We start from the raw sequence: 72,089 nt of genomic DNA on the forward strand, positions 1-72,089 counted from the left end.
ACCTTTGAAGCGGCCCGCGAACGAGAAGGAAAAACAAGCAGACGTGTTGTTGATCGAAGGGATTGAGTTCCCTGGTAACCAGGCTGTGAAGTTTGATGTGTATGTCAATGACGATGCAGACACGGAGAGCGGGCCTTGCGACTCTGAGTTTGCTGGCAGCTTTGTTCACGCCCCACACAGGCACAGCTACATTATTAAGACCAATATGACATTAGGGATTACGGATCTGTTACAGGACTTGGAAGCTGAAGATGACAGCCACGTGGTTGTGACTTTCGTGCCAAGGTATGGGAAAGGGCCTATCACCATTGGTGATGTCAAGATTGAGCTTTCTCTTTGTCCCCTCCTCTGATTCTTTTCTCGGCCTTCTCGATCCACTGGATCTGTCTCCATGCATGCTTTCTACGTATCCTAGCTACCCTTTTCTTGCTGCCAGTGCTAATAAATTGCATGCATGCTTTGATCAGAGCACTGCGATGTTTCTGCTGCCTTTCATTTCCATCCTTCATTACTTTCACTTCTTGTTTGTGTCAGTTTAAGTTATTGTATATGTGTAATGCGTCGATCAAGACCACGCATGTACCACTGTGCATGCTTCCGTGGGAGATCATTTATGTTGGTTGTTGCTGAATAAACCTTATGTTCAGTTTGTTTAAGTTGCTTTAATTTGCTTTTCGTCCCTCTCTCTCTTTTTCCTAAGGGCGATTCATATATATTCCAACTGCATTTGATTCGGTGAATGTCTCATTATATGTCTTTTAACTTTTTGATAATTTTGGTTACAGAGGGATGACCCGAATGGGGCACTTAATGATATATGATCAATCGAGCGAAAACTAATTAAATTCAAGACTTAAACCTAAAACTTAAGCGTAAATGAATACACACGTGCTAAAGGATTTAGGTGCTTGTTGACCAACCTATATATGGTGGCTGGTTAACTGACACAATATATATGACACATATTTGATTACATAAGCATAGACACCAACATAAAAGATGAAGATGGATTAGGAAGTGAAGAACTTTAAAGTACCATGAGAGGCTGCTGAGAGGCCGTGGAAAAATTTGAGACCTTTATGAACTGGTTGGTTTAACAAGCACGTGATAAACAATGAAATAAAACTAGGTCATTAACTATTGAATTAATAGAACATAAAGAAGAAGATTTTGTGAAGGAGTTGTAGACATGTAAATTTCAGTGAATAACTATTGAATTAATAGAACACAAAGAAGAAGATTTTGTCAAGGAGTTGTAGACATGTAAATTTCAGTGAAATAAATGTTCACCAATAAATTAAATTTTGATCCACTAGAGCTTACGATGCACACACCATGGGCTCCATAAATTACACACATTGCAAGTGATTCATCAAAACTGGATGAATTAATAAGAGTGACACGTGTCAACATCAACCTCCGTCAAACAAAACAAATCAAGTGCAAAAGATAACAAATTAACCCTATATAATCTGATCAAATTATATCAATTGGGGTTTAATTTCCTAAATAAAAAATTATGAGCTAAATTAAATAATTTGCTTAAATTAAAGCACATCAGAAAATCAATCCCACAAATCACAGGATTCAAATTGAGTTTTCTAAACGAAGACTCAATCCCTTGCCTATAAATACTAGGCTCATTTTCAAAACACAGACTTCAGAGAAATGAAGCAATTCCAAGCCCTTGGAGAAACTTTGACCAAAAAAAATTTTAAAAATAAAATAAAAAGCTTTTGGAGAAAACCATAACGCTCTTTTGCCAAAGAAAACACCAAACACCAAACATTCGTGTTCTTCATCAATCTCATCGAGGATTAACAAGTATAACAAATACAGGTGCCAGTTCCTCCACACCAAAGCCGAAGATCATGACCACACTACTCGTGGTCCTGATTTGTTCAAGATCAAGTCTCGACAACCTTTGACCAAATCACATCTGGTTCAAGAGTAGTGCTCACCCTTAGATCAAACTCAATATTGGAGATCAAATAAGAGAAAATTCTTTTCTTGTAAAGAATATTCCCTAAACATTCATTTAATACAAGTATTACTTTGTAAACGTGTTCTTATTTTATTTGTTGAAAAAAATTCATGTTTATAGGAGTATAAATCCCAATTAAGAGAGGATTTCAGAGCTAAAAAGGATGCGGCCAACAAGAGTAGGGCTGGGTTCGGTTCTAATCGGTTCGGTTTTTTCTCAAAACCGAAACCGAACCGAAATTTCGGTTCGGTTCAAATTTTTTTCGGTTTTTTTCGGTTCGGTTTTTTTTCGGTTTTTTTTTTTTTTTTTTCTTTCTCCCTCCAAAATTATTAAAAAAAAAAAAGGAAATATGAAAGTTCACATTCATATTAATAAGCCAGGCGGAATGAAAAATAAGGAGGAGGAGGGTTAGGGTTACAGTTAAGGGTTTTGTTAAAAAGATTAAAAAATTAAAAAAAATCTCACAAATCCTGAAGGCATGAGGGTTCGAACCCATGCCTCCATGCTTGTAAAGTTTCACTGAAACCAACTTGGCAACAGGTTCTGTTTCGTTATGATTGTATGACTAAACTATTTATAAATATTCAAAAAAATTATATATATATATATATATATCGGTTTGGTTCGGTTTCCGAGCCTCAAAAACCGAAACCGAACCGGTCAGATTCGGTTCGGTTCGGTTTGACAATTTCGGTTCGGTTTTTTTTTTCGGTTCGGTTTTTTTCGGTCTCGGTCCGGTTCGGTTTTCGGTTTTTTTCGGTTTTCGGTTTTTTGAACCCACCCCTAAACAAGAGGTTTAATAATCACCATTAATCCTAGAAATAAGTAGGAATAAGGAATTGTATTGATCAGAAGAGCTATAGTATTAACCCGCCTGCGACGACCATCGGTGATTCTAGCCAACGATTAACCGTTCGATTCATATCTCTCAAATTTTTTTTCTCCTCCCCTATCTGCCTCTTCCTCTCTCTTTAAACATTTACCTTCCACAGGTCTCGATCGATCTCATTTTTCCTAGATCTTGGATGCAAGAACACAAGGCCTAGATTTTCCATACAGCTTAATCCTACCAATTTCAAAAACCTAACTAACAAACTCAGATATTCCTCCAAATACCAAGAAAATTGCAGAATGTGAAGAAATTTTCCCTTAACTTTTCTACTAACAATGAAACTTCTTAATCCAATTTTCATAAACAATATCAAACAAAAGAGGTGGTAGATGGTGGGGGGAGAAGGAGAGAGAGGCCGACGACAAAGAGCATAGCTGGTTTTCATCAAGAGGACAACATGTGAGGTTCAAGGACCACACATGATTAGTTCATTCAATTAAATTGGCTATGTGTATAGGCTTGAAATTTTGCTACATGCAAAATAGTGTGAGGACACAGCATGATGATGGAAAGAACTGTCTTTGCATCAAAATTAAAAAAAATCATACAATGACTTGTAAGAAGTTGGCATGGAACACTACCCTCATTTTCAGTTGGTTTTGAGATAGGAAGGCCTTCCATTTAAATTATATTTTGTCGACCACATAATGTGACGGTTGATGGTTGGTTTCTTTTTTAAATCATTAAAAAAATTCAACATCAACCATCACATCATATAGTCTATAAAATTGTCTAAAAACATAGTATCCTTAACATATTTCCCTTGAGATAACACCTCAACAATATTGAACAAAAAAGCTCCCTCATCCATATAGGCTGCCACATGCAAACAACTAATTTAGAATAACCAGCAATTTATGTCTTACGCCTCACCGGATTGTGTGTGTAGCCTACTAGCCACTTACATTACTACCATTCGAGGAGAATATTTCTTATAATCTAACGTAACACTGGAGTGATAAAGAGTCGTTCTTCTATAGGAACTAGTATCATTGTTTGACACATGAACTTCTTTTTTGAGTGGCACTATTCCTGTGGTTCATTCATTCGTATTTCCTCAATCGCAGTTAATTCGTATTTCCTCATTCATTCTGGCCTTGCGTTCTAATTTGTCGGGATCGAGGCTTAAGTAGACAACGTCCTCGTCCGCTTTGGATTCCGGAGCACTGTTGGCATAACCATTCTAGATAAGGAAGCGCTGGCTAGCAAACACCATTTCCCTGCAGAGTTGTCAATCTGATCCTCATCCTTCAACTCCAAACACTCAGATCATTCGCTCAATTATGAAGTTACTGGAACATTCACAGACACGTACCTCCTCCAGCTCTGTTACACACACTAGGAATTCAAATCTTGTAGTGAGAGTGACCAGATCATCGTTAGGGATATCCATCAATAAAGAGAACTAATATTAGTATCACCAGTGCTATTACTTTTAGAGCTTGTTGTGTTATTATTAATGAAGTTGGGATCCGACCCAATAATAAATCCGTCGTACATGCTTCCCCAGTACAACATTCCATTGTAAGCAACCCTGATTCGAGGATCAAGCTATCAAAACAAAAGCTTCATGGGCTTAATACAACAGCAGTTGTCCATTTACGAGTCTCAGAAGAGAAGATCTCCGCTTTGAACTGGAAGGATGAGTCTCCTAGACATTCAGAAAGAAAATCCGCACAACCTTCTACCTATACTCAACACGAAGCTGGAGTTTTACTACCGGTACTACCACAACTTCCTTCTTTTCTTCAGTCGTCACCTTCCTTTGTAGGGTTCATAGATGAATCCTACTCGTATTTCCTCGTGACACTGAGGAGGGGGAGGACGATCATCCCACTTCTTAGAGTATGGATTGCAAATGTAGTAATCACATTCACGATACATGGTTGCCCAACAAAAATCTAAGCAGTATATACTACTACAATTGGTTCATAATCTTGTGACTTGACAGGACCTTGATAACAAGGGAGGAAGCTCAAAGAGAAGTTCCATGCTTTGGGCGCCAGAGGCTGCTCGGACAAGGCAAAGAATTTCCTCATGTTCGTTGGATCAATGAAGACTACAGTAGCAAGTGGAAAGAGATTTTCGTTATCACTTTTGAGACGTAGAAAGCGTTCAATAAAATAAAGATTAAAAACAACACTGAACAGGCGTTTGGACATGCGCATGCGTTGAATTGCGGGTTGCAAGGATGTCGACAAAGAATTTCAACCAATATCGAGTGATCAGTCATGGAGATTATCAAGATTGAACGTGGTGGTAGGTTTTGAAATTAGTTTTTTGGGCACTTTTACTGTAGCGTGGGCTTTTTTCTTTTGGTTTTTAGAAAAACTAATGAAAAAGAATTGAAAACTTTGAGTTTTAATGATAAGGACAAAATAAAGGGTAAAGTAAATAATATCAGGATTGACTTTTTAGTGTCAAAATGTAGTTTTTCGTTGAAGTAAAGAGTACTGTGGGCTTTTCGTTAAAACTCTCTTGTTTTTTTCTAGCACAAAGTTAAGACCGATTTAACTGCAAATTTGTTGCACATAAGTTTTGGTAGTTAGACAGTACATATTTTTTGCGTTATAACGTAAGCTATATATATGTATAACGTATACTATACATATTAATTTTTTACGTTATAAAGAGAGGGCGGTACTATTTACATACCTATTTTTATTTCTCACACACTTTTCTCAATTTTTGTCTGTCAACTCGAATAAATTGAAAACGATTAATGAAAAAAATTAACAAGAGTGTGTGAGATGTAAAAAGAGGAGTGTGAATAAAACTACCCCTAAAGAAACTAAAGTGTTAAAACCAAGCTTTCAGCCATGGATTCCCTCCCATCTTTCTAGCCCACTCCCTTAGGTCTCATTTGACAGTATCGGACTAATGACCGTATTATTTATAAGTAAAAATGTGATTTTTGGTTAAAATGAACAGTACCGAGAGTTTTTCATTAAAATTCCCTTATTTATATTGTGCTTGATACCAAACCGGATAAAAAAAGGAAAAAAACCAAAGTAATACCTATTGAATTTTTATCATATTTACATAATTTTTTCTTTATAATTTATGATAAGAAGCAAATGAAAAAAGCCCCAATTTCTTCCAAATCATATATGTAGTTATCTAGAAGAAACCCACTTGCTTTCGATCACGGTCGATTCTTCACCACCATAACCATCTTCAATTTCCTTCAAAATTCCAATTCAAAACCTCTAAATTTTCCGAGACCAACCTCCAATTACATACTAGGTCTCGCTCACTCAACAAGCATAAACTTGTTTTTACAGGTGAGTTACTGCATATCTCTCTTTAAGTTTGGTTAAATTCGAAATCTGAAACGTACATATAGGGGTTGTTTTTTGGAATTCAACCTCCTCGTAACCACTGCCACCATCAGGACAAAAAGCCAACATCTCTCCGATTCTAGTTTGATCTGCCACCATGGACGTTTGAATAGGGACACCATGGTCTGGGTTTATTGCCATTTCTAATTTTCTATTTGTATGTGCTTGATGTTGATCAGACATGAAGAGGGAGAAAGAGAGAGAAGGAATACTTGGATGAGGTTTTCACAATGCGCAGGAGTAAAGAGTTGGAGAAACTGAGCATGAATTGTGACCCGACTAATTATACAGAGGTTTTGGAGGGAATAGATAAGCGGGTGTGAGGGGCACTAAATGATGGGACCAGTTTAGTGTATCTAGTGCTTCATTAGGAGATAGGATCCTCGCCGGATCATCTTTATGAGGATCTTGGGAATTCTTTAATCGTATTCGTTTATCGTATATCGTGCGATCAATTTTCGTCAGGTACTGTTTGTGTTCAATTTTGAATAATATATTTTAAAATAATTTATGACCGCACAATGTACAATGAAATGACATGATTAAAGGATCCCAGAATCCTATCTCCTTCATTAGTACAAACTAGCAATTGGCACACACGCTCCACGTGTGTAACTAAATTTGTTTATATTTTACGACTTATCATTAATAAGCACGGATGACAACTCAAAAAAGAAAAAGACAAATAAAGAAAGGGAAGAGAAAACGTAGGAAAACGTGGGGAATGTAGAAAGAGCAATAGGAGAAAAGTGGAGTTTATTTATTTATTTTTTTTTTAATTTTTTAATAGGATATGCTATATTTACATGCTTGTGATGTTAGTATAAAAAATAGTAAAATTTGGGTTAGGCGTAATTACTAAATTGTCCATGTTTTTTATTTTTGTTCAGCTCTGGTGAGCGGGTTAAAGTGGTAATTTGCTGAAGTTTTGGTTGACAGACAAGTTTTATTAATATGTAGTTTAGATGAGCACCAAACAACTGGTACCTACCGTATTATTAATACTATCTGATCCTTTATACGGTGACACGTCCCGATCTCAATATTCCACGAACACCAAGATAGGCACGTGTTGGCCGACACCTGAGGGTGACGAAAGCCATTTATTGAATGCAAATGCTGAGAATAAAGGAATAAATAAGACTTATAAATTTAAATATAATGGATATGCATTTAAGGAACATGTTCAGAGCATACAACTAACTAGAATACTAAAAGAAATAATATAAAATTGGATGAATAAAAGAATGGGTCCTACACCGAGAGGACTTGAAGATGCCGATGCGGAAGTGCCTTGACGCCAGGATTGTATGCCTCGATTCTAAGTCCTGAATGGGGTGCAAAACAAATATGAGTGGACCAAATTGATATATATATATATATATATATATATATATAGTAAAACAGGTATCAATATACTAACCCTCAAATTTTATGAAAACTCATATAACATGATAAAAATAGGTTTTCCGAAACCTAGCATGCCTTGCAATGTCTCAAAACATAACTCATATATATCGTAATCACTAGTGAATATCCAATATCCCTCCAGGCCCCCATGCCAGCTCCCCGTCCCTGTGCCAAATGCCAGAGGAAAATCACATTCAGGCCCCGTGCCAGTTCCCCGTCCTTGTACTAATAGCCAGAGGAAAATCATCTTCATGCCCTATGCCAACATTGTACCCTCGCTTGTGACAGAATCTATCCCTCGTCCCGTAGCGGAATAGGGACCACTAGGTAAGTACAAAACCATTGAACATATATATAATTGAAAAACATCTTCATAGTATAAAGTCATCCATTATCTATACTCTAAAGAAGTGTTCGAAACATGTTCTAAATATTATATCGTCATCCATCAGATATCCTATAAAGAACATGGTTTATAGGAAAAATAGTAATAATTCAAACTAACCTTAATAAGCAGTAATCTCGTAAAACGTTTCATAAAAACATAATCATTAAATCAAGTTTTTCATGTATGCATTTCTACTATTAAAACATGCATTTTTTTAAGGGATTCATTCACAGATACTTAGCTGCCGATGAGCCATGCAAACTAGCGAACACAGAATAGTCACAAATAATTGTCCCTAAGCACATAAAGGTTCCAATTAATAAAACTATATTATAACAATTGAATTTGAGAAAATGGATGTCGGAAATGAATTCAGGACGTCGAATTACTCTCAGAAGGCTCTCGATTAAATTTCTAAAAAGTCAACAAAAGTCAACAAGAAAATATTGCAAGAATATTCCGGGAATATTCCGTCTGATAGGTTGGAGGGTTTGGGCCAAAGGGCCCTAGGGTTTTTAAGCTTGGGTCTATACTTCACACGGCTCAAGGGCCTTAGTTCACTTAGGGTTTTGGGTTGGGTTATAGAATTAGGAAATTGGGTTGGGTTTAGGTAAATAGGCTAGGGGGTTTAGGCCTAAGGGGTTTTGGGTTTCTAGGTTAATGGGTTGATAAAAGGGCATGGGGTAATTAATTGGGTTTAGGCTTAAAAGGGTCACGGGTTGGGCTGGAGGCCCGTGGGTTTTGGGTTGGTTTCAAAGAACTTGGGTCGGGTTGACCCGTTTTCAGGTCAATGAATTGGCCGGTTTTTGGGCACCACTTCGAACGCCCATAACTTATTCGTTAGTGAAATAAAAATGAAAGTTGTAGTACTCGACGAGATGAAGAGATTGATACCCTGCACGCTGGCCAAATCGCCGTGGTTTGGCCGGAAAACGCCTCGAAAAGGGCGGTGCCCATCAGAAAACTGGGTTTTTGGCCGAAGGTTTGGTGAAATTTCAAAGTTTCGTAACTTCTTCATTACTTAACCAAATTGAGTGATTCAAAAGCCAAAATGTAGTTAGGAATGTGGAGAAGAGATTCATACCAAGTGGGGACCGAGTGGTGGCCGAAGTTGGCCGAAAAAGGCCCTGAAAGATGGCCAAATGACCACGGCCTGGAATTTCCAGATTTCTAGAAAATGCATTGTTTTTCGTGCTAAAACCTTCCCCAAAGCCATTTTAATCACTAACCAAGTAATGAAGACTACAAGGAAGGAAGATCAAAGGAGTATCGAAGCTTAGTTACGTCGAAAAATCCTCGATAGTCACCGAAGTTCGTCGAGGGATTAAGCACCGTGACTGCCACGGTGGAGCACTCCCTTGGCTTAGGGTTTTCGAGATCATAGTCCAGGGGTGGTGGTGATGGTTGCTCTTTGTGTGTGTGTTTTCGGGGAAGAGGGAAGGAGAGAGTTGCAGGGAGTCGAGAGGGAGCGATAAGGGAAAGTGAGGGAGAAGAGGAAGAGGCCGGGGGACACAAATCAGGAGATGGGCCCCTTGGGCTCACCAATTGAGATTCAAAAACCATTTTCAAAAGAAAAAGATCTAGCCAACGTGAAATTTCACGAAAATACCTCCCTCTTTCCGATAAAATCTGAACGAATTGTTACATACGGCCTGCCGCATGAGGCCTTATTTCCTTCTTTCAAAATCCCAATCCTCCTTTAGGGGCCTTCGAGCTCGTTGTCCCTTATCCTCGAAGCTTGCTCCTAGGTGTATAAAAATTGGAATCCTCCCTTTTGCATTTAAAGGGTCATAAAATTTAACCAATATTAGCGTACAACGATTCATAAGAGACATGAGTACAAAAGAGAAGTTATTGGTCGTTTGATAACTACTTTGTTTTTTAATTTTCAATCTTTAGTTTTTTGAAAGCTAAAAATTTTGTTTGGCTGATTTTAGTTTTCAGTTTTTTTTTTTTTTTTAAAAAAAAAAAATTGAAAAGTGAAAACTCAAGGTCATATTCCGAAAACTCAAGTAAATAGTTTTCAGCTTTCATTTTTTTACACTGAAAACTGAAAGTAATTATCAAACAAAATTTCAATATTCAATTTTTTTTTAAAAACAAAAAACAAAATGGTTATCAAATAACCTCAAAAAGATAATATTTGCACAAGTTTATCAAATAGTATTATATATTTTAACTTATTGACATGCATTACTAACATGTATGGCATTGTTAACTTGAGATACAAACACAAATTATAGAGTCAAAAGTAACCTAAACTTCCTTCGTATCCAAAGCATCATTATACAAGCCACTGCATTTGCAAAGGGAGACCTCCACATCAGAGGCCTAGGAATATACGAAGGATCAAAGATGAGCGAAATCATAGGGGATTCCGGGCACTGCCCAGATTTCTCCAAACATGGTCGTTGAACTAAGCAAGTTCCCGATCACTCTAGACTCTGTAATCAACGTGATTGTACCGCAGCCAAAAATCGAGGACCAAGGTGGAAGAGGAAGAGGAGGTGCTGGCGTTCAGGGGATCAAGTTCATAGCGGACGACGTCGTGAAGTTTGACGTTCACGTGAACGACGAGGAGGACGCCCTAAGTCGACCCGATAAGGCCGAGTACGCTGGGAGCTTGGTGTATTTGCTGCATAAGATCATCTCCAAAAGAGATATTAAATTTCAAACCTAAAATTTAAATTTGAAGGCTTATGAGACACTTTGATATCTAATAAATATATATATTTTTTTTTTGATATGCCAAATTTTCAACCTAAAACAAAAATTTATATTTATTTTCTTTGCATTGGAAATGAAATAATATGAATAAAAATGTATAAAAATAATGAAATATTGCATATGAAAAGAAACAAAAAGGCAATGCTTTAAATCAATACAAAATATTTAATAATTATTTTTTTTTTTTTAAGGCATTGTCAAATTTGGCAGCAAAGGGAAGAGATGTATTTCCATGTTATGCCACATCAGATTTAACTTATCGGTTTGAAAACATTACTGCTGTCTTTTAATATTGTTATTACTGATTTTGGACATTTTGACATTTCTTTTGATAATGCTCTAAGCAAAAGACGGTGACAACGAGCCTCCAACTTGGGATAATAGACTTGAAGGATGACTTGGGTGCTGATGGTGACGACAATATTAAGGTTACCTTGGTCCCAAATTATGTCAAACGACCCATTACTATCCGTCAGATAAAGATCGACTTTCTGAAGTAGGAGTGCGTAGAGAGATATTTCGGGTGTGCTCAAATGATTTCATGTGCAAATAATGCAGAGTTGAAAAAAAAACACCTAAATTAAGTTTTCTTATGTTAATCAAGTATTTAATTTGTTGCTTGCATTGTTGTTCTTGGAGAAATTTTGTAGTGTCGGAAACCGGTTTGGTATACCAAATGTCATAGGACAAGTGGTTGAATTTTTTTTTCCGAGTATTCAACTACTTGTATTATGATACTTAGTATACCAGACAGTATTTTTATCACACTGAAAAATTACACTTGTTTTTGTTATATTGTCTCCCATTAATGAATTACGTAATTCTGTTCTCTTTTGCTGATTAACAACAAATATCAGAAATGATTAACCTGATTGGTATTAAACAAATAAAATTATTATTTCTCACCCTTCAAAACAAAATCATTTACTACAGCAAATTCATTCTTGCGCAGGCCCAACCCAACATGGCTATCATAGCAGATTGGGCTAGCCCGGTAATTTGGAACAAACGGGCCTGACCCATATCACCATTTCCTTTGTTTAATTAATAGAGATCACCAATTTGATCATTGTATGGTGTGGTGATGTACAATTTGGATAGGTTCGACCTACACCCAGCTTCAAATTTGAATCCGGGCAGGACCAGTTTTCTGTGGTCTGGTTAGTGGGTTTGGAGGGTGGGGCATGCTTTGATTGTTAATAATTGACCATACAATCATCCTAATAACGGGTCTAAATTTGAAAACTGTCAAAAGGATGGGGTGTATTGTGCAAAAATTAAAACTTTGTGACTCATTTTAAAAATGGCTTCTAACATTGATGGTGTCAAATATATTTAGCCCAACAAAAAATAATGTTAAACGGCTCGCTGAATTAAGAGAAAAGAGGAGGGTTTGAATTCGGGCACAGTAAATTAAAGAGAAGACTTTAACCATCAAGACAATCAATCACTTGATTACCTTCACATGATTGAAGACATTGCAAAATATAAGGGGAGTATAACAAAAAAAATAGTATAATCAAGGAAAGAGTTTACGGTAAATGGTTTAATTACTATTTGTCCGTTCAATTATGGATTTATTGCTCAAATTATTTAATGTTTAACGAACAATATTGATAATTCATACATGGTTAACACAAATATATTTTCTTTAAAAATGACTAGTTGGTGGCTTTATCACGATAGTTCACATTTTTGGGGGTCAAGAAGACTCACTATAGCATTTCAATCTCTCCTTGATGTACCATATAAAATACGGATCTGAAATTTGTCACCAATAATTAGACCACTGCATAGTAATTGTTTAACACAAATAATTAGCTACGATAAGATATACTATACATGGTTAAACAAGTTGTACTTGTAAATGATAAATTTGGATACATTTTCATGAAAGAAAAGAGCGAAAAATGGGGCTCTATTCTCCTCTTCTCATCCACATCTATATGTGAAAATGAAACGGTCTTAAATTTTGTCAATGTGACAGATTTCTAACCCCATTGTCCCACTTTAAATGCTATAATAGAGACTTCTACCTTTCACAACCACAAGTTATTGTGAAGAAATTTTTTATTGTGCTGAGAACACGCATCGGTATATTAAGTATCATAATAAAAGTGTTAAATTTTTTTTTTCAAGTATTCAACCATTTGTATTATGACACTTGGTATACCGAATCGTGATCTCAACACACTGAAAAATCTCTTGTTAGTGTGATCTTCCCACTTGAATGCAGATCTAAGCAATTGTCATTACATTATCACGTGATTCATAAGCCTTTAATACAAAATATCATTGTCCTTGCTCATCTATATTTTGCAACAACTTTTATTTCAGTCGTTTTAATGAATCATTTTTGCACGTGTTCCAAATTATAATTTAAAAGATGAACTGAAATGACGTAACATGTGAGGAGTCAAATCATACATACTGAAAATTTTATAATTATTATGTTTTATTTTATACACCGTAAAATAAACAAATGAAATTTAAAAAAAGCACTTCTATCATCTTTGTTTATCTTATTAATATTTCGATACACTTAACATCACGGAGAATTACAATCACCCGTACACTTGAGAACCATTGCCGACAACGTTTTGTATCCTCAAAAAAAAATTATTATATGTGACTCGTTGTCTTACTTAGTCCAAGTCCCTCCCTTGTATTCGAAAAAATAACAATGAAATAAAATTGTACGGAAGTAAAATAAAGGACAATAAAAGCGGGAGGCCCACAATACTTATGACTTTACCTAATACCTAATACCTAATCCAGTCTAGCAGGGATAAATAAATGCTGCACAGTTAGTGGGCCTAATTGGCGAGCCCAGCACTTATGACTTACACTGCTTCTACACCAGATTATCATCGCATGTGCTGTTATTGTTTCATGGAGTTTCCGACAAATAATATTTGTTAAATTTAAATATCTGATCGTATTTGTAACATACTAAAAATCTCTCATCCGTCCTGCGCATGTGAATTGCAAAATCGTATATGGCATATGCCTAAACTTCCATTGCATTAATGACCGGATTAATGTCTCTAACAATGTTAAAAATTAATTTCAATTGGATAACTAAATATATATATATATATATATAAATGTATATGTATATATAAAAATCAATAATATTTACACTAAAGGGGAGGTGGGCTAGCCTCACAATGGGCTAACAATAATGTGGTTCAAATTCGCTTTTGGCGAGAATTGAACCTAAGAACTATCACTTACAAATAAAGAAGAATATCACTAGATCGTAGTATTAAGTGGTCGGATAACTCAATATATTGGACAAACATTAGGGATAAAAGGGAGCGTAAGGCCACGGAGCACTTACCCCCTCTCAAACTTTTTACTTGAAACTTTTAGTATTATTCTTTATTAACGTATTACAAAATGTTTATTGAATTTTTAAGTGTCCCTTCTCTTATTTTTGCTTGTCTAAAACCATGTTGAGTTGCAAATCTTTGTTAGTATGAATATGTGTTCAAATTATTAATATACCAAGTAAAGAAAGTATTAGAGAAAAGAGCAACAAAATTCGGGGTTTTTGTAGCAAGTTTAACAAATCAACTTGATTTGTGCTCGCTCTTAGTTAAATTTGTATCTTCTACCTTCATTTAGACGCAAAAATATCCAGGTGGGTACCAATCTCTTCATTCAACATTTCTTCAATACTATGGTTTATAGTATTCAAGCTAAATCCAAGACAACAAAACGAGTTTAAGAAGATTAAAAGCACTTGAGGTCGTGAAGATGTATTTAAATATTGTTATTAACTTGTACAAACGTTTTTTTGTACCCTAATAACTCTAGGTCTAGCACAGCTGCAAAGGTTTGATGCAAATGCACAAACTTTCTTAAGTTTGTTACGTGTAGGGTTACACTGACCTCACCCGAAATCGTGTATAAATTTTCCCTAGCCCTTATAATCTAATCAAGTTGCCATATTTATTTGTTAACGATAGTTAGTTTAGTTGGTAAGGGCGTACTTGTGGCTAACCTTCAATTCAAGTTTGATCTTCGATGCCAGAAATTTTCGTTGATGCGCAATATATAAATTCATACGTAAATTTATACCGATAGTAGCTAGTAGTTAGGTGTCATGCGTAAATTCTTTATTTGTTTATGAACATGTTATTAATTTTTCTTGAACTTTATATAAAAACAAAGAACACATTTATTATCATTAAACAAGAGTGACGGTGGCAAAGTTTTAATACGAGTAAACATAATTGTGTAAAAAATAGATAAATGGAAAACATGACGTCTTTTGTGATAGACATTGACGCATCAAATATTTTTTTGGATAACCGAAAAGGAGTAGGATTCTCTCTTCTCGCATTCTTTTTCTTTTTCACTTTCACTTTTGTCTCTCTCTTCAAAGAAGTATGTTAAAGTGATTTAATCGTAAATAGAACGGGACAAACGAAGAGGAGGATTTGAAGGAGAGAGACTACTCCAACCCAATAAAAATTACATATTGTACATAGTTATAGTGATCAAGGTGCTTGGAAGAAGAAAAAAAAAAAACAGAATTTTATTTGAACCCATAATTTGTCTCTTTACATCTAATTTCTCTTACATCTATATTTTATTTTATTTCTTTTTACATCCAACGGTTATGGCTGAATACCTTCATCATAATATAATTACGGTCCTTTGATTTCTTTGGGTAATGTTAGAGAAATTTAATTTGTAGACTAAATTTTGTAAACTAAATGACATGAAAGCAGACGATTGAATTATTATTTAAGTTTTGATTAATGTACTTATTTTTTTATTGGTGACACACCATTTAGTTTACAAATTTTGTTTACTTGGCATTACTCTATTTCATCGTACATCCACCATTTTTTTCCAAACAGGGTAAAAGTTAAAAAAACTTATTGCCACTACTTCCCTGATTCTGCCAAACTCCCTGCAGCGTCCCTCTCTTTCTATCTCTTCAGTCTGATTGCCAACAATGATGGAAAAACAATAACAAAAAATAAAAAATAAAAAAAATAATAATAACCCACACATATTTTTCCAACACCAATAGTCCCACACGATCTGAACACTTATGTGTTCAATTTTTAAAAGAAAAGATGAAGAAACCGAAAAGAGGGAAATGTGAGACACAAGAAATTCTTCTTTGTGATTAGAACACGGATGGCACACCACGTGTTTTTATATAAGTGATGAGAAATTGTATTTTTTAAGTTATTAACTTTTTAACACACATATCCTACCATTTGTATAGTGATACATGGTGTATCACCCCATGTTTCGGTCACATTGAAAAATCTCTTGTGAGAGACAAGGGTAATCGGGGAAGAGAGAAAGGATGAGAATGGGATTGGTTTAGACTAGAGGTTTTTTACTATTGAAATGCATTTTTCTCCTTATAGGTAACTTCATACAAAAGTATATTAGACTCTTTATATTTAATTTTTAAGTTGGGTGTAGACAGACAAACTTTGAGTTTGATCAAAATTACCAAAAAAAAAAAAAAAAAAAAAAAAAACTTAATTGGCATTACAATAAACAATACAGAAAATGAACTCGTCAATGTTAATTGGCATGTAAAGAGTCATTTCATATATTCCTCCTAAACCATATTTGTACCACTTCGTAAGCTCAATCTGTTTGAGTAATGCTACTCTTACCACCATTTTCATATCACATTTGTACCACTTCTTTAATAGAGGTAAAACCCACCAAGACACGGAGGTTTCATCTCTATTTGAAAGGTGGTATAAATGTTATAAGTATAAAAAATGTGATGAAAATAATTTTTTTGTATTTGTTTTAACGAGGTTATGAATCATGATACTATAATCTCCCAAAATCTGATATCCCAAACATGACTCATTTAAAAAAATGAAAACAATCTAATTTTGCAGACTTCGGACTCACGGTTACACATTATAAAAGAGGAGCTAACAGTCAGCTCTACACACAAGCAAAGCCATGGCTACTGCACCCTCTCCCACTGGTTCTACCACCACCATGGGCACTTACTCTTCTCTGATTATCTCCAACAATTCCTACTCCGCCTTCCTCCCAAACAAATCCCAACTTTCCTTCTCTGGAGAAAGCAAGCGCTACATTGCACGTAGATCATCGATCTCATGCAAAGCCACAAACCCTAATAATAATAATAACAACAATGAGAAACAGAACCAACAAGAGCAATCAAATAATTTGTTGGGAAAGTTGGACAGGAGAAATGTCCTAATTGGCCTCGGCGGCCTCTACGGCGCCACCACCCTTGCCCCGAAACCATTGGCCTTCGCCGACCCACTGGCCGCACCCGACCTAACCACATGCAAGCTGGCCGAAATCACCACCGGAGGTGAAACTGTGGAGTGTTGCCCACCGGTCTCCACAAAGATCAAAATCTTCACCCCTGACACGTCCATCCAATTGCGGACCAGGCCCGCTGCCCATCTGGTCACGGACGAGTACTTGGCCAAGTTCAAGAAAGCTCAAGCGCTCATGCGTGCCCTACCCGAAGACGACCCACGTAGCATGGTTCAACAAGCCAAGGTTCATTGTGCCTATTGCAATGATGCTTATCCACAAGTAGGGTTTCCTGACATTGACATCCAAGTCCACTTTTCCTGGCTTTTCTTTCCCTTCCACCGCATGTACTTGTATTTCTACGAGAGAATCCTTGGCAAGCTCATTGATGACCCAACTTTTGCTCTCCCATACTGGAATTGGGACTCTCCTGAAGGTATGTTTATATTGTCTGGATGTGAATTTAAAATTCTAACGTTGTTACTTTATTATTGTCTGTACAATTTATCACAATATACTTGACTGTGCAGGCTTTCCAATTCCCGACATTTATACCGACACCACCTCCCCACTTTACGATCAGTACCGTAACGCCGCACACCAGCCCCCTGTGCTGGCGGACCTCGGCTACGGTGGAACCGATGATGACGTGGACGACCAGACAAGAACAGATGAAAATTTAGCCATCATGTACCGGCAAATGGTTTCCGGTGCCAAAACTCCTGCTCTATTTTTCGGCCACGAATATAGGGCCGGAGACACAACGACATCGACTTACGCTGGCACTATTGAGAACAGTCCTCACAATAACCTCCATCTCTGGTGCGGTGACCCGAACCAGACCAACGGCGAGGACATGGGCAACTTCTACTCCGCTGGTCGGGATCCCCTCTTTTACGCCCACCATTGTAACGTGGACCGGATGTGGAACATTTGGAAAACCCTCGGAGGCAAGCGCAAGGACCCAACCGACACCGATTGGCTCGACGCCGAGTTTCTTTTCTACGACGAAAACGCGGAGCTTGTGAAGTGTAAGGTTCGGGACAGCATCCATCCTGAGAAAGATCTTCGTTATACTTACGAGCCTGTTAATGTTCCATGGCTGTTCACGAAGCCAACCGCTCGTAAGCCGAAGACCAAGACCAAAGCCAAGGTGGCGGCTACTGAGCTGACAACCAAGTTCCCAGCAACGTTTGACTCAAAGACGACGGTGGAGGTAGCGCGGCCAAAGCCGAAGAAGAGGACCAAGAAGGAGAAGAGCAACGAGGAGGAGGTGCTGATCATCAAGGACATCGAGTTTGTGAGCAACGAGGCGGTGAAGTTCGATGTGTTTATTAATGACGATGCTGATTCGCTGAGTCGAAAGGACAAGTCTGAGTTTGCCGGGAGTTTTGTGCACGTGCCGCATCAACAGAAGACTGGGACCAAGAAGACAAACCTGAAACTGGGAATCACGGACTTGTTGGAGGATTTGGGAGCGGAGGATGCAAGCTCTGTGCTGGTGACGTTGGTCCCTAGGGTTGCGAAATCTACTGTCACCGTTGGTGGGTTTGAGATCGAGTTTTCTTCTTGATCGTCTAATTAAGTATACCGGCACCTGCAGATTTATAAGTTAAATAATGTCGGTGTATTAATGTGTTTCGGGACTTAATGGCCTGCGTTCTTGCATGCATGGAATGCATGCATCCGTTGCCCTAGTGTTATTTAATGTGATATGTACCAGTGATTTGGATCAGAAGCCATGCAGTTGTATATGCTGGCTTTTCCAGACTTTCTTAGTACGAGTTTGTGTAATTAATATTCCACTGTTTACTTGGATGTGGAAAGTGTCCGGTTCATCAATAAAATGCGTATGGTCGATGTGTTTGAATGCGTTTCTTTATATATTGACTTGCATGAGTGAATTTCTTTTATTCACTACCCTAAAAACAAGTCAAGTCACATAGTGTACTATTAATTCTTTATTTGTTGTTTGCTAAAAGATCATTTGATAACCATTTCATTTTCAGTTTTTATTTTTTCAAAAATTGAAATATTGTTTAATAACTATTTTCACTTCAAAAAAAAAAAATGATAACATAAAACCAAAAAGTGAAAACTCAAAGCCAAATTTAAAAAATAGGTAATATTAAGAAGACTATATTTGTAGACAAAAGTTACAAATTAAATGGTGTTACTAATAGGAACGATTACATTTATCAATGCTTAAGTAATAAACCTATCATCAACTTCCAGTCCTTTAGTTTTTAAAATTTTGTCTACAAATTTAGTCTAACTAGCATTACCCTTTAAAAACTCATTAAAGTAGTTTTCAATTTTTTTTAACTGAAAAGTGAAAGTAGTTACTAAATAAGATTTCAGTTTTCAACTTTCAAAAAAGTAAAAACGAAATGGTTATGAAACACCCCCTAAAGAAATTCATTCTTACTGATAATAAGGAGAGACTAGAGATAGAGAGATTCCTATACTTAGCTGTAAGAGTTTCCTATATATGATTTTCATTAACAATTAAGATTGAAATGATTACAGAGAGAAGAAGATCAAGTATGGTTATTTTTATTTTGAAGAGTGTCACTACTACAAAACCATTTATTAGTGTCACTATGATAATTAACAAGATACGTACATTACTGTTGGATTTTAAGCAAAATTCGATAGAAAATGGATGCAGTGGCGGATATAATAAGCAATAGAATTGCCAGCATCAGGAAATAAATTTTCCGACATAAAATACTCTAAAACCGACAGAAATTGTGTCAGATATAACCGACATGATATATATTTATAATAAATAAATAAGAGAATTTTTGTCGGATAAAATTGACAGAAAGTACTAAAACCGCGGCCACTTCTGTCGGATATAACCCACAGAGAATTTATTAATAGAAATAAATAAAATCATTCTTGTCGATTAAAACCGACAGAAAATATATTAATAATAAAAAAAATATAAACCATTATGCATTTTCCATATCCCCTGCACCTTCTGCATTCACTATCTGAAACCTCGTCGGAGATCGATCTCGAAAACCTCAGTGCCCTTAAAGTCTTAGGCAAGGGAGCAATGGGCACCTAGTCCATGACCCGTCATCCAACCCCTCTGCCTGTCACCCATTCGCTCTTAAAGTCGTCGACAAGTCTGCCCTCAGCTCTAAGCTAGAAGCCGAGAGCCGCGCCCGTTGCGAAATCCAAGTCCTGACTAAACTATCCAGCCCGAACCCTTACCTATTTCTACCCTCCATCATGGGGTCATTCGAGTCCGACGAGTTCATGGGATGGGTTGTCCCTTACTGCCCCGTATTTGAGGTGTCTCGAGCAGCATCAGCACCATAATGCTATGCTAACCGTTCTAAGCGACAACATCCGCTCGTAGCACCACCACCAATAGCATCCAACCCACTGAAACAAACAACACAAAATTATTCTAGTTTTTCAATCACCTATCGGCCGGATAACTACTAACTACTAACAAATTTTAGCAAGTTTATTCGTACCCACAGTTCCCTATATAAGAGACAGAGAGAGAGAGAGAGACAGAGGGAGAAAGAGAAAGAGAAAGAGAGAGAAAGCGAGAGTGTTACCTTCTTCTTGTCCAACAATGGTAAGAATTGGCTCCAGAATCTTCATTTTGAGCTCCGGTGGAAGATGCATAAGGCTTGGTGGTGCAGGCAAACCAGCCTTTGCGCAAAGATCAATCAGCAATGGGAATGTGATCTCATCTTTCACAATCTTCCATAACTCTAAAACGAACCCATCTCTGTCATTGACATTTTGGGTTTAATAAACAAATTCAATCGTTAGGGCAAATCTGATTTTGTCCAAACATACTTGATAGGGTGAAGAACCGTCATTTACCAAAGACCTATAGACATTCACAAAATGCCCCAAATTCTGAAACTTCAACATAACCCTTTCAACCTCTCTACCAGTATTGCCCCGATTTTGCAATATCTCAAGCAGAGTATACGAAAGCGAAATCATTGAACTCGTCCTTTGATTGGCCAGCATACCCGAAAACGAATCGAAGCCAATGAAACCAGACTCTAAGAGCACAACTTGTACATCAATCACCAATAGCCTGTGATTGCTACGGTCGTCTCCCAACTCCTCCCTCAGTACCCTTTTCAAGAATTAGGTTTATGAACTTTCGTTGCAGGTGTTCGTATTGGAAGTAAATGAGGAGAGAAGAGAAAGAGAAGGAAATAAAGAGAGAAAATGGGGAAGGGATCCAGAAGCACCGGCGCAAGGAAGATATGAAGGCGTTTTATTTTGGACTTAGAGTCTTTGCTATTACTGTCAGTTAAAACCGACGGAAACATTTTTTAAAATAAAAACTATAGACAATTATCATTAATGTCAGTTATAACCGACAGAAAAAAATAGTGGCAAAAATTCCCCCCAAAATTCCCTCTGAAAATTTTAAATCCCTCCCCCCCCCCCCCCCAAAAAAAAAATTGTTACGATTTAAAAAATAATAATAATAATAATTGTTTGGTTTAATAAATAAATAAATAAATAATATGTATTTAAATAGAATACGTTTTAAAAAATTAAATAAATAATTGTTTAGTTTAATAGATCATTTTTACACTTTTGGTTTAATAGATAATAATCCATGTAAAATATGGGGAAAAAAAACAAAAAGAGAATTGTACGATGAAAATGTCATCACACAAACTAAATATTTTCTAATCAATACTTGAAAACATAAATAAAAATTTAGCACAAATTACTTTTCCCACTTCAAAATTTAGGCAAATTTAACAGAAATATGTATTCTACGAAACTAGTTTCCATGATCTAACCATCAAACTTGTTTGTAGATACTACAAGATCGCATACGTAAAAAATCATGAAAAAAAAATTCAAAAATTACGTAATGGAACAAAAGTTTTAGACTGTTATAAACGAAAATTCACAATTTAATAGTTATTTTAGCTTCGATTTTAATGATTTTTTACAGCTCCACCCCTCGACCCTATAAGAATGTAATGAATAAATTTGATCTTCAATTAAAAATATTTAGACTAGTGGATATCACAAAATCTTATTTTATACTTAATGGAAGTATAACATTAACTATAAGTGTTTGTTTAATCTATCGTTTTGATACGATACGCATTCTATGAAGCGTTTTTCAACAATCCAACCGTCAGATTTGTTTGTACACACTCCAAGATCACATACGTAAAAAATCACAAAAAACAAACATTAAGAGATTAGGTAACCAAAAAAAAAAGTTTTCGACGGTTATAAACAAAAAATCATAATTTAACGGTTACTTTAGCTCGGATTTTGATGATTTTTTATAGCTACACTCCTCGACCCTATAAGAATGCATTGAACAAATTTGATCTTCAATTTAAAATATTTACACTAGTGGATACCACAAAATCTTATTTTATACTTGCTGGGGAAGTATAACATTAAGTCTAAGTGTTTGTTTAATCTACCGTTTTGACTCGCTATGCATTCTACGAAACTTTTTTCAACGATCTAACCATCAAACTTATTTGTATACACTTTGAGATTGCAAATGTAAAAAATCGTAACAAACATTCAAATATTACGTAACGAAACAAAAGTTTTCGACGGTTATAAACGAAAAATCACAATTTAACGGTTATTTTAGCTCAGATTTTAATGATTTTTTTACAGCTATATTCCTTGACCCTATAAGAATGCAATGAATAAATTTGATCTTCAATTTAAAATATTTACATTAGTGGATACTACAAAATCTTATTTTATACTTAATGGAAGTATAACATTAACTCTTAAGTGTTTATTTAATCTACCGTTTTGACGCGCTACACATTCTATGAAAACTTTTTTCAATGATCTAACCGTCAAATTTGTTTGTACACACTCCGAAATCACATACGTAAAATTTTTTTAAAAACAAACGTTCAGAAATTAGATAACAAAACAGAAGTTTTCGACGGTTATAAACGAAAAATCATAATTTAACGGTTATTTTAGTTTCGATTTTGATGATTTTTTACAGCTACACTCCTCGACGTTATAAGAAAGCATTGAACGAATTTGATCTTCAAGTTCAAATATTTACACTAGTGAATACAACAAAATCTTTATTTTATACTTGATGGGGAAGTATAACATCAACTTTAAGTGTTGGTTTAATCTACCGTTTTGATGCGATACGCATTCTACGAAATGTTTTTCAACGATCCAACCGTCAAACTTGTTTGTACACACTCTAAGATCACATAAAAAATCGCAAAAAACAAATATTCAGAGATTAGGTGTCACATCCCTGCCCGGGCGGGACTACTTCCTGGGCCCGCTCCACCACCGTAGCACGATATTGTCCGCTTTGGGCTTACCATTCCCTCACGGTTTTGTTTTTGGGAACTCACGAGCAACTTCCCAGTGGGTCACACATCATGGGATTGCTCTAGCCCCCTTCTCGCTTAACTTCGAAGTTCCTATGGAACCCGAAGCCAGTGAGCTCCCAAAAGGCCTCGTGCTAGGTAGAGATGTGAATATACATTTAAGGATCACTCCCCTGGGCGATGTGGGATGTCACAATCCACCCCCCTTAGGGGCCCGACGTCCTCGTCGGCATACTTCCGGCCAGGGATAGGCTCTGATACCAAATTGTCACATCCCGGCCCGGGGCGGATCATTTCCCGGGCCCGCTCCACCACCGTAGCACGATATTGTCCGCTTTGGGCTTACCATTCCCTCACGGTTTTGTTTTTGGGAACTCACGAGCAACTTCCCAGTGGGTCACCCATCATGGGATTGCTCTAGCCCCCTTCTCGCTTAACTTCGAAGTTCCTATGGAACCCGAACCCAATGAGTTCCCAAAAGACCTCGTGCTAGGTTAGATGTGAATATACATTTAAGGATCACTCCCCTGGGCGATGTGAGATGTCACATTAGGTAACGGAACAAAAGTTTTCGATGGTTATAAATAAAAAATCACAATTTAATGGTTATTTTAGCTTCGATTTTGATGATTTTTTGCAGCTACACTCTTCGATCCTATAAGAATGCAATGAATGAATTCGATCTTTAATTTAAAATATTTACACTAGTGGATAAATCTTATTTTATACTTAATGGAAGTATAACATTAACTCTTAATGTTTGTTAAATCTATCAATTTGATAGGATATGCATTCTACGAAACTAGTTTCAACGATCGAACCGTCAAATATGTTTGTACATACTCCGAGATAGCATGTGTAAAAAATCACAAAAAACAAAAAAAAAACATTTAAAGATTATTCTGGCTGTCGTCCAAAATTTTGCTTTGTTCGTATCGGTTATATCCGACAGGGCCATGAGTGGAAAAAAAAAAAATTAAAACGTGTGTTTATTTATTTATTTTTAATCAATATAACATTTTAAAATAATAAAATCAAACATGATAGAGTATACCAGATATTCATGTGTGTTTATGTGCTAGACAATGTGCTTTGTGACGCATTGAAAAAAAATTGTTTGAATTTCTTTGTATCTTGTTGCTTGCCTATGAGGGAGCATAATCCTTATTACAAAAATAATAGAGTTTCAGATTGTAGTCTATTGTTATTATTCTCTCATAAAATTTATGGCTCGTGGGAATTGGGTTCATTAGACTTTAGGGTCACAAGTGAATTTTTTTTTTAATATGTGTTTATTTATTTATTTTTAATCAATATAACATTTTAAAATAATAAAATTTTCATTTATGTCAGTTATAACCGGCAGAATACTAAAATAATAACCGCCAGAAAGTAAAATAATAAAATAGTCAATTTCTATTGGTTATAACTGCCACCATTAACTTAAAAATTGCCATAATCTATAAAAAAATATTTTAAAAAAAAGATTCAAAACAAATCTGCCAGGACTTTATGTCGAATATAACCGACACAATTTTTCTAATATTCGCCACTAATTAAATGATGTGTTAGATATAATTTATCCGACATGATTTTTCTAATATCCGCCACTATGATCCGCCATCTAAAGCTAATATTGTAGTATTATGTAGACTTTATAACAATACATTCACAATAACATGAGTAATGTTATATTTATCACATTTTTCATATCATATTTGTACTTTTTCTCTAATAAAGGTAGAGTCCATCAACACATGTGGGTTCCATTTACCCATCAACACATGTATGTCTCATTTCTATTAAAAAAATAATACAAATATGGTACAGAAACTATGATAAGATTGCAATTTTGTAATAACATATATACTCAACTATCTATATACCCACCTTATCCCCTTTAGTGTAGATAATATCGTTTGTTCAAACAAAAAAATGAACTTGTCATAATCATTGAATCCATTTACCATGAACAAATGGCAGTTTACTAAACTTGCCGAATTTTCATTGAGGCCAAGTGTACTGCAGCTTCGGCCAAAGTAAGGGTATTTTACATACCCCTTTATCCTCACCTTCTACCCATGTGTTACTATGTTTCTATATATTTGCAGGAATTCATGAATGAGATTTGGATTTGGTGACTATCTTTTGGTTATACGTCTTTGGTGAAGAAATCTGGATGTGGTGTGCTTCTTGGTGATGGTTTGGTACTTTTGTGTTGCGATGTCTTGTTCGTTTTCACCACTCAGTCGTTTTCTCTCGTGTTGCTGTGTCGGTAGCTGTTGGCAAGACTTTTGTGGCGATGACAGCAGCGGACGCTGCTTTCTGCGGTTGAAAATTTGGGATTTAGATTTTTGTTTTAATTTATTTGATTGGGCTGCGCTTTTATGTATTTGTTCCTTCTCAATGTATTTGAGTTATTTTACCTTCCTTTGTGTTGGCTTGTAACCTTCTATTAGAATAATTAAATTATTTTTTCAGATTAAAAAAAAAAAAAAAAAAAAAAAAAAAAAAAACCTGCCCTCAAAGTACATATAAAAGGTGAATCACAATCAATTGCATTAATATCAGCAAACAATTAATAGGGTTTGACGGGTGACCTAATATGCTATGGCACAACGAAAATTAAGCCCACACTTTATCCCAAATAAGTGTTAGAGATATTAAGATCCAATGGCTACAAAAGAAACATGTGGCCAAAGATTAAGAATACAGTTAGGTTGTTAAAGATTGTAGCTTAGTGAGCAAGCTAGGCTTGCTGATATATACTGTTGGTGTAAACAGTTGTAACAAATAACAATATTCAGATATGAAGATATAACTTTTCTCTCTCTAAATCTCTCGCTAATCCTCTTCATCTTTCTCACTGTATTTCTGTTTCCTGTGTTCTTGAGAATCTTCGACTGGCCTATATGGTTTACATGGTATCAGAGCCGGAACAAGCATAACAGCTTGACGGTTCTTCGATCGTGATCTGCTTCCGCTCCATCTCCATATTCTTCTGTGAAATTGTGTTTCTGTCTGATAAATTTTGGGGTTCTTCTTCTATCCCTGTTCTTCCTGTTTTGCGATATACACAGTGTGCACACCAAGTGTTTGTGATAATTCTTCAGTCAAATTACTTCAAGATTTCCCTGATTTCGGTAACAATGGTCACAGCTGCTCAGTTACAGATTCTCCAATCCCCGATTACTTCATTGATTTCGTCGGTTTCAAATTCAGTTCATATGAAATTGGATGATACGAATTACTTGGCTTGACATTTTCAAATGCAATTGCTTCTTGAAGGGCATAATATTATTGGGTTTGTGGATGGATCCACACCATGTCCTGTGCAATTTGCTCAAGAATCATCTGCGGATTCTGCAGTCCTCTGTGGTGATTCTTCTATTCGAACAATATCAGATGAGTACAAGATTTGGAAAATGCATGACAAAGCATTGATGCAGTTGATTACTGCCACTTTATCTCCTGCTGCCATTTCCTGTGCTATTGGCAGTACCAGCTCTAAGGATTTATGGTTCAGACTTCAAGAACAGTTTTCTACGGTTACAAAAGCAAGCATCTTTCAACTCAAGTCTGAGCTTCAGACTATAAAGAAAGGGACTGATTCTATCACATTATATCTGCAGAAGATTAAAGAAGCAAGGGATTTGTTAACTGCTGCCGGTGTGGTGTTTGAAGATGATGATGTTGTGATTCTTACATTGAATGGGTTGCCTGCTGAATATAATACCATTAGGTCTGTAATTAGAGGTCGTGAAACTGTTATATCTCTGAAAGATCTTCGTTCTCAATTACTTGCGGAATAAGCCTTAATTGACAGTGTATCTGGGTTACCTGGGTTAACTGCACTAGTGGCACAGAACAATAGTTTCTCTTCCAAACACCAATCTACTTTCAGTCCTGGTTCTAATCCTAACAGTACGCATTCCACTGCTTATAAATCCTTCACCAGCAATAATAAGGGTCGAAATCGGTATCACTCGAACTTTAATCCAAAGTTTGGCCCTCACAAGACTTTTCATTCAAGCCCTGCTCCTGGCATTCTTGGTTCATCTCCTCCAAGGGTTCAAACCTGTGGCTTTCAGGCTCAACCTTGTCAGATCTGTGGAAAGACTAATCACTTGGCTTCTACTTGCCAGTTCAGAAATACAAATACTTCTCCAGGGTGTCAAATATGTGGAAAGCAAAATCATCTTGCTGATACCTGCAGGTTTAGGAATGCTGTGGAATCTCAAGCATGTCAGATTTGTGGAAACCCTTATCATAGTGCTGAAACTTGTTTTCAGAAGGCTTCTTCTACACAACTGACTGCAATGCATGCAGCTACTCGCACTGGTTCATTTTCTTCTTCTTCAGTGCCTTCTGCACCAATGCAGCAGCAAGTTTGGCTCACTGATTCTGGTGCTAATAACCATATGACCTCTGAGTTGAGTAATCTCTCATTGGCCACCCCATACCCAACCAATGAAGTAATACAGACTGCTAATGGTGAAGGTTTACCTATCTCCCATATTGGTTCCTCTATTTTACCAACTCCAATACATCCTGTCAAGCTCAATTCTATTCTTTATGTTCCAAAATTGTCTCACAATTTACTGTCTGTGCATCGTCTCTGTTTGGACAATAATTGCTGGTTGGTTTTTGATGCGTTTTCATTTTGGATTCAGGACAAAGCCACATGGAGGATTCTTTACAAAGGACTGTGTAACAATGGCCTGTACCCTATCATCTCATCCGGATCTCTTCCAGCCCAGCCAACAGCCCAATCTGTAGCTTTTCTTGGCAAACAAGTGACAGTCAGTCTTTGGCATCAAAGATTAGGTCATCCTTCCAATCCTATAGTTTCTCAAATCTTAAAGAAATCCAATATATCTTGTATTGCAGATAGCACTCCTTCCCTGTGTCAAACATGTTTAGAGGGTAAATTTAGTAAACTCCCATTCTATTTTTCGAACTCTCAATCTGTCAAACCATTTGATATTGTCCATAGTGATGTGTGGGGCCCTGCTCCCTGTGTTTCTTTAGAAGGATTCAAATTCTATGTGACTTTTATTGATCAATGTACCAAGTATTGTTGGATTTTCCCAATTTGCAATAAAAGTGATGTTTTTGCCACATTTGTCTCATTCTCCAATTTTATTTTAACTCAGTTTCGTACATCCATTAAAGTTCTTCACAGTGATGGTGGTGGGGAATATATAAGTAAGGTTTTTCAAAAGTTTCTCCTTGATAAAGGAATTAGTCACCAGCTGTCCTGTCCCCATACACCTGAGCAAAATGGTACAGCAGAGAGAAAACACAGACACATCATTGAAACATCTATTACATTGTTACAAACTGCCTCCTTACCATCCTTGTTTTGGTCTTTTGCTTGTCAAACCTCAGTTTACCTCATTAACAGAATGTCATCTCCAGTATTAGGCAATAAGTCCCCCTTTGAATTGCTGCATAATGCTTTACCTGTGATTCACCACCTCAAGGTTTTTGGCTGTTCCTGTTACCCTTGGTTAAGACCATACACTAGCACCAAACTTGAACCTCGAACAACCAAATGTGTCTTTTTGGGATATACATCCAAATATAAAGGGTATTTGTGCTATGCTGTGTCTAGAAAGAAAATGTATGTGTCTAGACATGTGATTTTTGATGAAACTGAGTTTCCTTACAAGTCTTTGGTGCTTCAAAACTCCTCTCTTTGTTCTGCACCATTACCATCAGTCATATCACCTCAGATTCCAATCCCGGATAACAATAATGTTCTTGTTTTACCATCTATTCCGAGTTCTTCTACTCCTAGGCTATCTGTTGGGTCTCCACATATAGGTTCTGCTGCTCCACTGAGTCCTATGCCCTCTCTTCATGTCATTCCATCCTCTGTTGAGCTCAATCACATAGCAGGTGCAGGTTCAAGTTCCCATTCAGGATCCTCCAGTTCTGATCAGTCCAGTGGTCTACCAGTTACACAGTCCTTATCCCCTACACTCCCTGTGGTACCTGACTTCCATCCTGAACATCTCCAAGTGGTTTTACCTATACCACCTCTCAATCTTCATCCTATGCAAACAAGATCAAAGAGTGGTATTTCCAAGAAAATTGCTCTTTTAGCTGCTGTTCATGAACATGGGGGAGTTGATCTGAGTCAAGTCGAGCCTGCCACATATAAATCTGCCTTAAAGTCATCAGTGTGGTATGCAGCTATGCAAGATGAGATTTCAGCTTTGCATCAACAAGGTACATGGTCTCTGGTCCCTCTCCCACAACACAAGAACCTAGTAGGCTGCAAATGGGTCTTCAAGATCAAAAGGAATGCTGATGGATCTATTGGGAGATATAAGGCTCGACTTGTTGCTAAAGGGTTCAATCAAGAAGAGGGTATTGACTATGGAGAGACCTTTAGTCCAGTTGTGAAACCTACCACTGTGCGATTAGTTATAGCTCTGTCTGCACATTTTGGGTGGTCCTTGAGGCAACTAGATGTGAAGAATGCCTTTCTTCATGGCATCTTACAAGAGGAAGTCTACATGACTCAACCCCCTGGTTTTCAGGATTCAAAACATAAAGCTTATGTGTGTAGATTACACAAATCTTTATATGGCTTGAAACAGGCCCCACGGGCATGGAATGAGAGATTCACTAGCTTTCTACCATCCTTGGGGTTCCTCTCCACTTATGCAGATTCCTCATTGTTTGTCAAGACTGTGGGTACCTCTGTGGTCATTTTACTGCTATATGTGGATGATATCATCATCACAGGGAGTGCAACACAAGCTATTACTGCAGTCATTCAATCGTTAACTAAGGAATTTGATATCAAAGACTTGGGGCCCCTTCACTATTTTCTGGGTATTCAAATTGTACAGCAAGAGGATGGTGTTTTCTTATCTCAAGCTAAATATGTCTCGGATTTGTTACTTAAATCTGACATGTTGCTTTCAAAACCCTGTGCTACGCCTTGTTTGCCATATAATCGTTTACTCAAAGATGATGGCAAGCCCTATAATAATCCTGCGTTATACAGAAGCTTAGTTGGTGCTCTCCAGTATTTGACTTTCACTCGACCTGATATATCCTTTGCAGTGCATCAGGTTTGTCAGTTTATGCAGTGTCCAATGGAGTCCCATTTTGTGGCTGTTAAACGCATCCTTCGCTACTTAAAGGCTACACAAGGTTGTGGTCTTCACTATATCAAGGGTTCTTTGGATATTACTGCATATAGTGATGCAGACTGGGCTGGGGATCCTAATGATCGCCGGTCTACTACTGGCTTGGTTGTTTTTCTGGGTTCTAATCCAATTTCATGGTCGTCTAAGAAGCAAAACACAGTCTCTCGGTCATCCACGGAAGCTGAGTATCGGGCTTTATCTACAACTGCCGCTGAACTTGATTGGATCAAACAGTTGCTGTTGTTTCTTCACGTTCCATTGTCTGTGCAACCTGTTCTGTTTTGTGACAATTTATCTGCTATAGCTCTAACTTGTAATCCAGTTCAGCATCAAAGAACTAAGCACATTGAGATTGATGTGCACTTTGTTCGCGAAAGGGTTGCTAAACAGCAGCTCCAGGTTCATTTTGTGTCGTCTCAGGACCAATATGCTGATATTCTTACAAAAGGGCTCTCTGCACCACTTTTTCAGACACATTGTGCCAATCTCAGGCTCAGCTTCACTGCTCCTGCGCTTGTGGGGGGATGTTAGAGATATTAAGATCCAATGGCTACAAAAGAAACATGTGGCCAAAGATTAAGAATACAGTTAGGTTGTTAAAGATTGTAGCTTAGTGAGCAAGCTAGGCTTGCTGATATATACTGTTGGTGTAAACAGTTGTAACAAATAACAATATTCAGATATGAAGATATAACTTTTCTCTCTCTAAATCTCTCTTTAATCCTCTTCATCTTTCTCACTGTATTTCTGTTTCCTGTGTTCTTGAGAATCTTCGACTGGCCTATATGGTTTACAATAAGGTGTTGCACATTTAATTTATGGAGGTTTGGTAAAATGAGAGGTTCGGAAATAATTGGTTGTTGGTATCATGAACGCCTAGCATCACTATAAATGCATAATTCCTGTATTGCACATGGTGTAGATTGATCTTACAGTATTGGTAATGCTAGGGACCAACTTATTAAATCAAATTTTATAAATTTTATAACATAGTTGATGTAACATCCCACATCGTTTAGGGGAGTGGATCATGTAAGCCTTATATGTATATTCCTATCTCTACCTAGCACGAGGCCTTTTGAGAGCTCACTGGCTTCGGGTTCCATTGGAACTCCGAAGTTAAGCAAGTAACAAGCGAGAACAATCCCAAGATGGGTGACCCACTAGGAAGTTCTCGTCTGAGTTCCCAGAAACAAAACCGTGAGGGCGTGGTTAGGGCCCAAAGCGGATAATATCATGCTACGGTGGAGTCAAGCCCGGAATGTGGTGGGGGCCCGGGCCGGGATGTGATAGTTGTTGATGATTTGATTACTTAAGTGTTGATTAACGTGCTTAACTTCTATTGGTGACACATCATATGGTTCGCATATTTGCTCTGTCTAGCATTACTCTAGAGTAATATTAGGTAGACTAAATTTGTAAACTATGTGATGTGTCACCAATACGGAAAATTTTTCACTATGCTGGAAATACGGCCCAAAACACCAAGTGTCATAATATATATTTGGTTGCAAATTTTTTATTTTCAAGTTTCCAACTAATTGTATTGTAACCAGACTATGTTCTCGGTGCGCTGGAAAATCTCTTCATCAATAGGAAATAAGCATATTAATTAACACTTAGTAATAATCTAATCATCAACAACTACATCATTAGATTTACGAAATATGATCTAAATTGATGGTTTCCATAGTATTACTCTTTATCTTAGCGTATACATACCCCTTCACATATTTATTTGCTGATATGCAGCTTGAGTGAAAATTTCTTTTTAAAAACATATATGTGAATATAAACATATATATCTAGAGAAAATTTTACTTTTATATAGTCTCCTTAGTATTTCTAGGCTATAACAATGAGGAAATACTTCACCTTGTATCAAACGAGGGAGACAGAAAATCAACTACTAACAGCATCACAGAGCCGGCAGAAGATTGAGGAGGCCATGAAGAGCAGAGAGAAAATACACTTTTTTTTTTGTAAGGACAGAGATAGGACATTCAGTAAAGGGTACTGATGTTTATATGCAAAGCTGATTAGGGTTTAAATAGTCGTATTTATTCTGTACAGTGCCAATATTACCACCTGTAGTACACTTTCAAGACACTGTACTCCAGTGTATGCACTATGCAGTACGTTGTACTCCTCATTTTTAAGGAAATTCGTTATTGGTCTTCATAGCTTCTTTATTTTCCTTGTCCTCATTGTGCCACATATCTGAAACACTAATTATAGGTAATCTTCCAATTTAATTAAATCTTATGAAAAAAAAAAGATAATTAAATGTCATTTAGTGTTACAATATAGTGATATTCCTTTTCAGTGTAAAAATTTTATCATTAAAAACGTTCAATTTTTTAATCTTCATTTGAATATTATCTGTACAGAAAAATTATTCGAAACATATATCATTTATGCATTCAAATGTATGAAATACATCGACAATGTGAGTACCAATTCATATATTTTTTATGAAGTACAATTATTTAATACATTTGAATGATTAAATGATTTATGGTTCAAAATAAATATTAAGATATTAAATATAATTGTGAAATTAATAAAGTAAAGATACATGACCTCGTGAAGGATGCATGTAATATTCAAAAAAATATTTTAAAAAATTGAAAAAGGACGCTGTTGTTGCCACCACTTCTGCAATGATGGTCGCAGCCAGAATTGGATCATCTCCTAATCCATTAACATGGACCGTTGGATTATTATAATTTTTAAATAGGCTCTTTGTTTGTAACCGTTGGATCAAAATCCAACGATCCATATTAGTAAGTCAAGAAGATCCTGATCTCCTGCTCAGGAGAGGATCCAATTCCATCGCCGCCATCACCAACCCCCAACCCCCAACACCACATTACAGCTCATAAAAGCACATGAAAAGCAATTCATAAAATAAATTTACTGGACTACCAATTTCCCCCTTAGTTTAGGTCACCAATGTTTAGATTTTATCCCAACTTTCATTCCAAATTTACTTTTTATCCGTAGTTTTGTTTGTTCAAATTTACTTTGCCATTTCAATTAGTATTAAAATCTAATTTAAATTTTAGTGTTCAAACTAGAAAGAGTTGCATCGTATCTCCATTTTTCTCGGTGTTGTATGTTCATAAGGCCTGTGAAACGTCGGCTCGGAGTGCAGGGTACTCACTTTTTGGCCCAAAATGCATAAGGCATGTAGATATGTTGACCAAATTTTGTAAACTAAATGAAATGGAAGTTGATGATTAGATTATTACTTAGATTATTATTTAAGGTAATGCTAGGGAGACTAAATTTGGAGACAAAATTTGCAAACTAAATGACATGTCACCAATAAAAATAAGCACGTTTATCAATGCTTAAGTAATAAACCAATCATCAACTTTCATGTCCTTTAGTTTCCAAAATTTCGTATACAAATTTAGTCTCCCTAGCAATACTCAATTACTTAAGTATTGATTAACGGACTTATTTCTTACGGTGACACATTATTTAGCTTACAAATTTAATCTACAAATTTAGTCAACCTAGCATTACTCTTTTAGTAATTGAACTGTCTTGTCCACTGATATAATTCTATTTTTCTTATGATCAAAACTTCAAATGTTAGCAAGTCGCAAATAAAGTCGCTTCTGAGAGAATGTGCTCACATTGTAGTTGAAAGATCATGTGGCTAGCAGCAACATTACAAATTTAATTTGGTATAGTTTTAAAATATAGATTTGAGGAAAAAATGATCACATCTTTTATATATAAAGCCGGAGGCCGATTTTGGTGTCACCGGCTTCGACACAAATAATTGAACGCAAATGCCCCTCGGCCAAAAGAAATTCAAAGCGACTAGAAAGAACGCATAAAATTATCCAAGGGTAATTTTGTTATAAAGTTATTTTTAAAGAACAAAGTCGCTGGAAGGTTTCAATTACCTTCCTCTTTTCTACTTCTTTCTTTCCATCTCTCTCTGCCTCAGTTTCTTTATCTCTCAAACCCTAATTTTTTTGTCTTTCTGATCTCATCTCTCTACTCGCGCCGATCAGTCGAACACCGTCCAGGAATGTGTCTCCGAATTCATTAGCTTCGTCCCCAGCGAGTAATTTTCACCTCTCTCTATCTCTTTGTCTCTCCACTAGGGGTGAGTTCGGTTTTGTTCGGTTTGATTTTGATCGAAACCGAAAACCAAACCAAAGTTATTGTTCGGTTCGGTTTCAGTCCGGTTCGATTTTTTCTTTTTTATTTTTATTTTATATATATATATATATATATATATTTGGTTGATAAACTAACCCAAAAGAGGACCTGCCAAACAGGCCAAAAGATCCAACAAATTGTAAAGGCCCAATCCATAAAATACAACCGAAAAAACCTAAGCTTCCACTGTAGCACCCGCCGCCGAGCATCCCAAACCCTTGCCACCAACCAACCGACGCCTCGCCAATTGCAACATCCAGCCATGAGCACCTGTTTGAACACAACCAAATAGACAAGCAACCAACATAGGGCTCCACAAAGACAAATCCAAGAACAACATCAGCCAATTTTCCTTCAAAAATTCACAAACCAACAATCCAAACAAACATCAGCAACTTCAAAAATTCACAACCAAAAATCCAAACAAACATCACCAACATTTTTTAGATGATCAAAAAACACAAAAACAAAAAGAAAGATTGATTAAACAATTATAAGAAAATCCAAACAATTATCTTAAACAAATATTAGCATAATTCACCTGTTGAACCACCTCCGAGTGGCTTCTCAGTGGTTTACAAGAGTGCAAATGTAATAGATAAAATAAATTTACAAATTTGCAGAGGGTATCAATTCCAAATTCTGAACCCAATCATTCAATCACAAAATAAAAAAATTTACAAGATTGGGAAAAAAATCAATGAAATTGATACAGCGAGAGCAATGTTTACGAACCTGAACTTCTTGAATCAGGCATCGCAGCGGTGGGAAAGATAGATTCTTGATGGTGGGAGAGAGAGAGAGAGAGGTTGAGAAGTCAGAGAAGATGAAATGGGAATAAATGAGTGGACGGCTAGGGTTTTGTGTTTAGAAATGTTATAAAGAATTAAACATCCAGAATCACTATAAATATTTTACTAATATAATTATAGCTATACAAAGCTTGTTGTCAAGTTGGCTGAAGCAAATACTCCTCAACCAAGAAGTAAGGGGTTTGAAACCTCTAACCGCTAGGCTTTGAGTATTTAATATATATTAAATATAAATTGGTCCGGTTTGGTTTTTTCCGGCTTCGGTTCGGTGTTCGATGGCCATGTTAGGGTTTGAATACTATATCGAGCCCTTCAGGATTTACTTGGCTACGTACAGGGAGGTATTATTCTTTAACTTTTGCCTTTTATTCTTCCTTTTTCTTGTACTTTCAATTCACTTTACATTTTAGCATTTTCAAATGGAATTTTACAGTTTGGTTGTAGCATTTTCTGGTTGTTTTTTTTCACTTCCCATTTTCAATTCATTCAATGATGTTTTCCCTTCAGTTGAATCTAACACTTTCGTGAAATCTCTTTCTGAACGCTGCTACAGATGCTTGATTTCTTCAAGTCCGCAACGATTGCAGAGGTAAGCTCTCCGATGAAATCATCTACTTCACACTTTTTTTTCTTTTTACATATGGCTAAAAGTTTTTCATAGATTTATGTATTTGTTTCCTGTGAATTCGAATTCAAATCGGAATTATATATTAGTAGAAACAAATTTCATGAATTTTTTTATTTGCGTGTTTGTGCTGGTTCTGTTCTTTAGCTACAAGCAAGTAATCTGCATATAATTTGTAGTTAGGATCTAATGTTTTTCGGCTTTTCAAGACCAGCGGCAGGAGGTGCCTTTTCTTTTTTCTATTTTTTTAATTTCTAATTTCTAATTTTTATGCAAGATATGAAAATATTGTATGAATCTCATGCACGATTATCACCGAATGTATATATCTTTCGTGGAATTCTAGAGAAAATCCAAGCTGAATTCCATTCTGATTGAAAGAAATTTAATACCAGAAAGCTTGGCTCCCGTTCTGATTTGAAGAAATTTTTTTCTCGGATTAAACTACTAGACTAATTGTAGTATTTTGTGGGTTCAATTAGGGATGTTTTTAGGGTCTTTTTTTTTAAGAATATATTGAATTAGTTTATTTGTTATTTACGTTATTCCATTGCGAACTTTGAAGGTGATCTCAATTCACCTGTTGTGATCACAGTTTGTGATTTTGCACTCCCTGATGGCAGGTCACTACTCGAAGCTAGAGAGACTTCTTCAGCCCTTGGTTAGTTAAAGCCTACATTAGAGTCAACTAGAAATTAGGCTTGCGCGTTGCCGCGGGAACCAGTTGTTTCAGGCGTAATCAGATGAATAAAACACATTTAAGTTGAGTAAATTCCACACAAATATGAACAAACAAAAGGATACATAAGTGACTGAGGTCGATAAGATAAGCAATTTTGCTTTTATATACATTCAAGTGAGTTGGCATATAACACATTGTACAATGAGTGAGAAGACACTGAACGTCTTTTATTAGAAAGAGATGGTTTCCAAAAAAGTTATGTTTCCTTAAGAAACAGAACAAACATTTAGTTCACACATATAATGTGTCCTGCAGTGTAGGCAGCCATTTCAACAGGTAATTAAAAATAGAAAGTGTTGAGGACTTGTAAAAGTAGCTAATTTTGTAACCACAACTGTTCAAAGGCAAAAATAAGCAGAAGGCTTGTTTCCATACGAAACTGAAGAAACAGAAGTAAGTTGCAGTTTACACATATTTTGCCCCTGCAGTTAAGACGGCAAAATATATGCCCTGCAGCCTACATACCTCACTTGTGCAACATATGCCTTACACCGGAAAAACATCAAAAATCGAATACAAATTTGTAAATCATGGACGGATTTTGTTTGACATTTTTATAATCAAACCAAGTGGCAGCGTAGCACGTAAAATTACAAATTTGAAGCAACCAAAGAGTAGAAATTAAGATGTAGAGATATTCTCAAACTTGCAACATACTATATGGAAGCTAACTGTAGAGGTTTGTGAAGCAAACTGCGGCATGAGTTGCAGTCAATTGTACAAAAACATAGTAGTTTAACTAAAAAATGCGTGATGAAATGGATTCATAGTTTTCATGCATGACACAACTCTATATTATTCCATAAGTCAACTTAATATCATTCCACAAAGTGAAATTAGAATGCTTACTTGTCGTAGAGAGGGCAATGCCACAATGAAGGCATATGGCGAAACTTAGTAACCTGTAGCATTCATTGCACTTTGTAGCCGATATGATTTTGCCTATCTGATGGCATCTGCCAACACAAAAAAGGTCACAAAATCATTCCACAAAGTGAAATTAGAATGCTTACTTGTTGTAGAGAGGGCAATGCCACAATGAAGGCATATGGCGAAACTTAGTAACCTGTAGCATTCATTGCACTTTGTAGCCGATATGATTTTGCCTATCTGATGGCATTTGCCAACACAAAAAAGGTCACAAAAGGGATGCCAAGTCTATTTTGATTCTTATGACATGCGATAAATAGAACAGATGGATGATGTTTTCCATATCAATAGCATACCAAGAAATGGAAAGGACACAACACAGTAGCTTACTAATTCAAAAGATTAAATGAACTATAAATGGACCAGTGGTTAATCGATCTTAGATAAAAATAAAGCTGCTGATGAGATAACTGATTCCTGGTGTGAGTCATCACTTCTACTTTTTATGGCAATGATTACTTCAAGTTCTCATGCATACTCAATTGATCAATAATATCGACAATATATCATTCATTTCAGAAGGATCATTACTAAACATCAACTAATCCGTAGTTACCTGTAGTTTGATAACTGGAAGCCTGAGGCTTAACAAATTTGTAGATGTTTAGTAATGACCCTCCTGAAGCTCTTTATCAATATCTATGCATGTGAAGTTAAGAAAGGCATGAAGAAACTGGAGTCAAGACAAAATTAATTTTAATTTAAGAATTTGAACAATGAACCTTGAATTAGTACACTTGGTGATATGGATTCCATGTTCCATCAAGACCACTCTGAACAAATGCGAGATTTTGGCATGGATTCTTTGTTCCCATTCTCACTTTTGGCTTGGCATCTATTGCTCTGTTTAACATGTAACATTATATGTATTAATATATCATGTATATAAACAGATAGGTAACATATTGCATTGTGTGTATATAGAGTAATCTTTTTCTTATACCAAAAAATAGTTGGCAAAGGACACATTCAACCTGCAGATATAAGTTCTATTCAAGTTTATACCAAATTCATATAACATTTCCAAGTAAATTCATACAGAATTCGTTTAAAAATAAACAAAAAGTTGACCAAGTTGGGCAAAATACTGCAATTGCTCAAAAGTCGAAAAAGCGGGGAAAAAAGGTAGTCAGCTTAGCATAATATACACATTTTCAAGCGTTGAATTGCCTTGTTCGCAAATCAGTATTCTGTTATATATACAACCATTGAACTTATTATTTGAATCCAAAGCGGAAAAGTCAGGAAGACATTCACAAAACCAAATCAAATGCACCAAAGATCACATCAAAGAATAAATTATATAAATTGACAGATTGACAGAAACTCAGTAGAGATTAGAAAGAGAAAGAGAGACCGGAGTGGGAAAGTGAAGAGAGACATAGTTGTAGAGGTTAACGAAGGAAGCCATTGCCAAGAAATCAAGCTTGAATAATTAAAATTTATTGTTACAGATGATTAACGCTAAGGTTTCTCAATATCTGTGATCAAATGCATGCAAATGGTTAAATGAGTAATTTAGCTTGTTGATTTTTCTTCAGCCACCAGTGCAAAATTCATACGAATTCTCTCATATGCTTTGTAAATCTACCAAGATTGGTAATAACATGCTACTCAGCAGAACATTCATTATTCACCCATTAGTATTTAGCATCTACACTGAGTAACATATATTGCTCAGTTAGGACTGTTATACCGATCATCCATGATCAATGTAATCATATATTTCATAGCTACACTCCCCATTGACATACACTGACATAGCATCTACTTTTTTGCTGACTTTATTTGCTCAGTTAAGCAATAACCAACATACACAATTTGACAATCATAGCAGCTACACCAATCATCCATAAATGGGCAGAAATACAAATACTATTATATTGGGGTTGTGGAACAAATAAACCAATCATCCAATTCGAATGTCGTTTGGAAGAAATACACCAACCATTCAATTGGAATGGGGTTTGGTACGAATACATTTTTCCATTAATCGGATATTCAATTAACTGGGATTAAAAAAAGATTACCGAACAAAAGCCAATTTTCTAAAGAAAATTAGTGTTTTATACCTGCCAATTCCAAAGGCCTGTATGAGCCCAAAATTGAGGGATGGTGACATCTCCAATTTCGAGTTGGGGATCTGCATTTCCTGCAATTCCAAAGGCCTGTATGAGCCCAAAATTGGGGGATGGTGACACCTCCAATTTCGAGTTGGGGATCTGCATTTCCTGCAATTCCATAGTGTACAACACCTTTCACCTTGAATAGGGTTTGTAGTAATTGAGTTGAGATGCCTGCATTGAGCTTTTCACAGGTTTCTAAATCAATTTTTTTCCAGCAGGTTTCTACAGAAAATACTTCAATAATATTGAATGATACGGGAAAGAAACGGTTCAGATTTACACTAAAAGATTTAATAATTGTGAAAGTCGAATCTAACGGTTAATACACTTGCAGTATTGAAGCCGGACACTGTTTCTACGTCATTTATTAAATACATTATCTATGATATGCACTGACCAAAGAAATTAATCAAAGTAAAACAGACGGTCATCTGCATAATTAAGCATACCCTGCTCAATCCAGTCATAACAATTATAACCTTTTTGTCTTCCAATCGTCCGATTCGAAAACTTCTTCCTGTTTAATTGAGTATGTAGAATTCGGTCCATAGTTATTTTTCTTTCAATTACAATATTCTATGTATTTATAAATTTCAAAGCAGAACGTGCAAAGGCAAGAAAAGCAACAACAACAAAACTCATATATACCATGAGCTATAAAGATAAACATTTTAGCAAATGATACTGATTTCCGCATACTCATTATTCTCCATATACACTCGTGTTTATTTTGGTCATTTGGTGTGAGAAGTCAGTTTCTTTTAGGAAACATATGTACATAGCACTCAAAGAACACCCATGTAATTATATAAACTTAATATATATATATATATATAACATTTTATTCAAATACGGTAGCTTTTGATCAGCCACAAAGCTTGTAGACTGAAGTTCTAACCAGAGAAATCTTTGAAAAAGGCAGATCAGATTCATGAGGAAATAAAAACTTTATGTTCAAATGCGAAAAGCAAATCAAGAAACACAAAAACTTGAGAACTAATCGAAACCCAATAGAGAAAAACGAAAATCCAGAGAAACCCACTAACCTGTTGGAAAGAGTGATAGCCATGCAAACCTTCCCCATTTTGACAGAAAGAATAGCAGTGTCACATAACCATTCTGAAAACTATAGTAGCAGGTTTCCAAATCACTGAAGATAATAAATGAATAGCTAGAGACATTGAGAATAGTTTTCTTCATTACTTAAACAGTAGAATGTGTACAGGGCATAAATGAGGTTTGCTAATATAAATGTCGCTGAAGCGTGCATATACATTGTGACGTTTGCCAATATTTCCAGCTATTTCCAAGTGTGTGCTGGTGTGTTTTTTTCCTTTCAAATATGCAGTTTTTTTCATTTGAGTATAGATGTTAATATTTCTACAATTCAAGTGCCATTTTATTTCTTCACTTGGAAAAAGAACTAAGCCTTTTAAAGTGGTCATGGTGGAAAGCAGTTGGACACCATCGACTCACTCCACATTTTGTACCTAAAATTTCCACTTGATTATGTTTTAGCCTTACCTATTCTCTTCCTTAATTTGGCTTTGCCTAACCAAAGTCTTTTCCTGTTTAAGGACGCCCGCCCTATGTTATTTCCTTCTCCACTGCATTCTCATCTTGCTAAAATTTATAACATCAAACGATCAGAATCTCAACCCATAATCAATTTTACCCGCCCACAATAAATCAGAATCTCAAGCCAACAACTTACATTTGATTCGGGAAGTAAAGTGACTTGTGCAAATACTTCATCAGTGTCTGGTTCAGCCTATAATTCAGCAGAAAGAAACATATTATTCCCTCGCAAGGCCCAATAACTTGAGTACAAAAGAAGCAGCTAAACAATTAAATCCAGAATTCTTAGTTTTCTTCATAAGAGCAGCCACCACACTACCTTCAATTATACATTGATAACCTGACAAAGAATCTTCGAAGCAAGATTATACACTGGCATCTGCTGATCAGCCAGCTGATTAGTTGATGCCTCCACCTCTGACAAAACCCAGAAACACAAAACATAATATGCATCAGCTACAAAAACCCAAATAAATAAATAAAACACTCAAATTGCTATGTAAAAGCGACCATATTTTGACCCCAAAACAAAGATGTCATAGATGGAGGAAGAGAGAAGCGACAGAAAGGGAGAGATACTAACTCAACCCCACCAACTCTCTGCAGCCAACACAGTTATTCCCTCAACCCTACCCTCAAATCTTGTACCCAATCAACTCTCTTTCTGTCCCCCTAATCGTGCACCCGCCGTCACCTTCTCTCTTAAACCAACCCCCTCTCCTATCTCCCCCAAATCACACCCCCACACTCTGCAACCAACCCCCTCTCCTCTCTCCCCCATATCACACCCCCACCCTGTGAAGGCACTGACACCAGACCACCTCCCTAGAAACCGGCCCTAAAAACCCATACCCATACCTCCCTTACCCGTTCCCTTTCTCAAAGCAAAAAGAGTTTCAATTGACTTTATATATAAATTATACCTTTTTATGTTTAAACAATAATGTACATTGTATAATTACAGTTATAGTCCATGAATACAATTAGAGCAACTCCACCGTGGTGGATTGCTCGGGGGACAGCCCAGAGAAAAGGGCCCGAGGCCCTGTGGATCGGCTCCAGCGTGAAGGAGCCCGAGTGGAGGTGGAGGCCCGAGCTTAGTGCCTGTGAAGAATTGCCAGCCCGAAAGCCCGAGTGGATGTGACGCCAAGGCTAACGTCAGCCTGGCGTCAGGTCTTTTATTTTTTTCCTGTCAGGCGCGTGGGGGCGCGTCGCCGACATAGTTTCAGAAAAATCAGCCCACATTTTCAGATTCAAATGTTACCGTTGGGAATACACGTGGCTTCCCACGGTCCGTTCGATCTCAACGGCTCTTGAACTTGGACCGTTTGATGTCAACGGTAAAAAAAATATAAAAAGTCTTATTTAATATCCACCGTTCGATCTGAGATCAACGGTCGATATTAATATGCTTTATAAATAAATAAATAAATAAAAGAAAAAATAGTTTTAAAATTAAGAAAAGTTACCGTTGTGACACGTGGCACAATTTGGAGTGTTGGAATTCAAATTTTTTTATATCCAACGGCAGAAATTAATTAGTTGAATAAAAATTGTAAAAAAATCAAAATGGAACGGGACGGGACAGGACGGAACGGAACGGAGCGGGAGGAAAGATGCCCTCGGATGGAAACAAGGAGAAAGAAGATGGAAACGGAGAGGTTGTAATTTTGTGTTCCACGGATGTGGAACGAGTCGTTCCAGGGGGTGAAGTGGAACGAAAATTCACCCAAAACTTGTCCCGTGAAACAGCTCGTTCCACCCGTTTTAAGCGCACTAAACGTGGGACGGAACGCCTTGTCCCACTCTGTTCCATCCCGTCCCACGTACCAAACGGTACCTAAATACCTTCTCATTATCATTTACCTTACACCACAATTTCATATTTCCTCAACTACTTTCAATCACATTCCTTTCTTTCTCTCAAAGTTTCAATCCATTTTTTTTTCAACAAAATGACTACTGATGCAGGTACGAAATGGTCACATCTTATCTAAAATTCATCCCCAATAATTGTCTTTCGGATTTTATGACAAATGGCGCAACGAGAACAATTAAAAATCTTATCCGAAATTATAAATAAAATTATTTTGTATTATTTAATAATACTTCAGATAATGACACGTGGCGCAACGAGAACAATTAAAAATCTTATTCGAAATTACAATTAAATTTATTTTGTATTATTTTATAAATAAAAATAATAATAATATTTTATTGCCTATTGCCAGGGCTATTGAAGTGTAACGGTGGTGATGCAAAAGACGATTACTGTTCATTAAGGGCAATTACTGTTCACCAGGTGGATTGAATAGTGAATAGCCTAGGGGGGAGGGCTCCCACGCTAGAGTTGCTCTTAGAGGCCTTTGAATTTCTTTGCAAGAGAAGATTTATACGGAAAAGCAACTGCAAATATACAGACAGTGGGAATTTGAGGTTTGTAGTTCACCTACACAACAATTTCTTACTATATAGATACAACTGAGTAGTGAGAGAGCTTTAGATAATACTATTCAAGTCCACAGGTAATTATAAACTATAATCATATAATATCTCACAATAAAAATCAATGTGACTAAAAACAAATGATATATATCAACTTTGATGATTTCTCTTAGTTTCCCTCTCTTTCTCAGGAATCAAATAGCAATCGAAAATTACCAAAAACTGAAAAGATTGAAGTACCTGGGCAAGTTGGAATGCCTGGGTTGCCATCACCACTTGGTGTAAAAAAAATCACAGTGGGCATCTTCAAGAGCACCTAAACCCTTCATCCACAAACGTATGTATAAAACTCAACAAAATAATCTTGTGATTGCGTTAATCCGTATAAAAAAATACGCTAAATTCATAGTTGGGGTGCAAAGAACCTAATTTTCAGCAATCCAAAGTCACAGATCCAAGGCATTCAAGCACACAACAGAGAAGAGAGTATATTTTGAGGCACAAACCGAGTCTCCACTCCTATTAATCAAACCCTCAACCTTACATGTTTTGAGGGGGAGGAGCACGACTTGGTTACGGAGACCAATTTCTATCAATCTCTTTTAGTTATATAGAGATTTAATATTTCAAGCATCAATGCATTGAACATTTGGTACTTGATATGAACATTTGATAACTGAAAAGCAAAACTTTTTGTCTTGTCCAACATTTAAGCCATAAATGTTTTGTTACTTGTCGTATCTCGTTTTATATAGTGGTGAATTTGCATCCTTAACTACTGATTAGTCTTGTATCTCCTATGTTCAGATCAAATTCTATTTTTTAGTGATGCAGCTGTGACAACAGGGACTAAGAGTTTGGTCTAAAGCTACAACAGGGACTAATTCTATGATCAAGATGGGGAATATTCGTCCTCTTACAGGGTCTGCTGGAGAGATCAGAAACAATTGCAGGGCTGTTAACGCATGAAATATGTGTAGCCAGCAGTGGACTTGCATTATGCAAGAGTATTGTCCTAGCTCCTGATTGCTTTAATGCCTTAGGGGAATCTTTTATGTAGACTGTATGTGGAATGAATTTCTTTTATTTTCTTTTGAGATATATATATATAAAGTTTCAACATATCCAATTCAAATTAGCACATATCCAAATTTCAATTCAATAAACCACATATCCAAATCAATTCAAGCTAAATACCTAATATTCAATCACATATCCAATTCAAATTACATGACTAATATAAAATAACATGTCCAATCTTTAAGCACATTTTCAAAACAGATTTAGAACACTATAAAATCTACTTAGCAGCAGAACATAAACATAAAAATCCAACACAGAGACAAAGCAGCATACCAATTCCCTATCTTGTATGCTCTTTTCAGCTGGATCTTCTTAACTCGTTTCAAAACTTCTCCCATGCATTCTGTTGCACCCTGCAAATTTGTTAACTCAACTTAATAAGTAACACTCTAATTATTTCTTAGCCAAAACTAAGCCGACAGAGGGATGAGAAGCAACAGAGGGATGGAAAAAAAATCTACCAACAGAGGGATGAGAAGCAAACACCAGGAAATTATCAGGAAGCACAGAAATTAGCACGGTGAAACCAAAAAATTCGAAATATGGTGTTAACAAAGCAAACGGAAAACAAAACAATAAACAATGATTTGCAAACAGTGCATAACCTGTTGAACCAGAGCAAAAAAGTGAAAACCCATACCCTCCCATACACCCCTCTGTCACTCTCCTCACTGACCCTGCGCACTAACCCATTAATTAACCCCCAAAAATGCACACAGCCATGCTTTCTCCTCCCTCTGTCAATCTCTATCTCCCTATCCATCTCTCTCTATAAAATCACAAATCCCCCAAAACCGGACCTAACATACTTAACAATTAGAAAATCTAAGGCACCATTAAAGAAAACAATTTAAAAAAGGAACTTATCTTTGGATTTGAGGCATGCAGCGCAAGATCCGGCACACCCCACCCTCGGTAGGGTTTGTTGATGACCCCTACCCCCTCTCCCTGAAATCCCGACGACCCATATGGTCTTCTCTGACCATACCGACCCTCCCATCTGCAGCAACTGTGCCAAGACCCCTAACCCTCCCCCTCGCTCTCCTTCCATCGCCATCTCTCTCTCTCTCGCAGACCCTCCCCGAAACCCTAATTGAACGACAGCAAATGACACCTACCGGGTGACACCCTATCTCTCCCAAAACAGAGAGGACAAAATTGCCCTTCGTAATAGATCATCCCCACCATCGGATTGTAATCTTAGATGGGCAAAAATGTGGTTAAATAATTTGGGCCTCACTGAGGGCCGGGCTTCCCAGCCAAAACCAACACATTTGGGCCTGGCTGAAGGCCGGGCTGCTGACCCAAAACCAACAGAAAGATCAATGGCATGGTTGTAAATAATCTGAAAATCGGATTGAAATAGTATTCATTTCTACAGTGCCAATTCCAAACCTTTCTTTAGACTAAAGTAATAATATCATGGATTCTCTATTCCTTATTTAGTAATAACTTGATTTATGCAACCCTCAAGTTTATTTAGCCATGTAAATTGAACTTTTTCCTGCTTTAATGTAGGGGCAGTTCAATTCGCTGACGGGTTAGCATTAGCAAAGGTTGGTTCAATTGTAATTACTTATCTCTATGAAGAAGAATAAATGAAATATATAGTTGTATGAACAACCCATGAAGAAGAATATATAGTTGTGAACGAAAAGACAAAAGAATCCCCAGTTTTTAATGGCTCTGTATCCATAGTTGCCCATTTTTTTATTTATTATTATTACAACAATTCTGAAAGGGACTCAATTTTCGGAGTCTTCAGTTATTGTTAACTTTTTTTTATCCAAAGTTTTTTTTTTTTTCACCTTTTGGTTTAGGCTTCTCTAAGATATCGAAGCTATATTTAATGATTTCGTGTTTTTTTTTAATTGTGTTACATCTTAATTTGATGGTGTTTACAGAAGGATACATGTGGATGTAGCAACTGTTTTGTAAGAGCCAAAGAAACTGTACATGGGCATGGGTTAGCAGTGCTATTTCATCCCACAGATGGAGACGCTATTGATATTGAGTAATCTTCGAAGAAAGTCACCTCTTCAGAGAAGTAATCTGGCAGCATTCGTTAAGTACTTTCCAAGCTACGGACTTCACTAATCCCGGGTTTTAGTTTGTTTCTAATTTATTGAGTTTTTAGGGGCATATTCCGTAATTAAAGGGGAAGGACGGAGGGTTCCGATTTGGTTTCGAAATCTTGAATCTGGTCAAATGAAAGAATCAAAATTCAAGGATAATATGCCACCAATCATAGGACTCTGACTTCCAACTCTGCTGCTGCACTGAAGCATCATACTTTTCTTCATACGTTGGAAACATATTCTGTTTTTTTGGTTTTTTTTTTTTACTAGTATTAGTAGCTTTTTAGGGTTTTAACTATTTGATTTCACACATTCATTACAGACACAGTAAATAGTTACCTTTTAAATTCGAATAAGCATGGATTTTTTGCTTTTGTTTTTATTATTGTTGCCTTGATTGCGGTTATCTGACTAATTAATACTCCATGATGTATTGAGCAATATTGTGTGGCTCAAAGAATTTCGTATGTGTTTACGCGTATTTTTGTACTCTGAATAATTCTAATCAAATTCCATTGCTCCTAAGCTAAGGTCAGAATTTGTAGCATATAAGGGAAGGTTAGCAGATACTTACCAATTATCCAAAGCCGGATGTTAAGGTCTTTAAGATTAATATCTTTTTGTATGTGTAGCATCTGCTTGGAAAAGGTTTCAACTTTATTTTTTATTTGTTAGATGATCAATTGATGTATTTTATGACAGTTGATCTGCAAGATATAAAGATGATTTCTTTGTTTATGTATACTGTTTAATTATATCGATGGAAATTGGTGCTGCCATTGTGGCAGTGGATGAATTTCTGGCTTTTGAGATAAAGTAGTAAAAAAATTTGATTTCTTTTTTCTTTACATGCTTTTCTTTTAATTTTGCAGGAATTCTCACGTTGCTTTGATTAAGTTATACATGGCCATGATAAGGTATTGCTCATCCCCACAAACATTTTGTACATGTGTGGCATTAATATATTTTGTTTTCTTATTGAATTTGTTTTCATTCAATGGGGTTGGCGAGCTAAACATCAAGTGGCTTTGTAATCGTGTTGAAACTGAAGTCCTAATTTGGTAGTTTGTTCATAATTAGTGTGTTATGTTGTTTTCCTGTGTGTTTTATGTGTTTGTTCATTTGTGGGAATCTTCACAAGAAATGTTGTGTACAAAGATATTTTGCTTCGATCAAATATATAATAAGGTTACATTCATTCTTTTAATGTTTAATTCACTTTTCAAATCCACATAAATAAATACATTTAAATTGTACAAATCACGCATAAAATACCGTAATTATAAAATGATATTCCGCACGTGTGTGAGTGTGCAGGGAGGCTAGTTAACTAGAAACTAAAAAGGTTTCAGCACAATATGTTCAAGCAAGAAGCTCAATCTTGATGCTACCGATCTTAACAGCCTGAGTGCCGAACCTGGGCACTAAAGTCACCACCACACTCTCATCATCTTCAGCACCCAAATCCTCCAACAAGTCCGTTAACCCCAACCTTAAACAACCCTTGCTCCTCTTGTTTTCCTTGTGCTTATGTGGCACACTCACAAAACTCCCAGCAAACTCGCTATTGACGGGTCCACTCGGTGCCTCATCATCGTCCACGTCATTCACGCACACATCAAACTTCACAGCCACATCTTTGTCAAACTCAATCCCATCAATCACCAATATCTCCTCCTCATCCTCTTTCTCCTTCTTGCTCCTCTTCTTCTGCTTCGGCCTTGGCACCACCGTACGTATCTTCGTCTCCAAACTTACTGGAAAATCTTTACTCGCCACCAGCTTCCCTAATGACGTCGTCTCAGCGGCCTTCGCCACTCCAGCCGCCTTTGTCCGACGTGGCGTCGGTCTAGTCTTGAGCCATGGAATCTCAACATCTTCATACGTATACCCTAGCTTTTTATTATCAAGACAGTCCCTCACCCTGACCCTAACAAGCTCAGCATTCTCGTCATAAAACAAGAACCCCGAATCCAACCAATCCGGATCGTTAATATCTTTATTTTTAGTCCCTAAACTTTTCCAAATATTCCACATTCGATCCACATTCGAATGGTGCGCAAAAAATATTGGATCCCTTCCAGCGGAGTAAAAATTCCCCATGTCTTCAATATTAGGTTGCGTGTTATCTCCGGTCCATAAATGAACCGGACCATGTGGGGCCGTTTCGATTGAACCCTGCCCTGGATCTGGTTCAGTGCCAGCCCTCAAGGGCGCACCAAAGAACAACAGCTGTTTCTTGGCGTTGGAAATCATCTGCCTATACATGAGTTTGAGGTTGGCGTCGATTCGAGCATCGTTGGAAATTGTTTCATCCGTGCCGTTGAAGTCAAGATCGATGAGAGTCGGCGGCTGATGGCTGGCAGCGCGGAACTTGTCGTAAAGTGGAGAGTCCGGGTTAGTGTACAAGGCAGGGATTTGCATGCCAGCTGGCGCGTCGTAGTTCCAAAACGGCAACGCGAACGTCGGATCGCCTATGAGTTTGCCCAAGATTCTTTCGTAGAAGTATAGGTAGTAACGATGGAAGGGGAAGAAAAGCCAGCAATTATGGATTTGGAGCTCGAGGTTGGGGAAGCCGACTTCATCGTACGCGCCGTCGCAATAGGCACAGTGGATATCGGCTTGCTGGGAGAAGCTACGCGGATCGTCGTCAGGGAGGGCTTTCATGAGCTCGATGGCTTTTGAGTATTTTTCGATGTAGGCTTTATCCACGGACTGAGCCGCCGGCCTGACGCGGAGTTTGGCAGGGGAGGGGAATTTGAAGTCTACGATTTTTTGGGACGTTGGCGGGCAGCAGTTGGTTGGGAGTGCTCCACTTGGTAAGTCCGCAGGTCCGCATTTGTCTATGTCAGGCGGCGCCACTGGCTTTGCAAAAGCGAAGTGGTCGCTGCCAAGACCAGCCACTCCACCATACAGGCCTCCAAGACCTATGAGTACATTTCTTCTGTCTAGGTTTACTGGAGAAGGGTTTTCATTGTCGTGATCGTTGGAGCTAGTGGAAGGGTTTTTATTTTGGTCACTACTATTATTTGTGGCTTTGCATGAGACAGCTTGTAAATTGGAATGCCTAGGGTTTCGAAATAAGGAAGTTCGGTGGTACTTTTGGGAGAAAGGGGAGAGGGAGGTTGTGGGGATGATACTTGTGGTGGAGGTGACGAGTAGAGGTGACATAGAAGCCATGGTTACTTGACTCTGAATAATACGGGCTTTTCATTTATAATGTGTTCTAGGTTTTACTTTTCTTTGACAGTCGGCAGGCCGTACACATTTGTCGGTCCTTATGGATTTGACAAGGAATACTGCGTGGTCATCTAGTACACGACAACCATGCACTATAGCACGTGGCATGTTTTTATAGATGGAGAGAGAATCGAGTAAGGTTCACGAGCAATAATATTTGATCTATACATGTCCATATATATAATTAGGATTGAAGGCTACACGCATTTTGTAGAGCTTATTTTGTTACATATTTTAACAATTTAAGTGCTTGCTTATCTTTTAGATTTTCTCTTAAACATCATGTCTATAAAAAAAAATCATCAAAATTCAAACTATACGATTATTAGATCAAATGATAGTTATTTTAGTGTTTATTTGTAAAATATATTCATTCATTTTCTTCACTACAAATGAGTAAATTAACGATTTTATAATTTTTCTAATTTTTTACATTGATTATTTATGAATGTTGAATTGAAATATAAACGATTCAAAAATCGTTAATATACATTACAAATAGACTTTACAAAATAAGTGTCATAAAAAATGGACGGTTTGCATGGCTTGGAAATTGGAATAGATTCGAAAAACGTGCTTTTTGTAGCAAGTTGTAGGAAAGTTTGCTTGGACTTTCACAACCGTAAATAAATTAAACTGTTCGCCTTCTTAGGAAAAAGAAGTGGCCCTAGTTTCCCTTTGATTTTTAAAGCACGGTGGGAGACAGCTGTTATTGACTATATACTGCAAGTCGTACGAATACAATGATCATAGTTTCTACATTGATGCTCTAATTCTAATGTTTTACAACGTGTACGCTAAAATATTTTAATATTAGTTTTAGTGTTATCAAAGCAATAATGTTATTCTTATCATGTTTTTGTATCACAATTATATATCATTTTAGATGACATTTGATTTGGACAGTCATATCATCTAAATTAATTAGCATTTAATTTCAAAATATTAATCAAGAATTAATAAAAAGATTATTAATTAAATGATGATTATGGTATAGAATGAGTCTCCTTCTTCCTTCCTCTTTCTTTTTCACACCAATTTTTTTTATTGATTTCTGTTGATTTCCATGATTATGGTCAATCTTTATAGAATTTACTTGTATACCACAATCACCATAGATTTCTATCTCCAGACTCATGCCTTGTAGCCCTAATCCTTATTCCCCTTCAAGTATTTATGTCTCCAATCTTCTTTGGTACTCCATGTTTGTTCATCTCGTGATTTTTTTTGTCTTTTCATTTTTTTTTTTTTTGTGTGGTTTAAAAGAAGGATTTCATATGATTATTTCATTAAGTAACGCCTATCAGCTTTCATGCAAATTAAGAGTCAAAATCAAATTTGTTTATCGGATTAGGGTTCTGTTGACCCTAAAAATTATAAAGCCTATGTGGCGCGCAGGCCGAGTAACTAATGAGCTGACTATGTCCTTCGGTTAATGCGGGGTGTGCCAACTCGTCGGCTGAGGAGTAAAATTTGTTGATCTTACGTTGAGCGCGTTGCTGACTTCTTGATCTTGCAATTGCGATCGAGGAAGGAACAAATCTCGGCCTTTAGGTTCTCGAGCCTGAAGACAAGGCTGCTAGTTCTGCGAAGTTCAATATCAAATTCGGCTCTTAGGGTGTCGAATGTAGTAATTTGTAACACCTTACTTTGCCGAGAAGGCTAATAAGATGACCTCTGCCAATAAGGATTCTGAAACCCTTCTCGACCGAGACTTAGATAGGTAACCAGTCGGCCTCGACCCAATGCTGTTTATCCAAACTGAAGGTGCTCCTTGGTCGGCTGATTCTACGGCAACAATATTGTTTATCCAAATTGAAGGTGTTCACTAGTTGCCTTCACAATGCTGTTTATCCAAACTGAATATGTGTTAGCGGAAAAAAAAATAAAAAATCTCAAGATGTTTGAGAGGTTTACGCAGGGCAGTTGTGTATTGAATTGGAAGTCCTTTTCTCGTTGCCACTACCTTTGTATTTATAGCATTCATATCTTCTACTGGGCACGGCCATATAATTTTGTAGAGTCCAACTACAACTCTAATTCACGGAACTGAACTTGATCCACATCAGAAACCAAGGCATATCCTTTAACTTGCTCCGTGGGATTTTTCCTTTGACTTCTCAAACGTAAAAAAAGTTAGGTTTATCACATCTCATAAGAAATCTAGCCCACCTAGGCTTTTATCTAAACTCCAGTAGCTTTCAAACCCTAGGCTTATCACATCACCATATCATCACCAAAAACTTAACTTTCCTAGGCTCTCATTATCTTTTACCAAAATTGTCACATGCATCCTGAACTTCAAATTCATTTTTGATTTCACCTTATTTTAAAGGGATAATAATCAATTTGAACCACCTGATGCCACCCACATATACACACACCAAAACACCCAAATCAACTTGAATTGTGCTGCCCCGTTTCCAGTTGGAAATACATATCTCATCTTTCATAATAAACTATTATTAAAAGATAATTATGATAAAACATCATAATATTATCCTCTAACAATAACAAAATGAATTATCTCCACTTTTCATCTGACAGTGTGAAGCTATGCTTACTCAATAGCCTTGTTTGCACAGGCCGATAATGTAAAATCAGATCCAAACAAGTTCATACCCAATTATATTACTGACGCCAGAGGGAAATTTTGAAGTCTGCAATTTTCCTTATTTAAGTGTTTTAATTAATAAAAAAAATTGAAATTAAACGATTTAGTTTGTCTAACTCATCTGCCATCTAAGATGGTAAAAAAATGTAATATAAAATTGTGGTAAGAATAGCATTACTCTTATCGAAATTACCAAAAAAAAAAAGCTGATTCAATATTTAGTTATTAAGAAAAATATAAAAAGGGAAGTGTTATTGGCACTTCAAAAATCTTATTTTACACTCCTCACAAGTGTATTTTTCTTTCTAAATATAAAAAGTTTGGAGTGTAGAATGAGAATTTTAGAATGCCAATAACAATTCCCTATAAAAAAAAAAGTGATCAAGTAACTATCCAATACCCATGTATTGGGTGCTTTGTTTGAAAATTTTTAGAATGATATTGTTTTTCCTATTTTAATTGAGTGTGTCGTCCCCTGTTGAGAATGAATCTCACATTATAGGGGGAGGGATCTTGCATGGATGGGATGAGGGACCTTACATGAGTTTATAAATAAGTTGGGTTACTTTCCATATTGTCAATTGATTTTATGGTGAAACCTTAACTTTCTTCATGGTATCAGAGCAGGTTGTCCCACGTGTGAAGTCAAACATCCACACGCGCTGCACGTCACCCCGTTGTGTTGTTCACATGTTAGGCTTGAAAATTTGTCACACATGAAGGAACGTGTTGAGAATAAATTTCACATATTCGACGGACCCGTCTTGGCTTTCTTCTTTACTATTAAATTCTTAATTATGTGCAAATAGTATAAATATACCACAACAATCTGAATAAAATAACTTCAAGTTTGTTCTTACCTATAAATTCAGTGATACAATAATTCGGGTTTTGTTTGTTTTTTCCTTCTTAAGGAAATTCCCAATCCAACCAAAAAAATGAAATTCCCAAGAGAATAGCAGCACGAACAATTGTAGCTTTCTTCTTCGATAAGCCTTGGGGAAACAGAAAAGGGAAAACCGGACTTCAACCCTAATTTCTCCCAACGCCGCAGCACTCTCTATTTTCTCTCTCGCCGTCCTCTATTGCTCGAACTAACCGTCTCCAACTTCCTCTGTTTGGTTCCAGAGGAAGATGGTAAAACAGTAGGGGCAAGAAATTGTGACAAGGTTAGATTTGGGTAGTAATCTGGTAGGGCCACAATTCTCCAATCCACACCCCTGTCATCTGTGCTACTAAGTAGGATTGCATGCATGTGGTCATTTTTTCAACAAATGAATAGCTACTTCCATTGGATTACGATTGCATGTGTGTGGTCATTATTCCAACAAATCAATAGCTACTTCCATTGGATTACGATTGCATACATGTGGTCATTATTCCAACAAATCAATAGCTACTTCCATTGGATTAGGATTGCATGCACGTGATCTTTATTCAAACAAATCACTTTTGACCATATATTGTGATGAAATTTTTACCACATGTAAAAATAGGGATAAAAATACTTAAAAATACTTGTAAGAAAACAAGGTAGTTGTAGTATAAACGGCTCAAGTAAAGTCGTTTTCCGCTGAAATTGAATGAATAATTTATGTAAATACCAAATCTTATTTGAAAACAAAGATTGAAAATGGTTGATTTTGAATTAAAAATAATAAAAACGAATTTAATTAAAATGATTTAAGAAATTAGCAAAGTAAAGAAAACAAAAGAAAAGAGTTTTGAAAACCAAATTGTAAAAACCTAGGGTTCCGCTATCTATGTAGATTACCAATTACTTATGAATTACCCATGCAACTTTGAAGGTTAGGTTTTCCTTATGCATATTCTACTTGTGGCATTCAAGTTAGAACATATATCAAACATGCAATCCGTCTGTGGCATTCAGATCAAATATAAATATGCATGACTCATAAGCTTTGTGAAAACCCTTTGAAAAACCATGCAACCCTTAAGACGTGACATTCACCCTAGGTGAAATTACTACTATCAATCACAAGAAGCAATACTAAATTCCCCGGTGGCATTCTGACTAAATTACTTCCGATTACTTATCTAAACATTCTAATGGTAGCTAAGCATTAAGATATAGAGACAGTTTAAAGCACAGTGATTAATAATTCAAAGTATGCATGCATAATATCATAAACAATTAAATAAAAACTACATATTCATGCTAAGGCTCAGGGCATCACCCTAACAAATGAAACTAGTTACAAACAACCATAAAAAAATATAAATTTTATTGAAATAGAAAAAGGATAGAGAACATCTAGAAAATAAACTTCAAAAACTCTCTAGAGTAGTGCGTGCGTTTTCCTCCAATGTTGCGTAAAAAACCCGAATGGCTAACAAGCCCTATTTGTACTACTCTAATTAAAATCCTCCTAGCAAAATGTCTTAGAATAAAATTAGGAAACCTAATAAATTGAAATAAAATAGGAAACATAATCCTAAATTAATTTGGTAAATTCGCCCAAAAATCTGCACAGCCACGTTTTGGAGCTAAATCAGCTCCAAAACTGACCCAAAATAGTTGGATTTAAAGCTTGGACTATTCTGAACACTTCTCCAGAAGGCCAGGATGTAACGACCCGTCCCTAAAAATTATGATTTTTATAATTTTTAAATATGAATTTACGAAAATGCCCTTTGAGGCAAAGTGTTGACTCTTGTTGATTGTCGTGTCGTGTCATGTAAGACTCGTTTTCTTGACGTATTCTCGTAGTACTCGTTACTACGAACGCGTGGGCAAAACAAAATATAATTTGGAGTTATAACGAAGATTCTACGAACCTTTAAATGTCGAGGGCATTTAGGTAAATTGACAATTGAACGTGTGAAATTGGTTGCGTGCCACGTGGGACCCACAGATTGGTCCCCATTTTTCTGGATTCTTCTTTTCCTCTTCTTATTTCTCCTATGACCCTCTTCTCAGCTCATATATATCTCTCTCGCCTTCAACTCCCTTCTCGTGACACTTAAGCACCAATCCACCTTCCTGACGAATTAACGTCTGGAAAATCACCATATTCTTACTCCCTTCGAACCTAGAAACCTGAATCAAAATTTGGTTTCTCAGAATATTGTGCACGGATGCCATTTCAAGAACCTTCATTGGAGTCGTGGGTTTCCCTTCAGTTTCAAAAAATTTCCAGCCATCTTTTGAACTCTAAATAGGTATAAATCAATTATTCTCGTTGATTAGATAAATTTTCATGTTTGGATCATTTATTTTGGTGAAGAAATGAGAAAGTTATAACGATTTAATGTTTGCCCAGTTTCCAGCGACCTCTGCCACTCTCGAGTCATTTTCCAGTAAAATCACCGCGAGATAGTCATTTCCAAGGTACCAATCTCTTTGTCTCATCGAGAACTATGATTTTTATTGTTGAAACAAATCACATTGGGCCTTGTGGCCCAAAACTAACCCGAGGTCTATAACGAACATGTTCGTTGGATTAATTAACATATTAATAATCCTAGCCATAAATAATTAAACCATTTAATTATCCTTACTCATCTCCGTTGTTTCTTCAATCTCTACCTTACTCGGTGCACAATCCATTAGGTTCCTTTTACCGAGGCAGTGAACGATTAGATATCGTTAAGTATTGACAAAGTTATGGACGTTGAAAGGTAGCCCAGAAATTCTGGCGAATTTCCCTATTTTCCAGCAGACAGCCGTCTTTCAGGCCATTTCTACCATTTGGACTCCAATTAGGCGCCGATCGTTCGTGACGCCTCGATGTTTATGCTAGGGAGTTGTAGCGCGAACTTCATATGAGTGGGCTTTTGGTTTTCTATATATATGTATATATGTTTTACATTTTCCCAGAAACTATTTTAAATAAGCGTATATTTTTAAGTGCCATGTCAGACTTGCATTTCATTTTAGTATATGCATTAGTATGTGTATGCATAATATTGTATGCTATTGCGGAGACCAGGTAAGCTTCAGGTGAGTACTGTAGGATGATAGTGGTTGCATTGTTTATGGTTATACATAGATGCATTTAGAGCTCATTATCCTGCACCTCGGTGTTAGTGCTCCAGCCCGTGGCCAGGGCACAATCCTTTACATGATGATCACATCCTGCACTGCACGCTCACGTTGGATCCAAGTTTGGTGCACAACCCTGTGGTACATACCACATTAGGTGGTTCCGACACGTAGGTGACCCTCAATTATTCGCACAACCTTCACCTGATAGTAGCATTTGAGCGTACTTATTTACACCCAGCCTTGTTGTACAGACCATAATAGGTGGTTCCGACTAGTGTACAAACATACCTGATGAACTATAGGTTCAGCCGTACAGGTCACCTTAGGTGATTCCGGCTGGCATATCATTTTACATTGATTTATTTCACCTGGCTTACTTATTTCATTGCTGAGATACTTGACATGGCATATACTTGGTTTTTCACTACTCTCGTGCATGATTTCCATTTACGTATTTAGTATTATTATGGGAAATTATACGGGTTTTACGGTGAGGGGTTATTATTTTTGAAAAGAGAAATGGTTTCAAAAAACTTTGTTTTTGCCTACTCACATTTTCTGTTTTTCACCCCTCCAGGTTTTAGCTACTAAAAATTTCGTGTCGACGAGGATTCTTGGCGAATCTCAGTACAGGTGGCTACCTCTGAGGGTATGATCCTTACCCACACTATTGTACTTTACTTATGCTCTGATATCGCGTGTGAAATGGTTTCATTTCCGCTCACAACGTACTCGTATCTTTAGGCACTTTTAGGTTTAAATTTATTCCATTTTCCACATCACTATACTTTATGGCTTCGTCACCTTCCAGGTGTCGGCCAACACAGCTCGATTCGGAGTCCTAGTAGACATTCCGGGTCAGGGTATGTTCGTTTGGTATCAGAGCCAATCTCTGGCCAGAAGTGTGTCTACGAGGACGTCGAGCCCCTAAGATGGGTGGATTGTAAGATCCCACATCGCCTAGGGGAGTAGATCATGTAAGTTTTGTATGTATATTCTCATCTCTACCTAGCACGAGGCATTTTGGGAGCTCACTGGCTTCAGGTTTTGTAGGAACTTTGAAGTTAAGCGAGAAAATGGCCAGAGCATTCCTAGGATAGGTGACCCACTAGGAAGTTTTGTTCGCGTGAGTTCCCAGAAACAAAACTGTGAAGGCGTGGTCGAGGCTCAAAGCGAACAATATCGTGCTACGGCAGAGTCTAGCCCGGGATGTGGTAGGGGCCCGGGCTGAGATGTAACACACGAACCTATCTAAGGTCATCTTGGGCTCTAAAAATTCAATTTTAAGTCCATAAACGTCACCTTTCAACAACGCACACTGCTTCTTTATTTGATTGCCAGAAAATAAAAGCTTGGTAGAAAAATCCCAAATTTTGACACGAAGACAGCAAGAGACACACGAACGTCTTGAATCACTCCAAAATTCGTCCATTTGATTATGTTTTGTTCCAGAGGAAGTCGAATGTCCTATATAGAAAATACAAAGAATAGGATAAAATATATAACATAATATTTACTCATCATATTGCAATTGGTTAATGCTAGACAAGCTAAATTTCTACACCAAATAATGTGTTTGTTGATGATTGAATTATTATTTAAGTGTTGATTAATGTGCTTATTTCTTATTAGTAACACATCATTTGATTTGCAAATTTAGTTTACCTAACATTACCAATTGTAATTTGTATAAATAGACTGGTCCCCAGAGCACACGCTACTGCTCAAGAAGCAAAGTTCTTATTTGCGTAAAAAAAAAAAATCATACTTTTTTAATTGATGCTCTCATTTTAATTTACTAGCACTAGTACAAAAAACACTTTGCATAACGCAGCTCATTCGTCAGGCAAAGTCAAAAAACGTCGCACAAAAATTAACCCAGTGAACCTTTATCACACAAGCCCTTTTTTTTTTTTTTTTTGGCTTAAATATTTTTTTATTTAATTTTTAATAAATATTGTAATTAAATTATAAACAATAATTAATAAACCAATGAAAATTGAGGCAAGAAATATATGCTTTTTGGTAAAATTTCCACTAAGCATTGTTTAAAGAATATTTTGCATTATCATTAATAAAAACAAACGCATATAAGATCAATTTAGTAAAGCCAATACATTCATTACAAACCCAAGAAATGTGTTTGAATATATTAACACACATCCTCAAACTCCAAAATACAAACTTGAATTCTTTCGAAGACGTGCAGATAAAAGCATCTTCCCTTTTGTACATACAGTGTATGAAGCTACTTCATCACTCCTTCACATAGCTTTTTCATCACTCCATATAGCTCCTTCATGTATCTCAGTACTTCATGCAGCTCGCTACAGTTTATGTAGCTCCTTCATCACTCCTCATATCTTACTACACCAAAACCACACCCTCTTTGTTCTAAATATGAGTTGTCATGTGATAAAACATAATAATTGAGCCATTTCTTACTTCGACTCCAATAGGTTGCAGAGAAGATACATGAAACAAAGACAATATACAGATTAAGGGAACATAGGCAATACCAGAGTTCATTACATTTAATAGTTCTCAAAGCAAATTGAAAGCTTAAGTACATAGAAGATAAGATTGGCTTGCAGCTATCATTTGAAATAAAAGCAGTAATTCAATGATTAAATTGATTGACATCATTACAATATCATCAAGTTCAAAGCTAGCCAACTAAGGTAGAGAGAATGTTCAAAAGGATAAGAGGTCGTCATAGTTGGCAATTGGTACATGATTTATACATTGGAAATCTACCTTAATCCAATTATTAATCCTAAAAGTGTATCTTACGACATAGGCGCATTGCAAATACGAGACAAAACTCATCCTCTAATAACTCTCAAGCAAGCATGTAGCTAAAGAAAGATACACAGATAATGCATGCATCATGCAAACCCATAAACACATTTAAAACTTGAAACAAAATCAAATGATATGAAATATATCTAAAACAGAAATTAGAACAGCTTGCACAACCATTCAACTTCTACAAAGCCTTAACTGGTGTATTCGAGCCCTACTTTGTGTCTTAATCCCACAAAGCAAAACAAATAAATGTCACTACAAACAAAGATTTCATAACGCTAAGTCCTCATACAAGTGATTCAAGTAAAAAACTTACAGGAGTTTCGCCCTTTTGGACAGGCGGATTATACTCAGGATCTCCAAGCTCCGCAAACTTACTCACAAATTGCCCTACCCCTTCATCCAAATCAACACCCCTTACAAAATACATCCATAACTTCACAGTATTTACAAAATTCACTAATAAATTGCTTGAAAAGTTCATGCACATTAACCCAATTAAATACGATGTTCAGAAAATAACTACACCCGTTTAATTAGAGAAATGATATTTCAATACAAGATTATTTAAAAAACCAATGGTTCAAGAAATTACAGAGACAACATTGAATAGGGACAGAGAGAGGGAGAGAAATTGAGTACCTGAGTAAAAATAAGTGCGTAGAGACTAGATTTCCCTTTAGCTACCTTCTGATACCCTGAAATCCGATATGTCAATTGCAAGGCACATTGCTGTCCACCACATCACTAATGTGCAAAATTGTCGCTATATCCAACACAGCAGTAAGTGTAATAAAATAGTGACCATTTTGAATAGGGGTGGTATGAACATAATTTATACTCTAATATCCACATCACTGTAAACCAATAAGACTTAAGAGAATGTAAGTTCCTAATGATATTTTAAACTAAAAACAAATGACCAGAAGTTCAGAACTTTCAAACTAGTAGAGAAAAAAAAAAGTAGCAGGACCCCGAGACATGAGTAGAGTATTAGTAGCTTGCACCAATGCGGATATACAGGAAACAAGCATATTGCCAATGTAACCACCGGCCAGACAAATGAAAGAAGTGTTTGCCAGAGAGGCCTTCGTTTTACAAAAGTCCATGCAGAGAAGGCATCATTCTCAGAAAATACTTGGTCCTGCAAATAACAATAAACCATTTAGCAGATGTGGTGTGTGGTGGTTAGAAAACACATGAAGAGAAGAAAGCATACAGAAAGAAAAGATAGTAAACCTACTAAAGGGACATTTCAAAACACTTTCGAGTAAGTTCTCCCATTTCCTCCATAGTTTTCAATGTTTTATAAATATAAAATCAAAACATTGCAATCTAAAGTAAAAAGTACAAAAGGGTATGATAATATCACCACTTGTAAACAGTACACAAATCCAAAGTAAACATAAAAAGCGTAGTATGATCATAAAAAGTAGGAGTACATAGGCAATGCAGATATACTAAAACAGAAAAGCCAGATTTAGTCACCTTAAGTGGTTCCCAAGATGAAACGAAAAAACTAAAGGGCAGAGCCTGCAACTGCAAGGGCAGCAAGCTAATTGTACTGAATTCCTTCTCTGAAATATTCCACACGTGTCTCCTGTAGAACAGCCCACCTAGACACTAAATCCTTATTGTCTCTCACCTTCTCAGCAAACAACTGGAACACATCTTTCTGGGTAGCTTGATTTTGAATGGAAATCACGTGGTAATCAACACACAGTAAAAATATAGGCAGGCTATAGCAACGGAAACCAGTTGGCCAAAACCTATCTTTCCTTGAAAAAAAATTCCAAAATTAAAATTGGACAAATATAATAATCAAGCCAAGGAGCTATATCTAAAAGAAACAATAACTTTCTCGTCATTGATTACTAATTACCTAAGGTTGAGATAATCAAGTGATAAAGAGAAGGACATTATAAGTAGTCGTGCACACTAACAAATTAAATTCATTTTAAGTATCACCATGTAGGCAACACCATCTAATTCTACGATGCAGAATATTCCAAAATCGCAGTATCTGATCTATGTATGGATTTGTTTTGGAATTGGTGTGAGGCCGCCAACTCCGGAATTGAAGTTTGCATGCATGAAAACTTAAATTCATAACAGAAGATAATGGAATCACAAAGTTATCATCTGGTTGAAGGAATTCAGTACTATCACAGATTCACAGTCTCCAGTATTTACAGTATCGGAGAAAATATAAGGAATCCCAAAGTCCAAAAATTTGTTATCCTCCACTTACAATGCAATCCAATGATAAGACACAGTCCGCTCACCACCGTAAAATTCGATTTAAAACTATAGCACACCAACCCACCACCCTAAAATTCGATTTAACACTAAAACCCCCAATTTCTAATTTAATTTTCCAAATTGAACCTAATTACAATACAAAAATCTTCAAATTAAGGCATTAAAGCTTGATTACAGAATTTGAATAATTGATTACAGAATCACATTATGTATCAAGCAAAACCCTAACTGTAAATTCAAAATCCAAAACCCTAATTTATAAAATTCAAAAAAAAAAAAAATCAACACATCGTCTTACCTTAAGATTGGAGTGGCGAAGTAAGCACTTAGCAGCTAGACGATGGTGAGAGAAAGAAAACCGATGGAGGACGACGCGAATGACAGTTTGGTGGTGGAGGACGCGACTGGAAGGGGAAAACGATGGTGATTGGCGACTTGGTGAGCAGTGACTGGTGAGAGGCCGTGCGAGAGAGCTTGGGGAGGTGGAAGGAGAGGACGACTTACCTGGTATTTAGGGTTTCGTTCGGCCTCTGCAATTTTGTGACAGAGAGAAAGAGAGAGACCGAGTGAGAGAGAGGGAAGTGAGACCGACTGTTTTCCAATTGCACGGCTTGCACCTCCATTTTGTCCAAATTTGGGAAATTCGAGGAAAGCGCGTATTTTTTACAATTAAACCGCCAAAAATTTTAAAACATTGGTGTACATTCAGACGTCGTGCAACTGCAAAGTTAGTTTGCGCACCGACTCATCGTGGCATCGTGCAAGTCGTATTTAAAAAAAAAAATCACTGAAATTGTGATTTTATTCTTTTCAAATTCAATTTTTTTTATGTAAAACTCACAATAATATATTTTTCTAACAAAAATCTAATTCGAACTATAATAATAAATTTGAAGTCATTTAATAAATATTCATACCATTCAATTTCTTAAGTGTTATATGTACAAAATAAATAAATTTAAAGAAAAACTAATGAAAATGGCTTGAAAACTTTGAGTTTTAACGATAAGGACAAAATAAAGGGTAAAGTAAATAGTACCAGGATTGACTTTTTAATGTAAAAATATGGTTTTTTCGTTAAAGTGAACAATATTGTGGCCTTTTCGTTAAAACTCCCTAATTTTAAAGCTACTTAATAAATAATATATATATATATACCATTTAACTTGATGGGATACGCATTCTACGAAATTAGTTTCAACGATCGAACCGTTAAACTTGTTTGTATATACTTTGAGATCGCATACGCCAAAAATCGCAAAAAACAAAAATTTGGAGATAAAGTCATGGGACAAAACTTTTCGACGGTTATAAACCAAAAATCAAGATTTAACAGTTATTTTAACTCCGATTTTGATTATTTTTTACAGCTACACTCTTTGATCCTATTTGAATACAATGAACTAATTTGATTGTCAATTTAAAATATTTACATAAGTGGATACCGCAAAATCTTATGTTATACTTAATGAAAGTATAAATAAACTCCAAGTATTCGTGAATCTATTGTTTTGATGGGATACGCATTCTACGAAACTAGTTTCAATGATCGAACCGTCGAACTTGTTTGTATATGCTTCAAGATCGCATACGCCAAAAATCGTAACAAACAAACATTCAGAAATCAAGTAACAAGACTTAACTTTTCGACGGTTATAAACGAAAAATCACTATTTAACAATAGTTTTAACTCCGGTTTTGATGATTTTTTACAGCTATACTCTTCGATCCTATATAAATATAATGAACTAATTTAATTGTCAATTTAAAATATTTACACAAGTGGATACCACAAAATCTTATGTTATACTTAATTAAAAGTATAAATAAACTCCAAGTGTTAGTGAATCTATTGTTTTGATGGGATATGCATTCTACGAAACTAGTTTCAACGATCTAACCGTCAAACTTGTTTGTATATACTTCGAGATCTTATACGCCAAAAATCACAAAAAACAAATCAAGTAACGGGACAAAACTTTTTGACGGTTATAAACGAAAAAGCACGATTTAACAGTAGTTTTAACTCCGATTTTGATATTTTTTACAGCTACACTCCTAGATCCTATATAAATACAATGAACTAATTCGATCGTTAATTTAAAATATTTATACAAGTGGATACCACAAAATCTTATGTTATACTTAATGAAAATATAAATAATTTATCGTTTAGTGAATCTATCGTTTGATGGGAAACGCATTGTACGAAACTAGTTTCAACAATCCAACCGTCAAACTTGTTTGTATATGCTTCGAGATCGCATACGTCAAAAATAGCAAAAAACAAACATTCAGATATCAAGTAACGGGACAAACATTTTCGACAGTTATAAACGAAAAATCATGATTTAACGGTAGTTTTAACTCTAATTTTGATGTTTTTTTACAGCTACACTCCTTGATTCAATATGAATACAATGAACTAGTTCGATCGTCAATTTAAAATATTTACGCTAGTGGATACCACAAAAGAAAAAGGCAATGCAAGAACCCCAAAAGAAAATCAAAAAGGCAAAAAAAAAAAAAAAAAAACTTTGCACGACGTAGGTAAACTTGCGTCGCGCAAAACAGCTTTGCGCGAAGAAGACCTACGTCGCGCAATGTTTTTTTCCCCCTTTTACTTATGAATACAAAATAAATAAATTAAAATCTACTTAGTAAATATATATATACCATTGAACTTGATGGGAAACGCATTGTACGAAATTAATTTCAATTATCCAACCGTCGAACTTTTTTGTATATATTTCGAGATCGCATACGCCAAAAATCCCAAAAAACAAACATTCAGAGATCAAGTAACGTGACAAAACTTTTCGACGGTTATAAACAAAAAATCAAGATTTAACGGTAGTTTTAAGTCCGATTTTGATTATTTTTTTTATAGCTACACTCCTTGACCCTATATGAACACAATGAATGAATTCGATTTTTAATTTAAAATATTTACACTGGTGGATACCACAAAATCTTTATGTTATACTTAATGCAAGTATAAATAAACTTCAAGTGTTAGTGAATTTATTGTTTTGATGGGATACGCATTCTACAAAATTAGTTTCAACGATCGAACCGTCAAAAACTTGTTTGTATATGCTTTAAGATCGCATATGCAAAAAATCGCAAAAAACAAACATTCAGAAATCAAGTAACGAGACAAAACTTTTCGACAGTTATAAATGAAAAATCACGATTTAACGATAGTTTTAACTTCGGTTTTGATGTTTTTTTACAACTACACTCCTTGATCCTATATGAATACAATGAACTAATTTGATCATCAATTTAAAATATTTACACAAGTGGATACCACAAATATTATGTTATACCACAAAATCATTGACTTTGCGCAACGAAAGTGTGCATTCGTCACTCAAAGCTATTTTATGCCAGCCTTCGTTGCGCAAAGTTAGGAAAAAAGCGGTAAAACATTTTTGGTTTGGCGCCAAAATCTTGCGTGACGCACAAAAACATCACGCAAACAGCATTTGCGCGACGAAGGCTAGTATTACTTTAATAGATATTACACGACACGACCCGTTAAGTTATCGGGTATGAAATGAAAACAAGAAACACGACACGAATGCTAGGTCTAACGAGAACACAAATGGTACACCACGTATTTTAAAATAAGTGGTGGAAAATTTTATTTTTTAAGTTATTAACTTTTTAGCACATATATCGCATCATTTGTATAATAATATGTAATGTACCACTCCGTTTATCAGCCCATAGAGATCCTGCGTTTCTCCCATTCGCCATTTTTTCCACCGCTGGAGCACCAAAATTCGGTCCAAAGGCAGGGGTTCCAATTGCAAGGGCAATTTGCCTTCCGCTGGAGGTGCTCTTTGTCGACTTTGTTTTTTCTTCTTTTTAGGTTTGCAGTAATATTGAAGTAATCACTCCAATTGTATCCAAACTTTTGTTGTCCATCAATTTGTATCAAAACTATTGGTCAATTTACATATTCAGACTAACCTTCTCATTATTTTTAGTATTTTTATCATAAATAATATCTGAAATAGTCACATTTTATTCAACGACCACTCAATTAAAAATTAATTAATGTTGTTTCTAAACCATTACATCGAGCTTTTGTAGATACACATCAATATTGCAGCGATCCGAGGCCTTGCTTTGGTGACGGTAGTACTTTCTACGCCTTGGATTTGGCGAATCGGTAAAGAGGAGAGTTACGAGTAGGTCCCTCACATTGGCTCCTCCTAGGGGAGATGAAGATGATGATCTTTTGTTTTTGTTTTTTAATTATTAATCCACGCGACAACATATAATTAGATTGTTGGGATCTACTCAAGTTCCATATCACACATTAATATAAAATTTGACAAACGAAATGAAATATGTGCCCTCGAAAGCAAAATGAGGGCACTGCTCCAAGAACAGGAAGGGCTCCTTGTCGAGGTCCCCGGGATAGCAAACTTTCATCTCCTTCAAACATTTCATTTTACCAAGTTTTATGTTTGAAGGGAGGGAAAAAAAGAGAGGAGAGAATCCTACTTCTTATTCTTAAATATTCAGGAATAACTATTGAATAAATAGAGAATGAAAGGGAATCAAAAGAGGAAGGGAGAGAATTCTAGTCCTAAACATAAAAAGGACCACAACTTTTAAATTATCAGCATGTTCATCACCTGATCGAAGAGACCATTCACTGTGAAACATACCGTCAATCAATCTATCTATATCTATTTATATACCATATTTTTGAAGTATGATTCTATCTCTTCCTATTACTATCCCCTTCCATCCCCCTCCACTCATACTTTTTTTTTGTCTTATTCTTTATATAAAAAATCAAAAACAAGATGTAGGCGTGGCGTAATCGCAACAGTTTAAATAAGAGGAGATGGAAGGAGAGATAGATAATAGATTAGGAGGGGAAATAATCATTCTCCCACATTTTTCTTCTTCATAAACAAAAGAGAGGTTCTAGATTACTTGACTCTATGCCTCATTTTTTTCATCAAGTATTTATGATAAGTGGTTCAGTTTCAAGCACTTTAGTTTTTTGTCAAAACTAAGAAAACTGAAAATCAAACATTAATATGAAAAATTAAAAAATCAACATATAATTATTTAGAAATCGGAATAGAAAAGAAAAAATGGAGGTTTGTGATGAAAAATCTTTTATACTATGTAATTTACTATCCTTATGCATGAAGATAATCAATTTGTTTGTTATGGTCAGACTCTTTTTGAATTTTTGAACACATTCTCCATAGGGCCCTCTTATTTGTTCCTTCTCTGAGCTCGGGTTATGGAAGAAGTAAAAGAAGGAACCGAGAAGAAAGTATTAGCAACAACCGATTTCATTACAGGACAACTCTTGATAGTCATATCGATCTATTATGTACCTTTGCATCTAGCATTAGACAATAACTGTCATAGCTTTACCGTATTTTTTGTTTCATTTCTTCTGAAACAATTACGCACACTTTTTTATTACGTGTCTGCTACGAGGAATTCAATACGTAATCTTACCATTCAATAGTTATTCCTGAATAATTTCATTTTTCAAATGATCAACCATTTCATTTTACCAAGTTTAATCAATGTTAGTCACATTAGTCGACATTTATATATTTTGATGCAACAACAAGATGTTATTTGTAACAAGTGATTTTGTTAGTTGGTTAATTGGTCACAAGTTAATGTTCAATTCAGTTCAGTTTTTCTCTCGATTTTTTGTGATTTGGTTTTTTCGATTCTCTTTAGGTTTGGTTCGGTTTTGTTTTTTTATTTATACTTAAATTTTATTTTATTATTATTATTTTTTAAATCTGGAAACATCAAGAATAACACAAGCACATAATCAAATAACATGCTTTCTCCACAAATCACAGTAATAATTACATTCATTTAGCTGAAATACAAATAACTAACAAACTCACAAAAATCGAATAAAAACTACAAATTACTTACTCTTTTTCTTTGGGTTTCACTCGAAAAGTGTCGGTAAAATTTAGGGTTTGCAAGAACGCAACTGAAATCCGAAACGGAGGCCTTGTGGCTTGTGGGCTGCTATTGAGTTCCAGTACGAAGAACCTTGCTTAATCTCGATCACGGTACAAAGTATCAAGTACCTTTAGCACTGTATCCTGGAATGATTGGTAGAACCAAATTAAAAACTAACGTCAATAACAACTACCAGAGACAGAAGCTCTTATCAATGCTTTGGAAACAGTTATATATCTCTTGGTGTAATGATATAATTGGTTGTAAATTTAAAAGAAAAATGGTGACTTCATATAAAATTAATAAAAAGTTACAATATTGACAATACATCAGCAATTTTTATGTTAATTATAAATAGGTCAATCATGTAGAACCAAATTAAAAGCTAACATCAATAACAACTACCATAGACAGAAGCTCTAATCAATGCTTAGGAAACACAGTCCTGTATCTCCAGATGTAATGATATAATTGGTTGGAAACTTAAAATAAAAATGATGATTTTGTATAAAATCAATAAAAAGTTATAATATTGACAATATATCAGCAATATTTATGTTAATTATGAATAGGTCAATCATGTATTTAATACTTAAATGCATTTAAAATAAACACCTTATATGTCACATCCCGGCCCGGACCCCCACGACAACCTGGGCCCTACTCCACAGTAACATGATATTGTCTGTTTTGAGCCCCTACCACACCCTCACAGTTTTGTTTTTGGAAACTCACACGAAAATTTCCCAGTGGATAACTCGCTTAACTTCGGAGTTCCGATGGAACCCGAAGCCAGTGAGTTTCCAAAAGGCTTTGTGATAGGTAGAGATGAGAATATACATATAACGCTTCCAGGATCCACTCCCTTGAGCGATGTGGGATGTTACATTATCAATGTTTTCTAAACTGTGTTCAGTTTTTCTCCTTTGCTTTGGTTTTGTTCCATTGAATTTTTCAAGCAAGATTTTAACAAGGCAACTATCATTAACTATGAACATAACTTATCATCGAGACACGAACATCCAGGGGGAGTGTCGTGGAACAAAATGTGGATATCTTTATACATTGTATGGTAGTAAACCATCATAAACACCATAATAATGTAGAAACGATCTTGGGGTACCTTTGGAAAATAACTCATGTATTTGTTGCCTTATGTAAAATGGCTAATGATAATGGAAGACTAATTTTCTCATCCTAATCTCTCCTGTCCCTCTTATTCTCTTTTCTCTGTATTTTATTTCCAACAAGTTGTGTCTTTTTTTTTTAGTATTGTTAAGCAACCCAGTAGGTTTTAATTAGTAGTCTTTGTTTTTTCTTTTATATTTTTAATCAATTTGATCAGTTGCTTATCAGTTCTAGCAAATTGAGCTCTTTTACGGCAAAATTTTCTTTAAATAAAATTATTATTATTAAAAAGAGTGAGAAAATTCAAAATTATTACAACAATTAAAAAAAAAAAAAAGAGTTTCGAATCATGAACACAAAGGGAGTTTACAACATTTTAATTAAGGAATTAGGCTTCAGCTCAACTCATCTTTGCAACGTCTGTTCGACTTCACATCAACAGGCAATGTTTTCTCCTCTACAAATAGTATTCTTTTACGAGACAAAGACTAATGGGGGTGATATATATAATTAATAATAATACTTGTGTTCCCTTTATGAGAGAATGCACATATTTTACCATTCTCTAATCATGTATCTTTATCATATAAATTTTATATTTAAAATGGTTTAATTTTTAAAACTTCATGCGGATATCTTCCTATAAAAATGTTATTCAAATTAGAGATCCTTCAATCATTAAAATGTATAAAAAAAAATGAACGATTTCATCATAAATATGTTAGTTACTCACATCGTCAGTTTGTATATTCCCTCGTGTAGGAAACGCAATTATTATCCTCTAATTAATTATGCTGGAGAGTAGAATTTTTATTGTTGGTTTTTTGCAACCTTTGGAACTCCCATTATTTTTTGTGTTACCGGTGTCATTTTGCTTGACTCTTTTACTTTTTCTATAGTTGTTTATCTGGTTCTTTTGAGCCTTATACTAATTTTTAATGTAATAAAAATTATCTTCGTAACAAAAAAAAAAATATATATCATTATTCCTCATATGAACATGCGATGTAACACACTTTCATGGAAGAACAGACGATACGACGATACCCAATTTTTCTCTGTCTTATTTGGACTTTCCCTACCAAGTAAATAATAACCAATGAACAAATAAATAAAAGTTTAATTTCAAACGTTAAGAAGCGAATTCCAAGTTCCAACAAGCTTAACTTTCTGGCCCGTTTCCTAATTAATTAGCTTTTGGGTTTTTGGACCAATACCAATTAATAAGCACGTTGAAGTTTGACTGGGGAAAATAACCACAGAGATCATGTCGGATTCATCCCACCAGGACAATTCGTGGCTAAATCCAATTTTATTATTCCAAAGCTGAAAATCTGGTTTCTAAGAGAACGACAGACGATTATGCGTGTAAATCCAGCCACCCTGATGTTGCTCTTTTCTTTTGACCAGATCTACTGTCAAACTACGAATATTTGTCTATTAGATAGAGGGAGATATATATATATATATATATATTTTTTTTTTTTACAAGTAATATTACAACTCTAACCTATAGTAAATGGATTATTACAAGTAATATTACAACTCTAACCAATTAGATAGAAGATTATAGTGTTTAGTAAACTTTTATGTAAAACAGATGTGAAAAAAAATCGATTTTTCAAAGCTGGGATTTGCAGCTTCTTGTTTTTGGTTTTTTTTACCTAAAACTGTGAAAAAAAAGCTAAAGCTGAATGTTTACCAAACACAAAAACAGCTCCTAACTTTTTTTGATACCAGCTTTTTTCAAAATCATCTTAGTACCAAACCAGGCCTTAGTCTCACTCGAGATTCTAACTAAGTTATGTAATGCTCCTCCTATTGGTCTCATTCTTCAGCATCCTCCTTTGTATAATTGTGTTAAAGGGAATATAGGTGCTCATGCTAAGAGTAATTCGGGTTTCGCAGTTTATGATGGGGTCTTATGTGATTTTACGGGTTATTTTCTTAGCGGTTATTCTCAGAGTTTGGACATCATACTTATATGTAGAGCTTCAAGCTGTCATCCTTGTTGCAGAGTTGCCCACCGCATGGGGTTGGTGACTTGTTATTGACATTTTCAAAATTTTATTTTACACTTCTTACAAGTGTATTTTTCTTTCTAAATATATAAAATTTAAAGTGTAAAATGAAAATTTTAAAATTCCAATAACAATTCATTTGCTTATAAACACGTACAAATTTATTTATTTTATGTGAAATTCATACTCTTAACAAATTAATTTAATAAATTTCATGCATCAGGACCAATCCACTACTTATACACCTCGTTATTTAATAAAGTGCCACGAGTCTCTTCATCCTGCTACTTATAAAAGAAGTGGTTGTGACAAGTGGGTGCATGATCTATAAAGCTCTGTATACATAAACTTATCTACTTTCAGATCTATGACATTTATATTCGAATTTTTTAATTTCTTGAGGATAATTTTTTTATACAAACGAGTTCGATGAATAATACTTGAATAATTTGGCACATGTTAATATTTGAAAACATTTGGGGGACAGAACCCAAAAGCATAAAGTCCGCAAGAGCTTGCTCAATGCCGTTCCACACGTCATAAAATTTCTCTTAAACAAGGTTATCCTCTTCGGATTCAAATCTTCTGCCCATGTGTTCGAAATGATTAAATTAATGTAACCCATAAACTAATCTCAATTTGATGTCCTTTATTTAATTAAGTGCCTTGACACTTCATTATCTTTTGTCTTCATCATCATCATAACCTCCTATCTACCAACTCTTGATTAAATTAATGTAACCCATAAACTAATCTCAATTTGATGTCCTTTATTTAATTAAGTGCCTTGACACTTCATTATCTTTTGTCTTCATCGTCATCATAGTCTTCTATCCACCAACTCCAACATCAATTTTTTTTTT

The 72,089-nt window shown here is 35.9% G+C and overlaps 4 protein-coding genes, 1 long non-coding RNA gene and 3 pseudogenes across 41 annotated transcripts; 5 read left to right on the forward strand and 3 right to left on the reverse strand.

Moving 5' to 3' along the window:
* The window catches only part of LOC137728563 (polyphenol oxidase I, chloroplastic-like), a 6,927-nt pseudogene extending 6,575 nt beyond the window's left edge, over positions 1-352 (forward strand).
* Positions 353-8,893: 8,541 nt separating this feature from the next.
* LOC137728564 (polyphenol oxidase II, chloroplastic-like) lies at positions 8,894-11,242 on the forward strand (annotated as a pseudogene).
* Positions 11,243-16,517: 5,275 nt separating this feature from the next.
* Positions 16,518-18,918, forward strand: LOC137728654 (polyphenol oxidase latent form, chloroplastic). Its single transcript, XM_068467381.2, has 2 exons — positions 16,518-17,472; positions 17,567-18,918. The coding sequence occupies exons 1-2, from the start codon at positions 16,704-16,706 to the stop codon at positions 18,607-18,609; spliced, it is 1,812 nt and encodes a 603-aa protein (XP_068323482.2). The 5' UTR covers positions 16,518-16,703; the 3' UTR covers positions 18,610-18,918.
* Positions 18,919-26,661: 7,743 nt separating this feature from the next.
* On the forward strand, positions 26,662-28,106 carry LOC148693885 (uncharacterized). The gene is made up of 3 exons (XM_088677503.1): positions 26,662-27,134; positions 27,219-27,892; positions 28,066-28,106. The coding sequence occupies exons 1-3, from the start codon at positions 26,662-26,664 to the stop codon at positions 28,104-28,106; spliced, it is 1,188 nt and encodes a 395-aa protein (XP_088533629.1).
* Positions 28,107-34,417: 6,311 nt separating this feature from the next.
* LOC137730288 (bark storage protein A-like) lies at positions 34,418-46,169 on the reverse strand. 36 transcript variants are annotated; one of them, XR_015952406.1, is made up of 13 exons: positions 45,361-46,166; positions 44,245-44,327; positions 41,879-41,974; positions 41,696-41,752; positions 41,506-41,604; positions 41,028-41,107; positions 40,431-40,498; positions 39,928-40,162; positions 38,412-38,698; positions 37,992-38,035; positions 37,775-37,881; positions 35,482-36,856; positions 34,418-35,098 (listed from the first exon to the last, which is right to left on the reverse strand). XR_015952406.1 is itself a non-coding variant. In XM_088677988.1 (10 exons), exons 6-10 carry the CDS (start codon positions 41,063-41,065, stop codon positions 38,618-38,620), a joined length of 333 nt encoding a protein of 110 aa, XP_088534114.1. In that variant the 5' UTR covers positions 41,066-41,107; positions 41,506-41,604; positions 41,696-41,752; positions 41,879-41,974; positions 44,245-44,327; positions 45,361-46,157; the 3' UTR covers positions 38,530-38,617. The 36 variants fall into 36 exon arrangements, 10 of the variants coding, with proteins under 10 accessions (XP_088534114.1, XP_088534111.1, XP_088534115.1 ...); XR_015952402.1 differs by lacking the exon at positions 41,506-41,604 and having other exon boundaries at positions 38,578-38,698; positions 39,928-39,977; positions 40,057-40,162; positions 45,361-46,160; XR_015952400.1 differs by lacking the exon at positions 41,506-41,604 and having other exon boundaries at positions 37,775-38,035; positions 38,412-38,494; positions 38,578-38,698; ... (1 more) ...; positions 40,057-40,162; positions 45,361-46,160.
* LOC148693886 (uncharacterized) lies at positions 36,012-38,273 on the forward strand. The gene is made up of 2 exons (XR_015952422.1): positions 36,012-36,147; positions 36,807-38,273. It is a non-coding gene; the product is annotated as an uncharacterized LOC148693886 (long non-coding RNA).
* Positions 46,170-48,311: 2,142 nt separating the features above from the next.
* On the reverse strand, positions 48,312-50,663 carry LOC137729578 (polyphenol oxidase, chloroplastic). The gene has a single exon (XM_068468553.2). It carries the CDS (start codon positions 50,343-50,345, stop codon positions 48,528-48,530), a length of 1,818 nt encoding a protein of 605 aa, XP_068324654.2. The 5' UTR covers positions 50,346-50,663; the 3' UTR covers positions 48,312-48,527.
* Positions 50,664-59,072: 8,409 nt separating this feature from the next.
* Positions 59,073-62,721, reverse strand: LOC137729917 (uncharacterized; annotated as a pseudogene). The gene is made up of 4 exons (XR_015952460.1): positions 62,662-62,721; positions 62,397-62,431; positions 61,325-61,605; positions 59,073-60,980 (listed from the first exon to the last, which is right to left on the reverse strand). The product of XR_015952460.1 is annotated as an uncharacterized LOC137729917 (transcript).
* Between the last annotated feature and the right edge of the window lie 9,368 nt (positions 62,722-72,089).

This window comes from Pyrus communis, chromosome 10, assembly GCF_041283825.1.
Source record: "Pyrus communis isolate YQ-2024b chromosome 10, ASM4128382v1, whole genome shotgun sequence".
In the NCBI taxonomy this organism is placed as follows: domain Eukaryota; kingdom Viridiplantae; phylum Streptophyta; class Magnoliopsida; order Rosales; family Rosaceae; genus Pyrus; species Pyrus communis.

What these genes read in the sequence shown, in the direction of transcription:
- LOC137730288 (XM_068469348.2), bottom strand. Translation starts at nt 41,065, where the DNA reads ATGGGGAAGGTTTGCATGGCTATCACTCTTTCCAACAG. An exon ending in GCTATCACTCTTTCCAACAG is followed by an intron (nt 40,499 to 41,027) that starts GTTAGTGGGTTT and finishes TCAATTAAACAG; the next exon opens with GAAGAAGTTTTCGAATCGGA. An exon ending in CAGGCCTTTGGAATTGGCAG is followed by an intron (nt 38,699 to 39,927) that starts GTATAAAACACT and finishes CATGTTAAACAG; the next exon opens with AGCAATAGATGCCAAGCCAA.
- LOC137728654 (XM_068467381.2), top strand. Translation starts at nt 16,704, where the DNA reads ATGGCTACTGCACCCTCTCCCACTGGTTCTACCACCACCATGGGCACT. An exon ending in GAATTGGGACTCTCCTGAAG is followed by an intron (nt 17,473 to 17,566) that starts GTATGTTTATAT and finishes TTGACTGTGCAG; the next exon opens with GCTTTCCAATTCCCGACATT.
- LOC148693885 (XM_088677503.1), top strand. Translation starts at nt 26,662, where the DNA reads ATGCAATTGCTTCTTGAAGGGCATAATATTATTGGGTTTGTGGATGGA. An exon ending in GCTGAATATAATACCATTAG is followed by an intron (nt 27,135 to 27,218) that starts GTCTGTAATTAG and finishes CTTAATTGACAG; the next exon opens with TGTATCTGGGTTACCTGGGT. An exon ending in ACAGACTGCTAATGGTGAAG is followed by an intron (nt 27,893 to 28,065) that starts GTTTACCTATCT and finishes TTTTGGATTCAG; the next exon opens with GACAAAGCCACATGGAGGAT.
- LOC137729578 (XM_068468553.2), bottom strand. Translation starts at nt 50,345, where the DNA reads ATGGCTTCTATGTCACCTCTACTCGTCACCTCCACCACAAGTATCATC.